Source organism: Cyprinus carpio, chromosome B4, assembly GCF_018340385.1.
Source record: "Cyprinus carpio isolate SPL01 chromosome B4, ASM1834038v1, whole genome shotgun sequence".
NCBI lineage: Eukaryota > Metazoa > Chordata > Actinopteri > Cypriniformes > Cyprinidae > Cyprinus > Cyprinus carpio.
Window position 1 is genome coordinate 21,335,796 of NC_056600.1, and position 72,089 is coordinate 21,407,884.

At 36.6% G+C, this 72,089-nt stretch overlaps 1 long non-coding RNA gene across 1 annotated transcript; it reads right to left on the reverse strand.

Annotated features, from left to right (window-relative positions):
• Positions 1–38,808: 38,808 nt before the first annotated feature.
• On the reverse strand, positions 38,809–58,970 carry LOC122137053. Its single transcript, XR_006154555.1, has 2 exons — positions 58,316–58,970; positions 38,809–40,361 (listed from the first exon to the last, which is right to left on the reverse strand). It is a non-coding gene; the product is annotated as an uncharacterized LOC122137053 (long non-coding RNA).
• Positions 58,971–72,089: the final 13,119 nt, after the last annotated feature.

Here is a 72,089-nt window from a genome sequence, read left to right on the forward strand (position 1 = left end):
GTTTCAATGGCATTAAAAAAAAAAAAAAAAAGTTACTGAATTGGAATTTAAGTAAATTTAACACAATCACACATGATTTTTATTATTAGTGTAAAATAATTAATCCAAAAGAAAAGATCTTTCAATCCTGCCTGTTGTTGTTTTGTTCTATTTTGGCTGCTTGGCACTAAGTAAAGCATTTTGTGTTTGATAGTAATATTAACTGTAAAATGATAGTATTTGAATATACTGTAATATAGAATAGTGTAGTATAGTATAGTGTAAAATAGAATGTTTGATACAGTATGAGTATTTCAACAAATTAAATGTATTATTAAAATTACTATACTATAATTACTATTTTTATTCTGCTTTAAATTGAAATTCAAATGACAAGTTTGCATTTGCTAGACCAAATAAAATTCAATAACTGAACTTAATTTAAAAGGTAATTAAGAGAAATTTAAGATGCATTTTTAATTAAATTCTGAATGATACACAACCCTCTTTTCAACACCAGATCAAAACAGATACCACACAATCCCATTTGTCAGTCGCTATATATGCACACACATTTCACATGATATTTCAACTGAATCTTATATAAGGGAAAACAAAGTGGTTTTGATAACTTCAGCTCACAGAAAGCAATAATTCACCACAAATATTCTCCTGACAGTGATCTTCTTATTGGTGATCGCTACTGTGAGCTTTGGTTTCACCAGTGTTCCTGATCCTCTTCATATCCCATGGGAAATATGGACAGGTCATTTCTACAAGAAAGGGTTACATAAACATGATTTTCTCATATTGGTAAGCATTGCACACTGGAGACATTCAAATAACAAAATGCCTTCAACAAAGATGTAGTACTGTATGTGTTTTTTCACACATTGGTCATGCTAAAATTTAAATTTTGATTTTGATTTTGACTGATCCCAGAATGAACTGTTCATTAAGCTCATTGCAAAAAAAATAAAAAAATAAAAAAAAAATAATATAATAATAATAATAATAATAATAATAATAATAATAATTTTAGCATAGCTGATGTGTCAAGAGAAATGGTAATTTATATACATACACTGCCTGTCCAAAAAAAAAAAAAAGTCACCACTTGGATTTAACTAAGCAAATAGTTAAGATCCTCCCATTGGATAATTACTGCATGGATGATTATGTTATGTGCCCAAAGAATGAGGTCAGCTGACTACCTGAATATACTGAATGACCAGGTTATTCAATCAATAATTTTTTTCATCCCTGATGTCACGGGCATATTCCAAGATGACAATGCCAGGATTCATCAGGCTCAAATTGTGAAAGAGTGGTTCAGTGAGAATGCATCATCATTTTCACACATGGATTGGCCAGCACAGAATCCAGAGTCAGACCTTTACCCCAATGAGAATCTTTGGGATGTGCTGGAGAAGACTTTGCGCAGCGGTCCAACTCTCCCATCATCAATACAAGATCCTGGTGAAAAATTAATGCAACTCTAGATGGGAATAAATGTTGTGACATTGCAGAAGCTTATTGAAATGATGCCACAACAAATGCATGCCATAATCAAAGCTAAAGGCAATCCAACGAAATATTAGAGTGTGTGACTTTTTTTTTTTTTTTTTTTTTTTTTTTGGATGGGCAGTGTGTAACAGTGTTTATGCAATAATTAAATATAATTTTAAAAGTACTATTGAACATTTGTTGTAATGCATTTTCAGCTGCTTTGTAACATGCAACTAAAATCAACTGTGAGTTTCTGCCTATGTTCTAACAGAGCATTTCTTTCACATTGGCCATGAAAATGTGAAGAGGTTGGGAAAACAACGAATATATGTACAGTTTATATAAAAAGTGCTCTTTGATCTCCAGGGTAAAAAAAAAAAAAAAGAAAAAAGAACGCAAGCTGCAGTGTGCATAAAAGCAGACTTTGTTCTTAAAATGATGCATTTTACTCTTTCATAAGAGCACAGATTCAACATGCCATGTACAAATAATATATTTCCATCTGCAGTTCAAATATGTGATATATATTGTATGTTTCACTATGAACACAGTATCATGTATATCAGAAAACCTCAATAACTGAAAAATGCTAACTAATCCAGCTATTACCAATCAATGAAATACTGAAAATAAATTATGCAATTTGTCATGGTATTTACTGTAAAGTGCGCCCCAAAAAGGATTTGTACACATTTGAAATCTTGTAAATGTCAACAAAATGCCAAGCCTAGTGATATTTGGAAGAAAAAAAAAAAACCTTGGACACTATCCGATTTTCTGATATAGGAGGAATATTTTTTGTAGTTAATGTGATGAGCTACACATGCGGTTACTCTAAACACCTGTGTGAATTTGAGAGGAACTGACTTCAAGTGTCTATTAATATTTTGGGGCCCACGGTATTGTTCTCTTTCTTATATTCTTTCATATAGAGAGTGAAAGTCTTTCATTCACATTCACAAGTCATCTTCATAAGTCTTATTATTATTCAGGGTTGGGTATAAAGTGAAGTGAAGGGACATTCAGAATAGCGTGTGACATTGCCGGACCCTCAATCTATGACAGACTGACAAAGCCCAATATCTAAAAATGAAAGCTGAGCTGTTTATGACAACTCGCCGAATGAGCACGGGCAAATGTATCAATTTCATGACAGCTCTAAATCAGGTTGTTACAGAGAAATTTATCGTCCCATTCTTTGCTGCTCAAAAGCGTTACAGAGGTTAGACAAAAGCGTGGCGAAATAATCTTCTCAATAAGTCACGGAACATGACCTGTAAAATGATTAGGAAGGGAATGACAGAAATATTCTAAGAGCCGCCGGAGCGTCGTGAATTTACAGCTTTATTAGATTGTCTGTCTGGCCATCTCTACAGGCGCTTACCGATGATTTGAGGTGAACGGAGGGTAATGGGAAAACTTCAAATCTATTGGTCATATTTACTAAGGCTTCCAAAAGAGCAGAAAATGGTACAAGTGGTGTGTGTCCTTTAAATGAGTTTGGATTAATTCTACCATCTTGACATGATCATTGAAGGACAATTTCGGAAAAGGCGAGAGGGAGTATAAAAGCAATGATTGAAATGTACGAAAAAAATTGCTGGATCTTTTCAGGAGAAAAAAAAATGCTACGTGTATAGACACACAAGGTTTAGCTTTCATCTTACCATGATTTCATCTACATTTATAACCAAATAGGTCATCAAACAGAGGCAGAAAACTGAATATTTACATGAAAGGCCGTTCTTGGTTGAGACAGACAGCATGATGGAACAGAGTTATTTTGGTAACACAAGGATCCTAAGGAGCCTAAGGAGAAATGAATCACATGGTGATTCAAGAGTCTGATCAGGGACAAGCATGCAACTTTAACCTTTTCCCATCTTTACCACAGACGACCAACAATGAGAGATCATTCTCACAATTAAACAATCATGCAACAGTTAAACAAGATAAAATAAAAGAACATAAAATAAGCAGCAATCAAAAAAAAAAAAAAAACTTGTTACATAGAACGCACATAAACATTAAAAAAAAGTAGCTTATATAACTTGTGCACTGTTTTTCAAGCCTTTTTAAGCCACAAGAATAGTGTGGTGTGAGAGAGAAAAGTTCTTTATTGTAAATCTCCCCTTCTTACCTCTCATTTCTCCAACTTGCCATCATATTTGGTCAGGTGACACATGAGAATCAATGCTGCTTACTGTCAGAGACAGCAAGAAAAAAAGAGTGGGGAAAAACCCTTAATTTAACTTACATTGGTTTTCCTCAAAATCTCATGATTTTGGGCCACACATGTTTCTAAACATGATGATTCATGGGATATGATTAGCCTCAAATATCAATCTGAAGCATGGTTTTTTTGTGCATTGAATCGTTAGTTCTCCCTTAGTTCCTGTCGACATGCTCTAAAATGAGCAAGACCATGAATATGGGCATTAACCTGGCATGACGCAGCTAAAAACATAATTTTAGAAATGTACACAAGTAGTTTTTAAGCAACTCAATCTCACAGGAAAATGTAACTATTTTATGTGGTGGCAATTTTGTGTTATTCATACAATTTATTTATTTAATTGTTTTTATATATTTTTTCAAGCATGTAGCCACCCCTAAACAATCACTGGTATGTAAGAAATGTTAGTCACTGGGATTGTATGAAAACATACGAATGAGAAATTAATACGAAGTAGCCACCAATTCGCAAAGACATAAAATAATTATGAATTGTCATGAGATTGTGTTGGATTTGAGTGTCGTCAGATAAATTTTCAGTGATTACTAAATTTCAGTCTATTCCTCACCCAAAACTATTGTATGGCTTCAGAACACTACAGAGCCTTATTATCATATGGCCATCATATTTCTTTTATATATTTGGCAGTATAAATATATAAAAGATATAAAAAGGGAAGTTGTGGCCTAATGGTTAGAGAGTCGGACTTGCAATCCAAGGGTTGTGAGTTCGAGTCTTGGGCCGGCAGGAATTGTAGGTTGGGGGAGTGAATGTACAGCGCTCTCTCCACCCTCAATACCACTACTGAGGTGCCCTTGAGCAAGGCACCGAACCCCCAACTGCTCCCTGGGTGCTGAGTATGGGTTACCATACTTGACTGTATGTCACGTCACTTTCACTTTCACTTTCATAAATCACCATCAGTTCTGTTATAAAAAAGACACTTGAACATTCTGCTTAACATCTCATTTTGTTTTCAATAGAAGTAAGAAAACTAATGAGAAAGAAAGCAAAGACCCAGATTGAGTTACACCAGCCTGTCTGAAAACCTGCGCTGACCAGCTGGCCCCCATCTTCACACAGATCTTCAACAGATCACTGGAGCTGTGCGAAGTCCCCTCATGCTTTAAATGCTCCACCATCATCCCCATCCCAAAGACACCCAAAATTACAGGATTAAATGACTATGGGCCTGTGGCTCTAACGTCTGTGGTCATGAAGTCATTTAAAAAACTGGTGCTGGCCCACCTAAAGGACATTACTGGACCCTTGCTGGATCCTCTTCAGTTTACCAGAAGTAAGAAAACTAATGAGAAAGAAAGCAAAGACCCAGATTGAGATTATGTTCTGCAACATCTAGACAGACCAGGGACTTATGTGAGGATCCTGTTTGTGGACTTCAGCTCGGCTTTTAACACTTTGATCCCAAACCTCCTCCTGCCCAAATGAAATCAGCTCTCTGTGCCAACCTCCATCTGTTAGTGAATCACCAGCTTCCTGACAGACAGGCAGCAGCTAGTAAAGCTGGCAAAATTCTCACCTGCACCATCAGCACTGGCGCTCCTCAGGGATGTGTCCTCTCCCCACTGCTCTTCTCCCTCTACACAAATAACTGCACTTCAAAAGACCCCTCTGTCAAGCTCCTAAAGTTTCCAGACAACACCACACTTATCAGACTTACTCAGTCTTACAGACAGGAGGTTAAGAGCTGGCAGTCTGGTGCAGTCTTAACAATCTGGAGCTTAACATGCTCAAAACTGTGGAGATGATCGTGGACTTCAGGAGAAACCCCCCTGCACTCCCCCTTCTCACCATCATGAACAGCACTGTGACTGCAGTGGAGACATTCAGGTTCCTGGGCACCACTATCTCTCAGGACTTGAAGTGGGACACTCACATTGACTCCTTTGTGAAAAAGGCCCAGCAGAGGTTGTACTTCCTTCGCCAACCGAGGAAATTCAACCTGCCACAGGAGCTGCTGAAACAGTTATTCTCCACAATCATTGAATCTATCCTCTGAACTTCTATTACTGTCTGGTTCAGCTCAGCTACCAAATCTGACCTCAGAAGACTACGTCGGATAGTCCGGACTGCTGAGCAAATCATTGGTACAACCCTCCCTACTCTCCAAGAACTGTACTTATCCAGAGTGAGCAAAAGAGCTAGCAAAGTCACTCTGGACCCCTCACATCCAGCACACTCCCTATTTGAACTGTTGCCGTCTGGTCGGCACTACAGTGCACTAAGCACCAGAATGGACAGGCACAGGAACAGTTTCTTCCCTCAGGCAATCCATCTTATGAACACTTGACAATAATTGTGGAACACACAACAATATTTATACACTTGTATACTTATTTATCTAACACACATACTTAGTTTACATTTCGAATTTGCACATAATATACCTGTACATACAAAACTGTATATTGTAATATACATGTACATACAATTGTCAATGTGTATATTGATATTCCCTATTTACTTGTTCTTTTTTTATTTTATTGTCTATGTTTTGTCCTGTCACTGTCATTCTGTTGCACTGTGAAAGATTCTGTCACGAAAACAAATTCCTTGTATGTGTACACATACCTAGCAATTAAGCTCAGTCTGATTCTGATAATAAAGGTTTGGAATGCATGGGTAAATCATGATGGAATTTTCAGTTTGGCTGAACTGTCCTTTTAAGAATAAAGGAACTTCACACTGACAGCAGTTTCCACCATTAAAGTGACCAAACGTCATTCAATGAGAGCTGGCAATTTCGGTTGACATAAGTGACTTTATTGGCAATTCACTAAAGGTGAGGAGACACAATGCAACATCAAACAATGAGCAGAAATCATTGCTGAGTCAAGTGAGACTCATTTTCACACAAGGCTACAAAGAAGAGAATGTCATAATTTGCTTAGTTGAAAGGAAATTAACAGGGATGTTAATGATTCATGTGAAGGGTTCAAATCCTGTGCAGCTGGACAGTTGCAATTGTCTCATTCTGACTACAGTAACACCAACATTAAAGGATGTCATGGGCTCAGGGGTGTAAATTTGGCACAAATGCTTTACAGCCCGCAAATGAATAATTAAGAAGCAATAAATCAAGACTCAATTGGCATAATGAGCACACGGCTCTGAAGAGGCACGACATCTGAGTCTCAAGAATGAAACAATTCTTACATGGCAAGTGAATTTTAGAATTCAAATAGTGTCGGGACAAGTTAATTGTTGTTTTGCCATTGCAAGAATAAATTACATTTTAAAATATATTTAAATAGAAAAGTTATTTTAAATTAGAATTAGAAAATAAATGTTTTTACTATATATTTGATCAAAAAAATGTAGCCTTGGTGAGCATAAGTTAGTTCTTTGAAAAATAAATTAAAATAGAATTTGAAAATATGATTATTTGGCATTACAAATCTAAAACAATTCTGACAAAAACCTGCCTTCGGGTGGTATTATTCATACCAAAAAGTGGGACTCCGAGGGTTATTCTGCCCAAATGAATAAAATTAATGCATTCATGAGAGGGTCTAAAGGTGAAACGGAGGTAGACTGCAAACCCAAATCTGAATTTTAAAAGATGCAGAGAACTATATTTTATTTATGAAACGAACTGACTTCACAACCTGATTTTATGATTATGGCTAACTGTTACCCCAGGTACTTAAATGCCATTCAACAGATACAATTACATTCCTCTAATGAGGAAAAAACTGGATGTTGTTAAAAAGCAGCCTCAGATGTGTTAGCAGAACAAGCTCCATATCTGAAAATGGATGTCCTCCACTCATAGACTTTATTAACCTTTCCATGCGTGTCAGAGTAATATGTGCGGCACGGGTGACACGTTGGCATTTGTATTGGCCATATAGCGACGCCTCCTCTAAATGCCACAGCTAATGAAGCCTCCAACTGATGGCAGTGAGGTTCACAGATAATAACCCACAAGCCCACTGAGGGTAAAAACCTGTGTGTGTGTGTGTGTGTGTGTGTGTGTGTGTGTGTGTGTGTGTGTGTGTGTTCACTCTTGTAGAGGTTACTAGGTTGCACTTCTGTTACAAGATGAATGCTAAGGAGGTAGCCTATTTTTGTATTTCTTGCTTATACATTTCCTGACCTAATGACAGAGGTCTCACTGGGAGCTTTCCAGGTTCATCTCACAATTTTTGAAACCTTACATAACTCTGTAAGTCATTAGCTACATCTTACCAGAACAAATTCAAAGTACCTTACAGATCAGTAGAAACAAGTAGTGATGATAAAACAAAAGAGAAAACAGTTAAAAAGTCAAAAATAAAACAAATGAAGAACAAAATTCAAGTTTTCCTTAATAATTATGTCAATATGTTAATAAATAGTTACCAAAGTTTGAAAGAGAAACTATTAGAACAAATAGCCCTCCAGTTGAAGTCCATGGTTTCGGAGATCATTTCAATATCACAGAGTTACAATCTGAAATGCTCAGCACGTGTTAGCGTTAGCATGAGATGATTATGGATACCGGCTCTCTTTTGGAAAGGATCGATCAAATTCACAGCCCCTCCAGTCTCTCAGAGTACCTATCACACTGTCATTTCATATCTCTATGACATATTGATTGTAGCCAGAAGGAGTGGAGGTGTATAGTCTGAAGATGCGATTTGGAATTAGGTGTTCAATAGTTGGAACCTTTATCCCCATGCAAAGAAGCACTGAAACATCTGGACCATGTTATTAAAGGGATAAATTATCCCCAAAACATGTAAATTGTGTCATTATTTGCTCACCCTCATTTTGTTTCAAACCTTTCTTCGATGGAACACAAAAGGAGATGTTTAGTAGCATGTCCAAGCTGCTCTTATCTATTCAGTTAAATTGAAGTGGATCTGGGATTGTCATACAAAAAAAAGAAAACAGAAAAAAAAAAATCCTAAGGCTAGGCATGGTCTAATATGTATGGAAAAGAGCAGTGCGAACATTCAGTGCGAGAAAAAAAAAGTTGCTGTAAAACTTTGGAATAGGGAACACAGGAATTTTCCCTCAATAAACTGATAATTTGCTACTTATTAATAGATATTAAGGTTGTCGTTAAGTTTAGTTATGGGGTGGATTAAGGGATTACAGAAAGAAAGCAGTTTGGAGACTTTCAAAGGTTAGCATTCTGCATATTCTATATAGTGGACTGAAAAGAGGCTTAGTATTTGAAAACTGAAAGAAAAAAAGTGATGTTTAGACTGCTGGATAAAGTTTTTTTGGTCAGTATTTCAATGGATCAAGTCTGGCAACCAGCTTACTTACTGTACTGACTTACCCTACAAATGTTATGCCCTACAGCACAGCTAGAAAAACCTTCTAAAAGACGTTTGCCCTGTAGTGGTTCTACTGTGAGTAACTTCAGAAAAAGTGCCTTGCTGAAAAATAAATAACAAGAAAAAATGCCCTAAATCTCTATTTGAATTAATGATGGAGAACCATGATTTTGTTCTATAACAAAATAAGGGACATAATGAGGCAATTTTTAGGAGGCAGTACAAATTTAGTCTTTAAGGCCCATTCACACCAAGAACAATAACTATGAAGAAAATTATAATTATTATATTTGTGTCCACACCAATGGACATTAATATTCTGTTTAATCTAAATTCATGCTGCATTTTATTGTACATCAGCTAAAAAAAAAAAAAAAAAAAAAAAAAAAAACATTCTGAAAGTGATTTAAACATGATTGTTATTGCAGTGATGTGGACTTTGCTACAAATTAGAATGATTACTAAACTTAATAGTTATTGTTATAGTTATCATCCTTGGTGTGAACAGGCCTTTAGTACATACAGTATATTTTAGTGGTTTTCTTACCAGAATAGAGCTGTCTGAGCATTGTATCAGTATGGAGCACATGGCCATGTTTTCATTAACTCCACAGGGGAATGACTGTCTCAAATATTTTCATTTATCCTCAGCTTCTAGCTTAGCTGGCCCGTTCACATCAGTGTCACTGGAATTTGAGACATTGTGCTGCACTTTAAGGGGCAATTTCATGAAAAAAATGAAGGTTATCTTTGGAGAAAGTTAATTTTGATCTTTTGAAATAAAATTTATGTTAGGCACTATAAAAATGTGAAGTTCAGAACAAAATTGTGTCTTCTACTTGAGCTGCTCCTGTCAGTTTTGTGCACTTTATCCTTATTTGTGATGGAAAAAGAAGTTGGTTAATTAAATTAAAAATTAGATGAGCCCCAACTGTAGGGTGACCATATTTTAGTTTTCGAACAAAATTGTGTCTTCTACTTGAGCTGCTCCTGTCAGTGTTCTGTATTTTGAGCACTCTATAGAAAATAGAAACATCTATTATTTATCATACTTGCAGGTTGTGATTCAGTGGCACAACTGGTCCAAATAAACAGGATACTGATCCATCTTTTAACAGCAAACATTTTGTAGTCAGTAGAATGATGTGTTTGTGGGCGGGTCAAATTGTTCGCGGCTGGCCAACGTAAAGCATTTAGTATTGGGTAGAATTATGTGAATTTGTTACCCTGTGGCTGTCACGGAAGTGGGATATAAATTACTTACAACTCGTCATGGCAGTACACAGTCCATTCTTTATTTTGGGAGAAAATAACTTTATTTATCGTGCACTTTATTTATCGTGCGCTCAGCTTTACAACTTTGCATATCGTTTACATTCACATACAGCTACATTACACACTGAATGAAAGGCAATATTGGAAATGGCATAATAGGGGCACTTTAAATTTGTTGAGTTAACATAATTAGTTAATAAACTTGTGTATTAAATAAATTCGTTGCACACAGACTGAAGTAGTTTAAGTCTTTGGTTCTTTTAATTGTGATGATTTTTGTCTCATATTTAACAAAAACCCACCAATTCACTCCACAAATTAGAATACTTCATAAGACCAATAAAAAAAAAAATAAATAAATATATATATATATATATATATATATATATATATATATATATATATATATATATATATATATATATATATATATAAACATTTTTAGTGAATTGTTGGCCTTCTGGAAAGTATGTTCATTTACTGTACATGCACTCAATACTTGGTAAGGGCTCCTTTTGCCTTAATTACTGCCTCAATTCGGCGTGGCATGGAGGTGATCAATTTGTGGCACTGCTGAGGTGGTGTGGAAGCCCAGTTTTCTTTGACAGTGGCCTTCAGCTCATCTGCATTTTTTGGTCTCTTGTTTCTCATTTTCCTCTTGACAACAACCCATATATTCTCTATAGGGTTAAGGTCTGGTGAGTTTGCTGGCCAGTCAAGCACACCAACACCATGGTAATTTAACCAACTTTTGGTGCTTTTGGCAGTGTGGGCAGGTGCCAAATCCTGCTGGAAAATGAAATCAGCATCTACAAAAAGCTGGTCAGCAGAAAGAAGCATGAAGTGCTCCAAAATTCCTTGGTAAACTGGTGCAGTGACTTTGGTTTTCAAAAAACACAATGGACCAACACCAGTAGATAACACTGCACCCCAATCATCACAGACTGTGGAAACTCAACACTGGACTTCAAGCAACTTGGGCTATGAGCTTCTCCACCCTTTCTCCATACTCTAAGACCTTGGTTTCCAAATGTAATACAAAACTTGCTCTCATCTGAAAAGAGGACTTTGGACCACTGGGCAACAGTCTAGTTCTTCTTCTCCTTAGCCCAGGTATGACGCCTCTGACATTGTCTGTGGTTCAGAAGTGGCTTAACAAGAGGAATATGACAACTGTAGCCAAATTCCTTGACACGTCTGTGTGTGGTGGCTCTAAATCAGGGCATGCGGTGTGTGTTATAATGCAGGATTACAGCCACTTCCATGCCCATAACTAAAAACAAAGGTAATAAGTTTAATTGCGCTTCTGAATTTATCAGGATTTAGTTAGAATTTTAGTCTAGCTCCATGTTTAATCTGACTCCAATTTCACGCTACGTTTAAATTTGGGCAATATTTCTATCAAAAGCTGATCACAGATATCGGATTGTTTATTAATTTAGATATTTGAGTATTCTGAAAATCCCATACTTTCAATTATTCATTCACTGCAGACCCGGTATCGCTTTAGAAGTAACATTTCGGCCGATTGAATGCTCTTCCCGGACACAAACTCGTCAGTTCTGATCTTAAACATTGGATGCAGGGTAAATATCTACCTTTAAGTCGGTCGCGCCCTGCTTACTCGTACAAAAAGCATAATTTTAAATATTTACGAAAACTGCAACTTATTTAAGACAGTGATAGTCAGAAATCGAAATGGACTCAATTGATGTGCCCCATGCTCCATCTATTAAACCTTTCTTATGAACAATCCTGAACACAGATTTGAGGTAATACCTTCGCTTTAATCTACTAGTAATAATGAATTAAGAATAATGCAGAATAAATCAAATATAACAATTTATTATCAGTCAGGTAAAATTGTATCATGCCAATTACATAATGAAAATAATTAGAAGCCAATTTAGAAAGGATAGTGTAACTGTAAATCACATTGTAGTTGTGTTGCAACTTTGCTTCTGCACAAAGACACTGTAGCCATATGGGGAACGGCCAAGTGATCCATGCAGGAGGCACACAAATTTAACATAGTCAAACATGTAACAGTTATCCTAATTTAAGGACACATGGTCAAAAATGCATAGCAAAGCACTCAGGTGTTTTAGAAAATAAACTTAACTAGCCAATGTGTACATGTAGTAGCACAAACAACTATACAGTATGCTCTGTAGGCACAATGTGTTTAACACAATTACATAATAGCATACCTGACTTCAGGAAGATACATAGTATGGAGCATATGAAATACACTCCACATTACGGGCTTTCTGGCTACAGAATCGCACAGTAGTGTTTTGTCACTTCCCTTAAATACTCAGACCTGACAACAAATAATCTTCAAATCAGTTGTAAAAACATAAAAGACCTTTTGGTTTTTTTAGGTTCCCGTGGTCACATCAGGGTCACACCTGGCTGGAGATAAACATTCTCACAGACCCCTAAAGGGACACACACCCCCTTCACAGCAAAACACAATTCTACAGAAGTTTTCAATCTCTCTTATAATACGAGTGACTACTGTGAAATTGAGACCATTTTACCAATCGCACAAAGACCTTTAAAATGATACCAAACATGAAAAGTTTACAATTATGAATCCTGAAGATATAGTAAATGTTTTATGTGAGCGTAACAACTTTTAGTTGCCTGGACCATGTGCTCTGGGGGGAAGGAGGGGTGAAGGTACCAAAGAACAAATGGTCTTTCTTCCAGATCTTCCTATCTGTTTGTTTTTGCTCCACGAGGAGATCAAAGCCCATTGTTTTGGTGCATCTGCATTTGCATTGCGAGAGTTCCTGAAAGTCTTCACAAAGAATTCATTTCATAAGGAAATAATTTCACTCCTTACAATGCACCAGCCTCAGTCCATTCATTGTGAAGTTCACTCAAATTCTTGAATCGATTTTGCTTGACAATCCTCATAAGGCTGCGGTTCTCTCGGTTGGTTGTGCATCTTTTTCTTCCACCCTTTTTTTTCTACTCAACTTTTTGTTAACATGCTTGGATACAGCACTCTGTGAACAGCCAGCTTCTTTGGCAATGAATGTTTGTGGCTTACCCTCCTATGGGTCACCATACTTGGCTGTATGTCATGTCACTTTCACTTTCAAATATGTTATAATGTGTGTCTATGGGAGTGTGTGTGCCCTGTGTGTGCATGTCTGTGAGTGTTTTCTGCACTGGGGTAATTCTGTAGTCTTTGCCCTTCATTTGGGTATAAATCTTTACTGGATTGTCTCAGATTTTGTATGTTTAAAAAAAAATCTAATGTAATAAAAAAAGCAGTTTTCTCGTAAATTCCTTTCATTCCTATATGGGTCAAAATGACCCGCAAGGGACACTTTTGTTAATTTTTTTTAATGCACCCATTTAAATTCCTCGAATCCACTCATTTTTGTTGTTGTTGTCAAGTGTGACAAAAGTAAAGAAATCTTGGACCTGTACAATCAACACAATTTTTTAGAATTTTTTGAAAATCATTTTTTGGGTCAAAATGACCCGAGGGACGGATGAGGGTTAAGGGTGATTTATACTTCTGCGTAGAAACTACACCGTAGCTTCACCATAGGTTGTGCGTAGTACGTGCAGGCTACGGCGTAGCTTGAAGTGCACCTCTCCAAAAATGTCACAGTGCGTCAAATCTACACAGACCGCAAGGGCTGTAATTGGTCTGCTAGTATCCCTCCCTCCATATGTATTTGAGTTTTGTGTGTGTTTTTTGCACTTTAATAAATTTTAATGTTACACCTTCTTATTTAAAATAAAACAAAGCAAAGAACAAGTTTCTTATCATTTATTATAAAACGTAGCATTACATCACTTTGTTGTTCGTGACAAACAGTTGTTCTGTCATGGTACGTTACAAGTCCTTGTGGAGATTGAAAGAATGCCATCTTCTTCTGTTCCGTTGTCTACTCTTTTTTGTAGTTTTAAATAAATGACCTGTTCTTTGATATTTATTTGCCGCAGTCACGGCTGATGCTTCTTCTTTGGCTTTTGCCATGGTCTGTGGGTTACACGAGCAACATGCCCATGGACACTGCAGACTAGCAGTTTGTATGTGTACTGCACATCGATATGGACAACGACACAGAAGTATTAATAAAAAACGACGCACAGCCTACGGCGTAGAGGCTACGGCAGACACAGAAGTATAAATCAGCCTTTAAGGTGACAATCCGTTACTTTAAATAAGAAGATTGTAGTGTATCTTCAAGATTGTATTTGTACAGTATCCTCTGCCATAAAGATGAAGATTTATATTTTATTAAAAAATAAGCACTTAAAAATATATATACATGTATGTATAATTATACATTGTATAAATATATGTCTAGGTAACGAAGATATATTAACAAAATAATCTTTTAGAAGGCCTTTGTCTATTAAATTTTCCCAACTGTTATGCATATTGATCATAAACACAGCTGAAAAGCGTCTTATCACTGGCACTCCTTCACAAGACTTACCATAGGTAGAATGCAAAATTCATTTATGCAACATTTCAAGCCTTTAACCCACGGGGGAAAATCAACCCATGGTAACAGTTTAAGAGTAACGTAAGCCCAATTCCATTAAAAAAAATAAAACACATAGACTTGACAACCCTGCTTCCAACACGAGCTGCAGGAGTCAGATTTGACAGATCATGCTGGAGGATTTGCTGCTCAACAGACCCTGAGCTCATTGACAAATATCTAAACTTCCTTCCTGTAATCAAAAGTGAAAAGCAAGAGCTCATTCAAAAGAGATTTAAATACTCCACATATTGATGGTGGGTCCCTGATACACGAAAATTAAATGCAATATTAGAATGTTTGCTGGAGCATTGGACAAAAAAATCACGGGAGCGGGGGATAATGGTCAGAAATTCCATGGGAGCGGGAAAACAAGAATACTGTTAAGAAAATTGTCCCTCGCAGGGCTCTAATACAAAAACGCACACAACGAATGGCAACTGTAGAAAGCAAAGCTGAAACCCGGACATTTTGGGTGATTTAGAAATCCCTGCCGGACGCATTTTTTTAGGACCGAAAAGAGGTCATGTCCGGGAAAAAGAGGAAGTATGGTCACCCTACCCAATTGGATGTTTAATGTTGTGACAGGAATAAAATGGTTGGTGTTATGTAAGTCACCATCTTTGATATTTACTTTAGTCACTGTTAAAGTGCCCCTATTATGGGTAATGAAAGATTCATATTTTGGTTTTGGGAGTCCCCAACAATAGGTTGACATGCATGCAAGGTCAAAAAACACTTTCATTGTCTTATAATATGCATTTATTTTTACCTTACTTGCTCAACGTCTCCCAAACGATTCGCTCTATGATTTATTTTTCTAAACCCCTCTTTTGTGTGACGCTAATCTGCGGTGATTGGTCTCATTTTCATTTCATCATGCCTGTGATGCCTGATAAAGCAGCATTTGTGAGCACATTGCTGCTTTGTGCACAGCGTTACTGGGGAAACCGCTATTTTATATGCTCCAAAAGAGGCACCTAGTGCCAAAGAATGAATTTGCAATTTATATTCCCCAAAAAGTAGATGGGGAATATGCTAATGTTTTATGTTGATGTCAACATGGAACAGTTTGGGATTTGTTTTAAAAAGACTTGTTTCAATGAAAGACAATAACTTTATACACGGTGCACTTTCAAATTTTAAATTTTGCAGGATGTTTTCATTCACTGTTACATGCTTCATGAAAGGTAATTTTCAAAAATCCATAATAGGGGCACTTAAATATATTTACAGACATTAATCAGGGGCTTGGCTTTGGTTTTGTTGGTCACACTTTATTACCGCTATTAACAAACAAACCATTAACTACGAATTTTGCCTCAATAAAATTTGCTGCTTATTAATAGTTATTAAGGTAGTTGTTAAGTGTATGTAGTAGGTAGGGATGTAGAATATGGTCATGCAGAATAAGTGCTTTATAATTACGAATAGCCAACATGTCAATAAAAGGCATGCTAAAAAACAACTAGTTAATGGTGAGAATTGGTCCCTATAAAAAAGTGTTACCATTTTCATTTCAAGCCACTCCTGAAGCTTTTTGCAAGTCATACCTTTTAGTAAATACCAAACACTGGCTGTATGAACGTATGGAAAGACACATGCATATACATCAAGATTAAATGTGCATGCATGCATGAAGAGACACACGTGGATATGCACAAAGAGTTTACAGAAAGTCTAACACACACAGTGTAACAGATGTTCACTCACACATCTCATGCAGCATCAAACATGATGCAAAGAGAAGGGAACAACATTCTGCAATTAGATGGGTTCTCACAGATTTACTACAGAGAGAGAGAGAGAGACAGAAAGATACTGACAGTACAGAGATAGAAGCGAGCACTGTGCATTTGACATTTGATTGTGTTTGTGTATGAAAGAGCTGCAGTTGGACCACAGCGTCTGCTCAAAGCAACTGAAGTGGATCTGATCTCCCACCGGAACCACAGACCAACATAAAAACACATGTCTCTGTGTCCTACAAAAAAGTTGTGATTTTTACTCCAAATGAAAGAAGAAAACTTTGTTATTATAATGCTTCTGCAATGAAAATTATATTCCACTAGCTTGGGGAACAAAAACTCAATATTTCCACTTGTTACTACAAACCGATAGGGAAAAAAAGTGCTAACTCTTAGACTGCATGCTATTCATATGTACTTTAAAATCACAATCACTGCATTCTGAATTGTACAGTATGTCAAGAAAGCCCTGGTGGAATACTATTTATGGTAGATCTTCAAAGTACGCATTTAGGCATGCTTTTGGGCTAATTTTAAACCAGCACCCTTTGCACTGCACAAGAAGATTGGTTTCCAATTGATTTGATGTTTCAGGGAGCCATTTTTTGATATTGTAGTGTGTTAAGTAGTGCTGTACCTTAGTTTTACCAATAGTTAGTTAGTAGTTTACCAATGATACCGATGCAAATACCAAGAGAACAGGGTTGCACATTGTTAATACAATAGCAATATATGTTTACAACATTCCTTTAAATTGCTGCACTATTTAGCTCAGTCTACTGTCCCATGTCTTTTTACAAAAATTATTGAATGAATGAATGAATGAATTAATTAGCCTAAATTGTGAACATTAATTTGTAATCTATTGAATAAGAAGAGAGAAAAAAAGCATTAGTTAAATGAATTTTTCTCACTAGCTACATGGAACAAAAAATATACAGGGTGAACAATGCTGAAGAAAAAAAAATAGAGAGAGAGACTGAGAAATAATATTTGCATAAATACATAGCCACTTTACATTGCACTGCAATTTTGCAATCATATTTAAATTTCAAACTTATGTCATGTTACAAATTATTTCTTTTGTAAATTAAACCTGTTCTTTTGAATTATGGAATTTGGTTTTTGTCCGGTGTTAATTGTCTATACCCCAGAGTTATATGTGTGTTCCTTCCTGGGTGTTCCCGTGGGCAAATAAAAACTGGTCCTTGTAAATGCACCCACGTCTCCGCATATCCTCGCTCAAATGCAGTAGCAGCAATGTGACACAACTGTTTTCAGCATTAATAATAATAAGCGCCAAATCCACATACAGTATGATTTCTGAATTATTATGTGACACTAAAGAGTGATGATGCTGCAAAATTCAGCTTTGCCATTACAGTACATTACAGTCCAATTACATTTGAAAATATATTCAAATTTTACTATTTTAAATTGTAATATTTCACCAAACCATTGTTTTACTGTATCTTTGATCAAATAGGCAAAGCCTTGGTGAGTATAGTCATAAGTGACTTCTTTCAAAGTAATAGAAACAAAAATAATACCAGCCCCACACTTTTGAATGCTAGTTTTTATGACTGCAACATGAAAGTGAACCAGTATACAAGATTTTGACTAATTCAGACTAACTAATTATATCAGTATATCAGTTTTAAATCAATTATTCATTGGTGTGATTCTGAGGCGCTTACCTGCATGGTGCCAATTAGAGGAAGTGTTCATGTTTCACACTCACCTGTCTTCTTTAAAGCGTTAGACTATATTGAGATGCCACAGATGCCTCATCAAGGTCTCTCAAAGGTCAACGCTCCATGATCTGAAAGAAACCAACTTTCTGTTGCTGTGGCAATAAGAGGTGAAGTGCGTGTGTGTGTGTAAGAGAGAGAGAGCGAGAGAACAGTAAGTGCTCAAGGAAACCTGGCGGAGTGGCCTGTTGCCAGGACCCCCATCCCCACCTACAACTTTTTAAACCAGCTCTGCTTTATTTCACAGCTTCATGCAAGACTGCGTTTAGACAGGATTCTGCTGTTGGCTTCTCATGCATCTTTGTACACAATCACTTGAGCTTTCATGGGTGCTTTTATCTGACAGTGAAAGACGCCCTGTAAAGTGTCATGTGTAGAGCTGACAGCTGAACCTGCCATTGTAACAGCACAAACATCAGTTCAACACAGTATATGCTTCTGCGTTTTTGTGTAGGATCCATATGGCTTCAAACAGATGTTTTCCCTCAGGACACAAAATGTCTATAATGTGTTGAAAAGTTCTTGCACCGTCAGTTTTAGTTTTTCAAGGACTGTGGCTTGTTTCTCAAGGAATATGGGCATAAATGTGTGCATGTGTGTGATCTTCAACTCTCATAAGCAACACATCTGTCGCATCAAATTAAAAGATTTCACTTTCATTTAGTTTAAATAGAAAATTGGAACATTTAAGCCTCTGGTGGGAATAGAATCTATGTGCAAAAGAAAAGTCAGCCACATTTTGGTCCATCGGAACCCCCCAGAATCCTCTTATTTAACCTTCAGTTTCTAATTAACATATTGTTATATAAATAACGTGTCTTATTAAAAGCAAAAGGCACCTCAGGTTTTTTTTTTTTTTTTTTTTTTTTTTTTGATGCTGTGAGTAGTAACCAAGGCATTGCTATGTGGTTGCTAGGGCAGTTATTTGCTGCCCAAGCCAGGTCAAACGAGGCCATCTCCAAGTCTCTATTATATTATGATCTCTAGAGTTTATATAACTCTGGTCCTTCTTTCAAAATACTGTGAGAAATTTTCCTCCTGTTTTATCATTTGCAAAGGAAAAATAAATGTAATTTCAGATGGCTTAAAAAAGTAATAACAAATCTCTCCGCAACAAGTTCAACTAAAAACATTTTTGCAGTCTAATCAAATGAGTCAAGAAAGGGATGTTAAAAACAACGGCACTTATTATTATATGGTTCATTCATCACACTAGAAAATGAATGTCAAACTGAGTGCATTGCATTGTGGGATACAGTGTGCTAGTAGGTTTTCATGGTATTTCAGTCACCAGGGGAAAAGAAACAATTTTACAAATTAAAATGTAATAAAGTTTAATTTGAAAGTTTTCTATCATTCTTCATTTGAAAGTATCCGTGGCAACTAGGCAGAGACACATAGTGTGCACAGTATACATACTGCAGAAATTAGAAACAGCATATGTCTGATTGGAGCCTTTCAAAACATAAAACCATTTGTCCTTTCTCCCAGTTCACAGGTGTAAGTATGCTTAAAAATCTTTTCTCAGAATTAGTTATTTACTAGGATCAAGAATAAAGAGATAAACATGAAAAAGGCTAACATGCTAATGCTGCACAACTGCCTATTGTACATGTAGATGCTTATATAATGAACTTTAAGGATGAATGTAGTTATAGTGTTTATAGTATAGCTAAGGGTTCTGACTGTTTGGCAATGCAGTACACACACATATATACAGTGACAGGGAATATATTCCTATCACTGTATTCCAGCCTACCCGCATAGGCTGCTAACTTCTAATGCAGCATCTTTGACCCACATAGGATTATAAGTAAAACTACCTCTCACTATATGTTTTTGCAAAACTCCAAAAACATGCTAGCGCATACAATACACTAAAAGTGTATACAAGTGTATACACTACATGCACTAGTAAAAAATCGAAACCCCAATAACTTGTATTGATTGTTTACAGACTGTTGATTAGTAAAGACTTATTTTTGCACAGTTCATTGCACATTACTATGATTACACGTTATGATCTGAAAACACTTTTACCATGATATGTAAGCTAATAGTTTTTTTATATATATATACAGGTCCTTCTCAAAAAATTAGCATATTGTGAAAAAGTTCATTATTTTCCATAATGTAATGATAAAAATTAAACTTTTATTTTTTCATTGCACACCAACTGAAATATTTATCTTTTATTGTTTTAATACTGTGATTTTGGCATACAGCTCATGAAAACCCCAAAATTCCTATCTCAAAAAATTAGCATATCATGAAAAGGTTCTCTAAACGAGCTATTAACCTTATCATCTGAATCAACTAATTTACTCTAAACACCTGCAAAAGATTCCTGAGGCTTTTAAAACTCCCAGCCTAGTTCATTACTCAAAACCGCAATCATGGGTAAGACTGCCGACCTGACTGCTGTCCAGAAGGCCATCATTGACACCCTCAAGCGAGAGGGTAAGACCACAGAAAGAAATTTCTGACGAATAGGCTGTTTCCAGAGTGCTGTATCAAGGCACCTCAGTGGGAAGTCTGTCCAGGAAAAAGTGTGGCAAAAAACGCTGCACAACGAGAAGAGGTGACCGGACCCTGGGGGGAAGATTGTGGAGAAGGACCGATTCCAGACCTTGGGGGACCTGCGGAAGCAGTGGACTGAGTCTGGAGTAGAAACATCCAGAGCCACCGTGCACAGGCGTGTGCTTTTGAACCGGAACAGCGGCAGAAGCGCCTGACCTGGGCTACAGAGAAGCAGCACTTGACTGTTGCTCAGTGGTCCAAAGTACTTTTTTCGAATGAAAGCAAATTTTGCATGTCATTCGGAAATCAAGGTGCCAGAGTCTGGAGGAAGACTGGGGAGAAGGAAATGCCAAAATGCCTGCAGTCCAGTGTCAAGTACCCACAATCAGTGATGGTCTGGGGTACCATGTCAGCTGCTGGTGTTGGTCCACTGTGTTTTATCAAGGGCAGGGTCAATGCAGCTAGCTATCAGGAGATTTTGGAGCACTTCATGCTTCCATCTGCTGAAAAGCTTTATGGAGATGAAGATTTCGTTTTTCAGCACGACCTGGCACCTGCTCACAGTGCCAAAACCACTGGTAAATGGTTTACTGACCATGGTATTACTGTGCTCAATTGGCCTGCCAACTCTCCTGACCTGAACCCCATAGAGAATCTGTGGGATATTGTGAAGAGAAAGTTGAGAGACGCAAGACCCAACACTCTGGATGAGCTTAAGGCCGCTATCGAAGCATCCTGGGCCTCCATAACACCTCAGCAGTGCCACAGGCTGATTGCCTCCATGCCACGCCGCATTGAAGCAGTCTCAGTGCAAAAGGATTATTGACTAAGTGTTGAGTGGATTACTGAACATAATTATTTGAAGGTTGACTTTTTTTGTATTTAAAACACTTTTCCTTTTATTGGTCGGATGAAATATGCTAATTTTATTTTGGGTTTTCATGAGCTGTATGCCAAAATCATCAGTATTAAAACAATAAAAGACCTGAAATATTTCAGTTGGTGTGCAATGAATCTAAAATATATGAAAGTTAAATTTTTATCATTACATTATGGAAAATAATGAACTTTTTCACAATATGCTAATTTTTTGAGAAGGACCTGTATATGTTTGTGGCTCATAACCAGCTCCATATGCAAGGCTTTTCTGGCATAGTAAACTTGCTTGTTAGCTCACCTAGTACAGCATTGCCCTTGTGATCGCTCAGGTACGATTTCCATTAAACACAAGTCACAACACTCAAAAGAGCTGAAAGATTTGTAGAGGGAAGCTAAAATGGCATGGTTGCTTCAGCAAATGTGTTTTTTATCTTACATTTGCTTTTGCTAACAATATCATTTATAGGTTATAGTATTATAAAGGTTATAGTATTAACATTTGTACAGTACATACAACAACCAACATGATATATTCTATAATAACAACATTGCCATATTCATGTTCATCTGTTACAAATAAAACTAAACACACTTTTAGCACCATACTTACTGGATATTTCACTTTAAAAGTGTCAAGAAATGTGTATCGTAATGTCACCACAGGCATGCTTTTCCAAAAAGCCTGAGTCATCTTTGACATATACTATATTGGCAACCCCACAAAAGTAGATTATATAAAATTCAAAAGCCAACATTTCATTTCATTTGCCTTTTTGGAAGATTAGATGGGTGAAATGAGTGAATTTGTTGTCTCCCATTTCAAACAGCCTTCACACCTTAAGAAAGTCAGTGCTTTGACAACATAACTTAACTTATATATTGTAAAATGATGGCCTTATCATCAGTTGAACGCACAAATACATGTTTCAACCTGTGGTGCACCCAAAAATGAAGCACATTTTTGGTTGTAGATGCACACACAAGCGTGGTCCCTAACACACCTGTGACGCAAGCTCCATTAGTTCTGTCGGTAATGAGCTGGATAGGCGTTCCAGCCCGTCAGGGTTGGTTTGTGATCACAGCCGCCGCGAGTTCTGGCAGAATGCAGTGCTGGAAGTGAGACGGAGAGACCTGTGTTGCTACACTGCTTCAAAGCCCAGGCCTGGAGTCGAGTGACGTCCTCCCGCTGCGCCCGCACACCAGGGCCACTATTAGCTTTTCAACTCACTGATCCCCCACAGCAGCAGGTATTACAGAGCAAATATCGTCAGTCCTTCCTCTCAGCTGTGTCTTTCTGCCTCTCTCTCATGTTATTTCAGCCGCAGCCTGTTGTTCAGGTTTTGTAGAGAGAAGCATTGTATAATTCCTGATATGCAGCACCTTTTCTGTATGGTATAATGTAAGGAAGTATAGCTGATAAATAGTATACCAGACTTTTGGAATTATTCTCTGGACAGACTTTGTAAATTATGTATTGGGAACATGGCAAAAATGGAAACATCTGTTCAAATCAAAGATACTTGTGTACACGTAAATATGATTTTGTAATAAAAGCAGAACTAATGTACTTTGCATCTGTAGAACTGTGAGTTTAATATGTTATCCATTATATTGCTACATATATTATGTACTGCACAGCAGGAACGACCCCGGAAAACTCTATGAAAACAAAGTTAATGAATATAATATAACTTGGAATAGGGTGAATTGAATTTTTTAGTAACACTCTACTCTTATTGTAGGCACAACCAAGTATATTACTCTATATGATATGCATGAAAAAAAAGTGTAAATAGCATGGAGAAATGGATCTTTTATATACTTAGGTACCTCTCCGGAGCTACAGTTTTTGAAATTAAACATATATGCATTTTTTGTATCTAGTTTAGTAAAAGCAGAGCTAGTTGAAAGTGAAACTATACACAGTTGTAATCACAAATATGCAGGAAAGCTACAGTTATGCAAATACTGAACATTTGACAGAGGAATGATTTTAAGTGCTCTTTATGGTAATTGGATGGATGGTTGGATGGATGGATGGATGGATGGATATATTAATAGACAGTGTGGGGTTTGAATGGATGGATTAGTGTCTGAGTAGATGGGGTGAGAGTTTGAATGAATGAATGAATGAATGAATGGGGTGGGGGTTTGAGTGGATGGGTCTATGGATGGAAAACTGCCCAAATAGATGTAGTAGGTGTTTAAATGGATGAATAGATGGATGTATGGTTGAATAGATGCTTGGATGAGTAAATGTATGGCTGAATTAGTAAATTAATAGGTGAGGTTTAATAAATGGATAGAGAAAATGGATGGAGAAATATATGTATTGGCAGGTAAATGAATGAATGAGTAAATGAATATAGAAGATGAATAAATTAATTACTTAAATTAAGTAAGTGGAAAAGTAGGGTGGGTGGGTGTATGAAGAAGTATATGAATGCATGAGTGGCAAGAAAAGATTGAATGATTTGGAGATGGATGGATGGATGGGTGGACAGATGAAAAAAAACATGACTGGATCAAAGCTGTAATGCATATAGATGTGCACAGGTATAGTGTGGTGTAATGCTGGTAGAGACTTATGGGATTGAAGTATCCTGCTCTATATTAAACCCTCAATCCGTCCAACTGAATTCTGCTCTGGTCTGGCCAGCTCTCAGCGTTTCCTTGGTGAAAGGCTTTGAAGTCGCGAGGCACTAATTTGTTTTGCCCTGAGCTCAGCCAGACGGAGCTTTCTTTAGGTGTCTGCTAGAGCTTTCAGAGGAAGAAGAGGTGTTTTACTGAGACAAGGACACACGCAAGGAAATGCTTTTGTCTCTAGGACCAGCACATGTGTGCATCCATACATGTGCATTGTGTCATACAATCACACATGAACCTATTTCCCAAGGTGGACATGTCTTAAACAAGGAGAGAGGCATTACGGGGTGTTTTGAGCAGATTGTGATGATGGCAGGATAATTGAATGTTATCCAGTGTCATTGGTTCTTGTATTAATTGGCGCCATGTGTTGAGGATGTTGGTTTGAATGTGCATGAGTATGAATCAGATTTGAGAGCTGTGGCAGAGGAGAAGATTTTCAGAACACATCAGAAGACTTGAAACATGTATAAAAGGGATATACAGGTACAATCCTTTTCCTGGAGGGTCACTGGCCCTGTCCTAACACCAACTCTTGTGGTCTTGGCCAACTGAGTGCATGTGCATGCAGCAGGAAATATGTGCGCAAGACTGACCCGTCATTCAGCATGTTCAGGAACTCATGTGCCCTGAAATCGTGGAATTTTCAAAAAAAAAAAAAAAAAAAAAAAAACCTTTCCAGTATATATTAAATTCATTAAATATTAAATAGACATTGCACTGAAGCAGAGATATGTATATCTGTATGTATTTTGTAAAACGTTTGCATTTACCACTTAATTTAAAAAATATATATATCTGTGGACTCCATATAGGACTAGGTACATTCAGTACCATTGGCACTGTTTCACTGAAATCAAATCTGGTTAACTGCAAACAAAAATCTTGTGAATTGTGAATTGAACAGAAAAAACAAACAAAACTTTTCTATTGACAGATTTTGCACCACTATGTTCTGCTCCATGTAAAATAAAAAAAAAAAAAAAAAAAAAATTTAAAAAAATAGAAAAGGAGCTACTGATATGATATGAGTCCTTATTTAATTGAACTTCACTCTAAATTTTTTTTTCATATGTACATTCTAACTTTTTAATGAGGGAAAAATCACTGAGTGCACCTTTAAAAATCACCTTTTTATAATGGAAAAAGCATCCAAATCTGTTCCACAGAAATGAATGTTCATGTTAATTAAAGACTTTGACATTCTTTTCTAAATAGTAATTCTTTTATATCACGTCTAGGAGTGCGTTCGTTCATGTTGAGCAGTGTGTTGTTGTGTCAGACATTGCTCTCTGGGAACAATTAGTAGATTTCAGAAAGTCCAGTTAATTAAGTCTGTTAGTGGGCAGAATGTTGTAGAACTGTGTGTGTTTTCACGTTCAGTGAGAACTCAGAGCTTCATCAGGCACACAACCTTTGACCTCCTGCAGTCAAATGCACTTGTTTGTTCCAGAGTTTGACTCCAACTGCAGTTTGGCTTGCATCAGAAATTGAAATGAGGCTTTAAAGCATATTCAGACAGACCCTGTTCCTAAAATAGCTTCCCTCTCTCAATAAACCACCCCTCCCTCTTTTTCTCTCCCTCCTCTCAATCTCACTGGATATTAATGTGTTTCAGGGACATGTCTGAACCACAAAAAATGCATCTGTTCTGTCTTTTAAGGTCTGTTTGGCAGTAATTCATGATCAACACATGCAGGCCAATAGACTTCACATTGAGAGTCAGCATCTGTTGCCATGGCGATTACATCACACAGCTGTAATGCCCTGCATGAGTTATACAGCGAATAAATCGGCACCCCAAGAGCTTCTCCTCGTAATATATAATATTATGAACATCAAGTGCACCATTGTACCTTTGAGGGATAACCTCATGAAACCTGTCAAGAATATCATTTTTCATCTCAGTATTGAAAGAAATAAGAAACTACATTAATTTATTGAAGAAAATAAAGTTAATTTTTTCGGAACAGTAGAATATCCATTATTATAATGCCAATAATAATAATTCAAATAATATAGAATAAAATAATTGTTAATATGGAGTGGAAAAAAAGTATGAATAGTCTGAATTATTTCAATTTCATTTTTTAGTTTATTTTTTTATACATTTATGATAATCTTTGTTGTACTGGCTTTAATTTATGCTGACTATATCAAAAGTCATTTTGGGGGAAAATGTTATATATTATTTAAATTCGATTTTTCAATTTTATATTTTATTTATACATTATGGTAATATATTTGTTGCATCTAAACTTGTGTATATTTTAACTTAATATTTTTATATGTAAAGTGCTTTGAGAAGCTACTTTTAAAGGCACTATATAAAAAAAAAAGTTTATTGTTATTATTATTATTATTATTGGTTTAATTTATGCTGACTCTCATATACATATACAGTATCTCACAGAAGTGAGTACAAACATCACATTTTTTTAAATATTTTATTATATCTTTTCAAGTGAGAAGAATGTCAAGAAATGACCCTTTGCTACAATGTAAAGTAGTGAGTGTACAGCTTGTATAACAGTGTAAATTTGCTGTTCCCTCAAAATAACTCAACACACAGCCATTAATGTCTTAACCGCTGGCCACAAAAGTGAGTACATCCCTAAGTGAAAATGTCCAAATTGGGCCCAAAGTGTCAATATTTTGTGTGGCCACCATTATTTTCCAGCACTGCCTTAACCCTCAGTCCTCTTCCACTCCTCCATAACGACATCATGGAGCTGGTGGATGTTAGAGATCTTGTGCTCCTCCACCTTCCACTTGAGGATGCCCCACAGATGCTCAGTATGGTTTAGGTCTGGAGACATGCTTGGCCAGTCCATCACCTTTACCCTCAGCTTCATTAGCAAGGCAGTGGTCATCTTGGAGGTGTGTTTGGGGTCGTTATCTTGTTTGAATACTGCCCTGCGGTCCAGTCTCCAAAGGGAGGAGATCATGCTCTGCTTCAGTATGTCACAGTACATGTTGGCATTCATGGTTCCCTCAATGAACTGTAGCTCCCCAGTGCCGGCAGCACTCATGCAGCCCCAGACCATGACTCTCCCACCACCATGCTTGACTGTAGGCAAGACACACTTGTCTTTGTACTCCTCACCTGGTTGCCGCCACACACGCTTAACACCATCTGAACCAAGTAAGTTTATCTTGGTCTCATCAGACCACAGGACATGGTTCCAGTAAGCCATGTCCTTAGTCTGGTTGTCTTCAGCAAACTGTTTGCGGGCTTTCTTGTGCATCATCTTTAGAAGAGGCTTCCTTCTGGGACGACAGCCATGCAGACCAATTTGAAGCAGTGTGCACTCAACTTCTATGGTCAAACCATGCCTGTTAAAAACAATCATAAAATATACAAACAAAATATAATTTATGATTTCTTTCTTTTGATTGTTGGGTAAAATGTGACACTGACTTGTTTTTGTGAAATGCACTTCTCCGAATAGCAGAAATGAACACTGTTCATTCAGAACTGCTTAGTTATGTATTTGGAGCGGAGACGGTTTGCTATGGGGGCTTGTAATCGCGTAAGCACACAAAAGCAAACAATTCATCTCTCATCTCTAATGACAGAGCTCTCTCAGAAACTGTCAGCCATTTCTGGAAAGTCTCTAGATAGTAAAACATCCTCTTGGATAAGAACGCTGACTGATTTTAGCCCTGAGCATCATACAGGCAGAAGGACAAGATCGTGCTGTACTGCATGTCACCCAGAGGTGCTCGGAGCGCCTGATATGTCTCTAATGATGCTGTCACACAAAGCATGGGCTGCACTTGTTATGTCACATATTAAACCCTAGCGTGAGACCTTCAACTCAAGACCGGGCTGTTCCATTTTAAGCCCAAGTGACCAAAAGCAACATTGACTCATTTCAATGATTCTGGAGGTCACATATAGGGTTGATGTGCGCTGTCGTTTCACAACAGATCAAGATTTCCATGTACTGCCGCCCACTCTGATGTTTGAAAAGATGGTTCATAAATAGCATGCGGGGAACGAGGCACAGTGGCAGTTTGAGCGGCCACTGTCTCTCCGCATTCAGCAGATGGTTAGATCCACTTTTGTCAGATTTGGATGAGGGACTGCAGGGCTGGTGCTGCTCTGGGACTGATCCATGAATATGAGCGTTTGGCACTGTTGACTGGGACATCTATAGCTGCCGTCACACATAGACACACACGGTCGACATACATTGGCAACCGTCTGCTTACAGTAACAATAAGCGAGTGCCACCTACAGAAATGTTGATAGAGCCAATATGTTATGCTCTTTTAAACGGTGTAATATTGCAGAATTTTTTAGCCTTAATACCTTCAAAACTGGTCATAATCTTAAAGCAGGTCATAATTCACACCAAAATCTATTTAAAAAAAACATAACTGCATCTGATTTGTTAACATAATGTTGCAACCATGCAAAAACTTGTATTTTAACGGTTACCACATATTTTAGTGTCATAGCAGTGTCCTATAATGGCATTTTTGACTATATTTAATATACAACATATCATGGCTTCTTGTTCTTTACTGTTTAAATATTAAATTTACTGATACTGTCATTGTTAACACTGTATTATTAATAATACACCTGTTTGTAATATTAGTTCCTGTAATCTGTGTGGATGACATTCATATTGCAGATTTCTAAAGCAGCTCTTTTTTAGTCTCTCTCTCACACACACACACACACACACACACACAAACACAGACACACACACACACACACACACACACACACACACACACACAAACACAGACAAACAAACATATTTTATATTCCTCCAACTGAAACAAAATGCATGGTAAATGCAAATCTACAATTACAATAAACAAAAGATCTTTACCCGGCAAACTTCACATAAACATATTTATGAATAATGTTTTTAATTATGAATTTATGAATAATGGCATAAATGTACCGTTGATCCCATATATATATATATATATATATATATGTGTGTGTGTGTGTGTGTATATATATATAATGTTTTGAAATCATGGTCTAAACCAATTTTGAGTTTGAATATAAGGAAACATGAAAAAAATGACTTGATTATTGGTTTGTGAATCATTGTATGGCTTTAGAGAACTTACAGAGAAATACAGGACATGAGTCATGCTTTATGTTCTTTTTGGAGCTTCTGAACCATTCACTGTTATTATATGAAAAAAAAAAACAGCGTGAGAAGTCATTGAATCATTAAACATGTCTGTTCTGGGTGACTATCAGTTAAATGTGAGTGTATAGAAGTCATGAGTCATTCTAAAAAGCAACACTGCCAAATTAGCATGAAATGTGCAACACAATAAAGTTCAAAGAAATGACTCAGCAGAGTCAAGTTAGAGCAGTGCGAGTTTCCCCAAAGATCTCGATTGAATCTGTGGGATCTAACAAGGTCTCGTTTATTGTACAGTGTATCCTTTTCAGGCTTGTAGAGAGGGAGGGTTAAAGAGTCAGATAAAACATCTTTTAGCAAAATCACAAAATCTATTAATTTAAACGCAGTTGAACAAATCATGAGATTTTGGAGACCCATACTGAACTGAACAGAGATAGAATGAAGAATGGTCTTCCATAAATATCACTAAAAGGGTCTTACATTATCTATAAGTACATTAACTCCCACTCCATCCATTGCCCCATTAGTGCTGCTGGGTCACGCATCGTCATATCACGAAGACGCCATATCACGCAGACCGCTGGGAAATGCAAATCTGTAATCTAATGAGCTCTATTAGTATTCGTAGCCTGTAGAGGAGCCTCAATCTAAAGCTCAAACATAAGGGATCTTATTAAACAGATGAGATGTTTAAAATGAAACCATGTGAGATGATATTCACTTTTCTGTCATAATTGGCATTATTGAATCTTAATGAACATCTTGTCACATTGAAATGCAAATGTATAATCAGATTTAAACCGAAACGAGGAAAAACGTCACATTTATTCAGACCTTTGTGACAACAAATGAACATGTCCATTCAGCACAGGAAAGTGATGGCAAAAGTAACTCTATAGCCTTGACACACGTCCCATTTTAAGTGGCGTCTCAGAGGGGCATTCATTACCCAAACAATCTGTCCCCACTGCTTAACTACTGCTGGCTATTTGTGCTATAACAATTTTCTGCCGTTTCCTGTAAAGGTCACAAACAACATCTGCCACCGAAAACAACGTCCGTCTAGACTGAAATGCCACAGGGGACTTAGAAAAGAAATAAATCGCTGTGATTAACTCCGAATGATTTTAAAAAGAGTGCTTAGTGAATAAAGTCAACATACTCTTTAGCTTTGAAGTAAACACCACGTAACAGTGCAGAAGAACAAGTGTCAATGGGTCAACAACAGTGACTCAACTTACACCACTCTACTACAACATATAAACTACCACAAGCCACATCTTTGCCCATTTGTTTGTTTGTCTTTTGTCCTTGTGTTTTTCTTCAACACTTTTGAGCAACTTTTAATAAACATTCTAAAGGGCTGAAGTCTAATTGTACGTGCTTGTGCAGATCCTAGCATATGAAGGTCAAACTATTGAAATAATGTACTAAAATAGTTTCATACTTAGACATATTCTGCAGTGACTTGGAAAACTTCATCTAAAACTTTAAAATACTTATTTTTAAAAAGTATAATAATTATTCTGAATGCAGCATTTATGGCATTACAGTCATTGAGGGACTAGATGGAATATTTGTACTTTTAAAATTTATTTGTGATGGTACACAACCTTCGAAAAATAACAAGTTAGTTTTGTAAGCAACTTAATAGTGCCTTATTTTCTAGACTGATATTTAGAATTTTTATGGGTAATACTTTACGATAAGGTTTCATTTTTAAGATCGTTTTTTTGACTCTTTTTTTTTTTTTAAATGAAGGTTAACAAATCCTGTAAAAATATATTGCTCATAGTTTGTTCATGTTAGTTAACTCATTATGTAAAAAATGAGACCTTATTGTTAAGTGTTAACACTTTATTTTTAAAGTTGGGTATATAGGCATAATCTTCTAGGCAAAGAAGGTTTCCTGTCTTTTCAGGATGTCTGGGTCACACATTAACACACGTCAGCGTCTGCTCTGTGTCCATTAATCACCGTAGTTTGACTTGTGTGAGCGCTGTTAGCTTAGCCACATTAAACACAGAGATTAAAAAAATGTCCCTTGGGATGACTTTAACAAAAACCTGCTGACAAAAGGACATTTTACAAGGTAACTAAATTAATCTAAAAATCCATACTTCATGGCCCCTGATCTTATCAATACTTTCTGACATTTATTATAGGCAGGACCAAGTGGAGAGAACATCCATATTCATCTTCAATTATACATTGACAGCCAGAGATGACGACATGTTTTACAATAACAAGAGGTCTGATTCTTCAAAGTGTGCATAGAGCTACAGGCAATGGAGTTTCCATTCCACTTGTTGAATTACAGTAAAAAAAGAGTAAAATATAGGCCCCATATATAAGCATTTTTTTTTTGCTCATCAAGGCTGCATTCATTTGATCAAAAATACAGTAAAAACAATTCAATTGTGAAATATTATTACAATTTAAAATACCAATTTTCATTTTAATACACTTTAGAGTGTAATTTACTCATGTGCTGGCAAAGTTGAATTTTCATTGGCCATACTGCAGACTTCAGGGTCACATGATCCTTCAGAAATCATGATAATATAGGCTACTGATTTAAAAAAAACAAAAAAACTTTTTAATCAAAGAATCATGATAAAGTATCACAGGTTACAACAACAACAACAACAACAACAAAAAAAAAAAAAAAAAAAGCAGCTCAACAGAATGATCATGTGACACTGAAAACTGTTGTAATGGCTGATGGAAGTTCAGCTTTTCCACCACATGAATAAATTACATTTTAAATTATACTAACATAAAAAAACATACTTACAGTATTTTAAATTTAAATAATATTTCACAATATTACAGTTTTACTGTATTTTTGATCGAATAACTGCAGCCTTGATGAGCATAAGATAAAAAAAGAAAAATAATAATAAATCGTACTGATTCTGACTTTTAAATGGTAGCTTATATCAGTCATAGAATTTTGTACAGTGTAATTCAGATGTTTCTCTTTGATGGAGATTCTTGTTAAAATTGTGTTATATAACTAAAATATCTACTTTAATCTGCCAAAACTTTTTTTTTTAAGAGAATATTTGATTTGGTATTTGGTAAATTCATATTTCATATGTAATATAAAAAAAAAAATCTGATGACCATTGAAATACGTAATAGGGAGATATGGCACCATTTCATGATTCGCAATTTTATCTAGTTAATATTGTATGCAAAGAAAACTTAATCTGAAATATATCCAAACTAAGCACTTGATTCAGGTCACCAGTTAACAAGCTTCTATTTTAGAGACATTTCTAGAATAGATGTTAAACCATTGGCTTGAACGGTGTATTAACCTCAGGACATTAACCTTCTGAACTGTTGCCCTTTTACTGAAATAACTGCCAACTTCTGCAGATCTACAGCATTGAGTGCAACTCTGTTAATGATGCATACTCGCAGTACATAATCCAAACCGTAATCCTCAGGTGACCACCAATGAAACCATAAAGATCCATCAACGGCAGGCACAGATCCAGCTGCACATCTTGTAGTGTGGGCGATGGATTATTTGTACGTTATATCTTTTGGTTCTCCCCAGACACCTATTTTCAACCCACACGCTTTCCTCTTAAAATGCAGCAACGCTCCTCACTAAAACAGGATTAATATTAATCATTTCTGCTAACGAGGCAGGGCGAATAATGAAGGCCAAAAGGTGCTGTGATTCACCGGAAGGTTTTTTGCAGGCAGCACCAAGCTCAGCCTGATGAGGAAAGGGAAGCCACAGCCATGTCACACAGATGTCATAGTGGGCAAAACAGGGCAATCTGATGAAACATGGAGGAAACAGCCAGGCAGAGCTAACAGACCTAACCAAATGTTCTTAGGCGAACAACAAATAGCAGATGCAGGGAAGCTTTGATAGTTATTGCACCATGTCGCTTCCTGTTTTCAAAAGTGGGAGCCTGGATGGAGTGCACTACCTGAGCAACTATTTAAACTAAACTTTTTACATTTCTCTGAAAGAGTGAGTGGTGTTTCCTAGAAACATTTGCTACAGTATATGCGTGATATGCTGTATGCGGTTGCTCAGATTTTCTTAATGGCTCACTGCTGTGCAATTTTCAGCCTTGAAATAAATGATGCAATGGTCAGTAGGCAGTGGTTCTTTAACTGGTATGTAAAGTCCACACTAACTAACTGCTTTGCAGCTATGCATGGTTAAACAACCTAGCCTAGCTAGTACATAGGCAAGCTCTTTGTAAGTGTAAATTGTAAGTAGCCCTCAAATAATTGAACTTTTGAGAAGCCATGCATTGTAGTTTTCATATTAATGTGCTTGTGGCAATATTTCTGCCATATGAAATTACATTGCTTCTTCGGCAACATTTTCAAAATGAAATGTCCAGTGAGTGGTGTTAAAAATGCATACAACAAATGCACTGATGAGCTACTAAACAAGTTTACTACTGTACATCAGAAAAGCCATACATGATTATGTGATGCAAGTGTCAAGATTGTATTAATGGGATAGTTAACCCAAAAATGAAAATTCTGTCATTAATTATTCACCCTCATGTGGTTTCAAACCCATAAAACCTTCATTCATCTTCAGAACACAAATTAAGATATTTTAGATGAAATCCGAGAGCTTTCCGACCCTCCATAGACAGCAATGTAACTGAAATGTTCCCAGGACCAGAAACATAGTAATTACATAAAATTGTCCTTGTGACATCAGTGGCTCAACCATAATTTTATAAAGCGATGACACATCAAACATATCTTAATTTGTGTTCTGATAATGAACGAAGGTCTTATGGGTTTGGAATGATATGAGGGTGAGTAATTAATGACAGAAGTCTTCATTAATAGATCACTTGCCCTTGTAATTATAACTTGATTTATAGCCTTTAGTGTTCATTTCAGCTGGAAACTAAAGTAAATTGTACCATGTATAGGAATGTTTTTGGACAAAAATGAAGGTAAAGGCATGTTTTTCCAAGGAATTTAGGCTGGCAAATAGCCTGTCTTGTTTGGAAAAGGCTATTTACGCTAACTCTGCCCACCATTGTCAGGTTCAGCAAGACAAAATTAATCAAACCAGTATCTGGGACAGTGGCATGGATAGTAAGGACAGCAGATTTAAAATTTGATGCGACTGACTCATCTGTCTTTTTTCAACATAATAAAGGTCGTCAGGATTACTAGAAACCTATAGGCAGGTGAGTTTGTTCAGGGCTGGAGCTAAACTCTACAGGAAAGTAGAGCTCAAGGGCCAAAGTTCCCTAGCTCTGATTTAGGGGTAGGTAAATTAAAATAATTGCATTGACTTATTATTTTTGTAAACAACATCATTTATGACCACAAGAAAAGCCTGTCAGGTTACCCATTAAAATTGAAATACTTAGTGTTATTGGTTTGTTTTACTCCCAGCGTGTATGAGCAAAAATAATAGTGATAACATTCAGGCCATAATGTTGCAAATATACAAATGGCAATTATGCTCTAACGTGAACCGCACTTGCGCTCATGTGTCTCAATCACAGAACACGTCCGCGTTCAGAGGATTCTGCCGCAGTCTGCTGAGTAACAGATATATGACCAGCGCTGATAGAGGACACATAGTCCAAGGACAGGCCTGTTGAAATTGATTCAGAGTGGAATGTCAGCATTTGTCTCTGTGAGTCTGTCCTGCTCAATCATTTCTATGAAAACAACCTTCAGAGACTATATATGTATTTGATCTCACAGACTCAAGTGCAATGGCTATTAAAAACAGTAATCTGATGCTCTTGGTCTGGGCATGACAGAAGGTCAGCATAGAAAGCTAAGTGTGTTTATGCGACTGATCTAAGAGACTGCTCACAAGTCACTACTAAGTCAGTTGCAGTCAAACCCACAGAGACTATAAAATAATCATTCACTTAGGAAATAATTTGGGTTTCCCCTCATGACAGTCTAAACCTGTATTTCTTGTTGATCTTGGTCAAAGTTGTTATTTTTTAATATAATGAAGTTCGGGAAATATGCTGACAAGCTCCAAAATGACAGAAAAAGCATATCAAAATATGCATTGCACCAGCTTTGATGTCACTGACATCAAATGCTTTTAGTTTATGTTCACTTGACCAAAGACAACAATGCAAATATCTGCAAATGAGAACTTATTTTGGTCTGCTCCTTAAACAAAGCTATTACATGGCTTCTGAAGAACTGGATTATAGCATGTGAGTCTGTATTACTACCTACAAATCTAAAAGCATTGATGCAAATACATCAGATCTGAAAAGCAGACATGATGTAAATTAGATGCAGAATCAAAGCATATGGGTATTTATCATCCTTTTAATTTGCAGAGCTGTAATATGTGTAGTATTGTAGATGGGTTTTACATGGCTGTCACTGGGTGGTAAGAAACATAAGCCTAACTTGGCTTTTAGAAACAAACTAGTATATGAAAAAAACAAACAGCAAAATGACCTTAACCAGTATAGCAGTGCATGAAAGGGAACTGTGTTTTTGGGAGAAGTACATGAATTATATCGTTGCACTTATTGAATAAGTAAAATCTGCAAAACCTTCACTGTGTAAAATGGAGATTTTACCTCAAACTAAAAAACAAACAAACAAACAAACAAACAAACAAACAAACAAACAAACAACAACAACAACAACAACAACAACAACAACAACAACAAACACAAAAATTTAATGCTGACATGAATATTTTTTTATTTTTCATTTTACAATTTAAATGTGCTCAACTGCAGCCCATGAGGTCAGATGAAAATCAGAAATGCAAAGAAAGAAAGAAAGAAAGAAAAAGAAAGAGAAAGAAAGAAAGAAAGAAAGAAAGAAAGAAAGAAAGAAAAAGAAAGAGAAAGAAAGTTAGAAATGAGTCAAGTTTCATATACTTAGTCACTTATGGAACAAAATAAATAAATAAATGCGGTCCTTTAACATTGCCCAAAACACAAGAAAAGTTACTTTTATAACTTAACTTGATTAACTTTCCTTAATAATGTGTTAAGAAACTGAAAAATTATAATTCCTGGGGTAGGTAAGTTAAATACCTTACTAGAGTAAGATTTTAAAAGAATAAATACAGAGACAAAAAGGAATATATTTGCATATGAGGCAAAAATTAAACCAATAATTACATTTGTAAAAAAAAAAAAAAAAAAAGTATAGTATTATTTTATGCTGGTCCCACAGACCTCCACTATTTGCACGTTATACTGTCATGTGATAAAGCTACAATAACTTACAATAACATCTAGTCACTTTTTTGGCCCAATAAGCATATAAAATGTACATTTAAAATCAAATATGTTCTGATTGTCAGTGATTGTGTTGCATCATACAGTTTATCAGTGTTCACTGTGGACAAATTGTTAGTTGCTAAACACTTCCCTTTCAGAAGATGCCACTGTACATATAATTTTTGCTTGTTTTTGCAAAATGAGCAACAAATAACAAACAGCATGTCACAGGTGCAGTCCATAAAGCTTATCAGACTCAGAACATTACCTTAATAACGATAATATAATGAACATTCACAAATGCACGCCGATTCATCTCTGCATTCGTTCTGCATTGATAAACTCCATATCCCATCTCTCTCTCTCTCACACAGGTTCTCATTTTATGGCACCTCTCTGATGCAGGCGTCGTGGTGATTTGAATGTGTTTTTAATTCATGTGAATGGCCTGGCAGAGCTGCTGCGGGCCGTTAATTACCTGCCACTGTGAACATCAGTCAGTCTAATGAGAGGAACTCCCGCCCTGCATGCAGCTCGCATATTAAGACTCTAATCAGCAAACCTGCAGCACGCGGCCACAGGGACTTGAATACTTCCAACCCCATAGATAAAAACACAGTAAAAATGATGGGAATTTTGAAAACATGGGGTTTAAATGGCTTTAATGAGGGTACATCTTGGATCTGAGATTTTTAAGGGTGAGACAAGGCAATGCCAGTCTGATAGGACAGTCTGATTAATTGGTTGTATCCTTTCATATTTTCTTTCTCCTAGCATAATTCCAATTAATATTCCATGTTTTTGTTTTTATTTTGAATTCACAAATAGTTTTTTTTTTACTCCATACATATTATTACAAATAAAACTGGTAAAAAGGCCAACACAAACACACTGATTTCACATAAAAAAACAAATAAAAAAATAAATAAAAAAACTTCTTGTGTGTGCAGCGTTTTTTTTTTTTTTTTTTTTTTTTTTTTTAAGGGAAAAAAATATATTAATTCAAACTTGAGACAATTCTCACTGTTTACTATTAAGGTCCAATTCACAAACCAATTAACAAGCAATTAACAAGCTATTAAAGGGATACTCTACCCCAAAATGAAATGAAAATTTTGTCATTAATCACTTGCCCCCATGTCATTCTGTACCAGCTGCGCCACAAGGATGCGCTGTTTCTATGTGTATTTAGATTTGATTTGAAAGAAAACAGCGCATCCTTGTAGCACGTCTGATACAGAAGAGCATATGCAGCATATGGTGATATGAAGAGACACAGAGGAGACTGTTGACAAAGGAATTGTTGAATAAAGTCGTTATTTTTGTTTTCTTCGCTTACCAAAAGTGTTCCCGTTGCTTCATATAACACAGATTGCACGTCTGGTGGCAGACGGAGTATTCTGATGACAACTTTCATAACTTTTATGGACCTTGACACTGTTATTTACTTGACAGTCTATGGGACAGTCACAGGCCTCCTGGTTTTCATCCAAAATATCTTAAATTGTGTTCCAAAGATGAACAAAGCTTTTACAGGTTTGGAACAACATGGGGGTAAGTGATTAATGACAAAATTTTCATTTTGGGGTGGAGCATCCCTTTAACAAACCATTAACTACGACTTTTGTCTCAAACTCCTAATTTGCTGCTTATTAATAGTAAGGTAGTTTTTAAGTTTAGGTATTGGATAGAATTAGGGAGGCAGAATCTGGTAATGCAGAATATGTGCTTTATAAATACTAGTTAACAATAGGCATGCTAATAAGCAACTAGTTGATCGTGAGAATTGGCCCCTATTCTAAAGTGTTGCTTTTAGATGTCTCAATCCAACCCCATACCTAAATTAACAACTACTTTACTAACTATTAATAAGCAGTTTATTGAGGCAACCATTGTAGTTAAAGTGTGACTGATCTAAAATATGGTCATGTAGAATAAGGCATTAATTTGTGCTAATTAACAGCCAATATGTTAGCAATACGTATGCTAATAAGCCACTAGTTGATAGTGAGAAATGGTCCCTAAACTAAAGTGTTACCCAAATTTCATTATTCCAATTTCATCAGTCAAACATTAAACAAGCCAGCAAATTATAACCATATATATAGTATTTATTTACACATTATTTTTTTCTATTTACATCTCTTCGAAAACATAATTCTGTACACAGCTATTTAATTCAAGAACATTTTAGAACATTTCACTCGCACCTCTTTTTAAAATCCATTCTGACATTTCTGTAGTTTGAAGTCAAGAAACTAAGTCAAGAAGCTTGGTGTCCAGAAAACCCCACATAGCTCGTACTGTAACTCCATGTTGTCCAGGCACTGAATGTCAGTTACAGTAAATTCCTTCAATTCTACGGCCCATCAAACAGCCGAAGGAGAGCAGTAGAGCTGCTGAATTCACTGCTTATGTAGGAGTATGTTGTCAAGGCAAATGTTCTGCTTTGCCACATCCTAAATGATCATGAATGCAAAATAAATATCTGTGATGTCATCAGTCTCTAGAGTTAGGCACAACTTAACAGGATCATGTAAACAGTATATAAAAAAAGAAGAAAGAATTTAAAAAAGCAGATTCATAGATTATATCTTTTACAAAAAGGAGGAAAATAGACTTATCAAATGCAGTTTCACTTATATTTAGTTGTAAGAACTGGCACACAAATTAAAAAGCCTGATGACATGACTGAAGCAGTGCACAGTTCAAATACTGACAAAATGTCAAAAGTTAGAAGCTGATATCCCCAAACACATCTATTAATGACAGCATTGTACAGTCAGTACGGATTATTATATCAATGTCAAAATGGGATGTCAAAATGACAGGGCCATGGAGTAACAGGGAAAGCAAAAATTGAATCAGTTCTTCAGCTTGCATCTCCAGCTGCCTTCGTTAACTGAACCTATGCCTTGCAAATCTCAAACAGTCAAAATAAGGCAAATTTTATTGACTCCACTGCAAAGCCTCATGGGCACTGTTCACATACAGAGACAAAATGAACACCCTACGAATCCTGGCCGCTTCCTGAGGTAGACCAAGGTTAGAATAAGTGTTCGTAGGCGCCGTTTAAGCCAAACGATCTTACTGCAAATCTTTATAAACCATGTTTTTTGAATGACGTCGTCTTATTGCCATGAATCAATTGGACCAGAATCCATCCTACTATTGCTGTTACTTCCTAGTATCTTGCCGTCTAAATGAACAGTGCGTGGAGAGAAAGAAAAAGAAAATCTTGGTAAAGGTTGTGATTAAATTAAAAATAGAAAAGCCTAAGAAACAAAGATTAAATTAGTGTATTTCAAGAGAGCGTGATTTTGACATCTGGGTGACTCATGGCATTCGGAGTGCTAATATTAGTAGAAAAGCGGAAAAATTCCAGGAACAGCTGCAGACCATATTCCCATCTCCATAAAAATGTCACGGTTTCAGTTCAGTATCATTACACAGACAGTTGCGCCTCCGAGGTCAGTAGGGCTCATCATATTCAGTGATTGTGCTGGGCGAAGCCTCATCTTTTGTAATGGTTAGGGGCATCGGCAAAGGCAAACTTCAGCCGGTAAGCTTCAGCTAGGAGAACGCTAACTTCCTCATTTCCCCAGTGCATCGTGGGTAGATTCTGGAGCAGAATCATCAGACCCTGTGGAGGATAAAGAGATTTTGTTAAAAAGGATTGTATGCACAAACACAGCGGTGATATACACTGAGTAGGCTTTCTGAGGTAAATGTAATGTTACCCAGAATATATTGTTTACAAGCTGTTATATTGATGTCTTTCACTAATTGAACTATTACACGAGACATGAACATTTCTGCAAGTTGTTTCTGCATTTCTGCAACAATGTCTTGCATACTTTTCTGGACCTTGACAGTGCAATTTACTTGGCAGTCAGTGGGACAGTCACAAGCCTCCCGGTTTTCATCCAAAATATCTTAAATTGTGTTTCGAAGACGAATAAAGCTTTTACGGGTTTGGAACGACATGGAGGTAACTAATTAATGACAAAATTTTCATTTTGGGGTGGAGTATCCCTTTAAGGTCATGTTGACCAATTAGACCAAGGGTCTCCAAACTTGATCCTGGAGGGCCAGTGTCCTGCAGAGTTTTGCTCTAGCTAGCCTTAACACACCTGCTTGGAAGTTTCTAGCATGCCTAGTAATACCTCGATTAGCGGGTTCAGGTGTTTAATTAGGATTGGAGCTAAACTCTGCAGGACATTAGCCCTCCAGGACTGACTTTGGAGACTCTGAATTAGACTTTTCGTAATGATATGACTATGCAATGTAGTTGTGTCAACGAAGTTGAGAAGACATTCAAAAGCAAAGCAAATTAGCATCTATGTGATGCGGGGAACACAACCCAGTACAGCAACTTGCCAATGTCCAGCAAGTAAATTTGCAAAAGGGGCATAATAAACTAATTGGCTGAATGAAGGCATTTGGGCATCCTAATGCACATACATCCTTGGAGGAAGTGTTGTCTAGGTAAACCACATGCTTTCACTTTTCTGGAAAGAGTTTTACTTGGTGTTCAGCTGTCAAGAGAAGGCATTGCTGCACAGAGTTGTTTATTTTTTTTCTTCTTCAGTGGGGTCAAGCCAGGCTATCTGAAAGCACCACCGTACCTCTCTAAATTATTATAACTTTCAATCACAGATTCTTCGACTGCTCAATCTTAAGTTTAGGGTGAAGAGAGCGAGCTGCCTGTCAAGCTGTGTTTCTCTTCTCGCTCGGTGCGGTCAGGACCTCGGCAGTGGAAGCCCATCTCTCTTAGGTATAGAAGGCCAAGTCTAATTCACTCAAGGTGGTGTCAGGCGGCTCCAGCAGGCCTCCGAGTCAATGACTGCATTAGAGCGCCTTAGAGCCTCAATCTCCCAGCCTAATTCACCTATCCTGCTGGCCCTGATGAAGGAGAATGAGAATGCTTAATACTCCATCACAGCGGGGTACAAGGGGGATGGATGGAGGTGAGAGAGGTAGAAGAGAAGGGTACAGGAAAAAAGCAATAATGTATCATAATAAAGAGAGCATCAAAGTTTTGCAAACATTTGACAGTTAATAAGCTAAATCCTCATTTGATGATTTAGCATTTTAACTGAATGCAACTAAAATGGTTATTCTCTTCACATTTGGGATGAGTGTAATGAAAACAAGCATGGATGAAAGCTGACATGTCTTTTACAGAGTGCATGCTGCACAAAAAAAGCTGCAGTGTCTTGTTCAGGCACAACGCTTCCAGAAATTCAAGCCGTAACACATTAAGGCCCAAATACATCTTTTCAAAAGCTAAGTGTGTGAAGAAGATTGCTTCTAGCTAGACAGGCTTGATTTCCCACGTCACTGCATACTGGAACACGATAGAACATAATTTGTAAGCAAATGCAAATGAGTGTTGCATTCTCAGGCTACGTCCACACGAAGCCAGAGCTTTCCCTATCCGATCTTTTTTTTCCCTCGTCTCAAGAAATATCTGCGTCCACACGAAACCACAAAACCAACACAAAACGATGTAGTATACATACCAGACCAGCATGTGGCGCTGTAATTCTACCACAGAGATACACTAAAAACGGAGAAGACGACTTGGACTATGCAAATAAACCTTGCGCTCGGTATACAAAGTAAACTGGAACAATACATTTATTAATCTGTGTTAACGTTAGTTAATAAAAATATAGTCATTCAGTGTTTGTTCATGTTTTTTTTTGAAGTTACGTGACATAGCGGTGTCTGACTAGGGGTGAGATGTGGGCTGATGACGTCATTGTTTCAGAAAATATAAGGATTCGCAGTCCAGACAAAAACGGAAGGGCGGCGTTTTCAATTTTATCCACTCTGGGACCCGGTTTCAAAAACATCGGTTTCACTCTCCCAAAACGTCGGATCTGTGTGGACGAAATGTCTAAATTATACAAAATTTATGCGTATACAGCGAAACGCGTCTCCATGTGGACGGGGCCTCAGTGTTTTCGCATGGGGCACTAGGTGAGAAATTAAACTAAACAGTCTTCTTTGGTTCTGTCTTGAGCACAGACAATTAGACTGAGATTAAAAAGCAGAGTAATAACAATATTGTTTAAATAACAAACATGTTGATTAGACTTTCATTTACTGTACTTGCATAATTGTTTCAGAATATCTGATTATTTTAAGTACTTGAGCACAGTATAATATTCTATACGGATACCGCTATTAGTAACTATAGTCGTCAACTATATTTAAAATGAATCCATCCATGTAATAGTCAAATCAAATACTAATCAACAGTCATCTCAGTCTAATTTTTTTCTCGACAAATAACTATATTAGAGGTAATTACTTAGTAATGAGCCTAGCCACATAATTGGAAATAAATGAGTGATATAAAGGATACACAGCCAAACAATGTGACTGATTGGGGACTGTTCATTTTCTTAGCATTTAGGGACTTTGTCTCTAGAGTATGTAAACAAACATCAATGTTTGAAGTTTAGGATATTGTAAGTATATTTCTAATCCCTTAAGCCTGAATTGCTCCAAAGGCAGGAAAATGTTTTATCATAGAGAAATGTCTTATGAATTTTTTTTTTTCATAAATTGTATATTAACATATTAAATTGACAGCTCAGATTTTTATCAAACTACATTCTATAACACACACGTGGCCTAGTCTGAGGATTCTGTTATCTCAGAGTAAGAAGTCATGAAGATGATGTGCCAAAAATGTGATTCCAGAAGCAATGCTACAGGGAATGACTTTGATAGCCAAGTAAAGTGCTTAATGTTATACAACCACACTCAAGAATATATTTAAATCAGCTGAAGAGTTTTGGAGTTGTTGTCACAGTCTGAACATTTCCTTAGACAACCTCCACAAAAGTATGTTGCACTCCAACAGGTAACGGCAGATTAAATCTTTAGTTAAATGTCAACAGACCCTTCATAAGCTTGAATTTGTGTCCACTAATTTTTGTGAAGTACCCATGTTCTCCTTGAATTCGAGTGTTTGATGAACAAGAGTGAGAACATGTAAAATTTTGATGGTGAATAATATCCCTGAAGATCATTATAAGATTGTGTAGGTGTTCGTCCAAGAGCTTTGGTCTTTGAAGAGTAATCTACCCTTTTCCCAGCAAATGAGTCTGAACATTCAAACAAATGTGTTTTTTAAGGAAGATTTGAAGAATATAGTGCATACCTTACTACATCACTGATGTGTATGCAAAACAGTTGTCAGCTATACTTAAAACAAAACCATCCATGTAATAGCCAAATCTCCTAATCAACACGGTCATCGCAGCCTAGTTTTCGACAAATAACTAGATTAGGACACTAATTACTTGTAATGAGCCAAGCCGAATAATTGGATATAAATGAAGTATCTAATGATCTACACAGCCAACTAACATAATTGATGCAGGACTGTTAATTTTTGTTGCATTTAGGGACTTTTTCTCTGGTGCACGAAGACGGATGGCACACTGTTAGTTATGAGATGCAATAATAACATTGCCAATAGCCATCATTACAGTCAAAATGAAATGAATTTGAAATGAATATTTTTTTTCCATGATGTGATTTATTTGTAAATGTAACATGGTATTCAACTTTAGAAATTAAAGGTAGAAATGAACTAAATATAAACTTTATATATATTATTTATAACAAAGGTTCACATTTGTTAATTATTGTGGAATAAGAAAGACTGTCCTCTACAGTTGAGCCTGATTTAAAATTAAAATGATTTTTCATGTCATTTGAAACACACAGAGATGTGGACTTTTAAGGTGAGTTGTACAGTAGATTGATAACATAATATTGGTCAATATATCTGTTATTGCATACAAAATATTAACAATCGTAAGTTATTGCGATTGGAGAATTTCCAAATTTGTGCATTCCTTGTTAAGTGAAAATGATTTCAGTGGTGTTATGTTACACATTAAAGAAATCAGTTTGAATATCATATTGATATTAAGAATTAAGGTTTTACCTTAATTTTTTTTTAAAGATTTATTCATAGTTTTTGTAAAATCGAAACTGTCAATATGGTTGCCAGACGCATTACGAATCAGGATAGCATTTTGAGAATCAGGCATGGTTCTGCTTTCAAAATGGAACGGATTATTTATGTTGCAATAAACTGACGGTTACTTAGTTAGACATGCAGTGGATTCAGTCTCATCTAAAGTGACTTATATTGCATTTCCAACAGGAACAGTCCCTCTGGAGTACCCTGGGGTTAAGTGCCTTGCTCCAGGGCTCTGAGATAATGGTGAATATCCTAGTAATTCTCCAGGTTCACGAATAGTCCCTTTCCATTACTAGCCCAGATCTTCCATTGCAAAGCCAATGCAAACACCGCATATGACACCATTCCCAAGTTGTCTCATATACATATATTACATTGCAGTTTGACAGCAATAAACTGGGACAGACTTTAATCAAGTCACACTGTGGAACTGGACATCAATTATAAATACCATACTGCACCAAAAGTGAGGAACGTCGGGTGTAGAGTAAAGCTAGTTTAAAAGACTGGCCTAATTACAAACAAATAAACATGGCTAAAAGCCTAGTTAAATCGGCAAGGTGAATAAATGCTGAAAAGATAATGACTTTGACTTAAGGAGGATTTTCTTCAGAGGCACCATTTATCTGGATGCTCACCGATGCATTTTACTTGTTCTCTTCTGTTTCGTCTTATCTTCGGGGATGATTGAATTGTGTTTGCTAACTGACATGAAGGATCCCACATAATTGTTCTCTAACTTAACAGCATTCAAGTCGAACAGATAATCAGAGACAAAGAGTTGCAATCATGTGCATCTGATGCAGACATTCTGGACTGGCACCATAATGACACCTCATACTGCCTGCAGTTGGCAAACAACCTTGGCATAGCGGAGACTGATTACTAGATACACGACACTGGGTGAAGGAATGTTTGCCACCAAGGATTATGCCGAACGAAGACTTTTAGCCCCTCATCTTCTCACTGAGCCCTCCTGAATTTGTAAGAATCGATCAGGGGCTCAAGAACAGCGATGCAGTCACTTCATCAAACGGCAAACTCGCAGCTCTGCAGATTCTGAGTGTTTGATCCCCGTGTTTTAAACACTCGTGAGACTAACTGGTAGAAAGGTGGTGATTGATTGCGAGGAACTTTATAAACAGCTTTGTTTATCAAGGCTTCTGCAAGACGGAGAAGCGATAGCTTGAGTCTCGGGTGCACGGGGAAAGAGCAGAGCTGTAATTACTTCCAGGATATTAAGTCCTCCATGCTTTTCCTTGTCTCTTTTTGGATAGATTGTCCCTGCCTCTCGTTGAGCGAGCTTCCTGCAACAACAGTGACACTCTATCATTAAACTGTATTAAAGCACATTTACAGGCAGGAGGGTTGCTCTTCATTCGGGACCTGCACGTATGACGATTAATCATTACCGGTGGGTCTCCTCCAGAAGCTCTAGTGTGGACAAAATTACAAGTTCTCTGATGAATGTGCTAGGTTTTCAATTAATCAGGAGGAGTTCATTTCACCTAATCCTTCAATGCAACCGTCCTAATAGAGTCAACACTATAACTCAGTAACTAGATGGCAAGGAAAATATCTGCACTACTATAAATCTCGAGATAGGTTTCTTAAAATTGCATGCAAATTCCCCACTGACTAAGTGTAATCTTACACTCTACAAAACACAAAACAACTAATAATGAACTTGCTGAGGCCACCAAGAGGGATCAAGATATGACACTGTCACTTTGAATTCATTTTAAGTCAAAGCAGGCCCTTTACAAGATGAAACTTTCGATCCACAAACAATTAGATAGTGAATCGCACTTAATTACAGCTCGCTGTGAACTGTTTAAATCCAATATGCATGTAAAATGGGAAGTTAATTGAAAAAGTGCTTGACATTTGCACTGCCGAGCAGCAGCAGCAGCCAGAAAACAAGGCAAGCTGATTTTTTTTCTTGCTCTTGAAACTAAGCTGCAAAAAACAGAACTGTTTAAGACTGATATCACAACCATTTGTTCATTAGCATGTGACTAGATTAATTGCGATTAATCGCATCCCAAATAAAAGTTTTTCTTTACGTAATGTGTTATTTTTATGTATATATAAATACTTACACATGCATGTAAATATATAAGAAAATTTTTATAATTATATATGAATATTTATATTCATATATATAATATAAATTATATATGAATATAAATGTATGCAACCATTTTAAAAACATACATACATGTGTGTGTATTTATATAAACATACATTTATACAGTACACACACATGTATTTTGTAAACAAATACTCTGATTTTGGATGCGATTTATCACGATGAATCTTTTGGCAGCATTATATGTGACTGCCCAAATTAACGTACAAGCAGATATTTAGTATTCATCCTGATAATAATATAATAATTTAATAAACACATGCATGAAATAGATTTTGAGAGGTAAGCCAATCGTTAGATGTTATTTATACACAGAATTCTTTCAGGTAAAAACAATATTTCTTTCTATCCCAAACTGTCGACAGATAAGTAATTTTCCTGTCACTCTAACACTAAAGAATCTCAGAAATGGAGAATCACAGTGATGTACACACTCAAGAAAACAGGTCTAAAAGCTGTATTAGCTTAGAAGTTTGAGCGGTAAGCCAATCAGCCACATGCCCCTAAGAGCCCGCACAACAAATTAAGAGTTTGTCTGCTCGCAGTTATTCACACAGACAGCGAATCCATTTAGTTTCGGCTGTTTGAACCACCTGAGGTGGAACGAGACAAAACATTAGGAGCTGATAGTTGCTGCTTTTTAATTTAGCAGCATAATGAACGTAACAAGCGTGAACCACCCAGCTTCCCCTCTGAGTTCTCTGCCATTTTCTTTTACTTTTATTTATTCAGTCATTTTCGAAAGACGAGGAGAGGGGAGGATGAAATATTCTTTGCATTTGTTCTATTCACAGCGGAGTTAGTGAATATATCCAGGGCAAATGAAAATTTAAGATGTGTTGCATACAGAATTACATTTTTTCATTTTCTGAGGAACGCATGCTTGTCCAAGTCATACTTGCGACAATATATTAAGCAGTTTTTCCATATTAGAAACAGTTGCCAGGGTGTTGCGATGGTGGTAGTTAGAGAACAGCATTTATTCATAATAGAAATCTTTTGTAACAATATACACTATCGTTCAAAAGTTTGGGGTCTGTTCACTATTTATTTATTTTTTTGAAAGAAATTAATAATTTTACATTCAGCAAGGATAAGTTACACTGATAAAAAGTGATAATAAAGACTTATACAGTTGCAAAATATTTCGGTTTTAAATAAAAGCTATTATTTTGAACTATTTATTAAATTCCAATGCTGGTAAAGTTCAATTATTTATATAGCAAGTATAAAAACAGCCACTCGACTGACCAAAGTGCTGTACAGAGGTTCAAAGAGTAAAATAAAGATTTAGTCTGGGACTAAAAGAAGATTCATGTTTCTTGATCTTAAGCTTCTGGAAGGAGTAAATGGGTGCAGCAATTCAGAAAATTTTATGGGGGCTTGATCACGTAAAGATTTATATACAATTCTGAATTTAATAGGCAGCCAATGAAGGGTCCCCAGAATTGGAGTAATGCGAGCGCTTATTCTTATTCATCAAAAAAAAAAAAAAAAAAAAGAGAAAAACCCCTACACAAATATTAAGCAGCACAACTGTTTCCAGCATTGCTCATAAATCATATTAAAGGAAGAGGAAAGACAACTAAAAACTACAGGGTGGCAAGTACATAGAACAGACTGACCAAAGAGCTTGTTGCAATTTTAAATTAAGCGTGAATAAAGCCCAGAAATAACCAACGGATCATATAGATATTGTCTGTGTTCATGTCCAGCTAGTGCGCATCACAAGCTATTTATATGCACAACTAATGAAGCCAGTATGAAGGTGTTCATCATATAGAAGGTACAAGCTCATTTCATGGACAGCGTAATATATAGCCCCCTTTTAATGAAGCCTCACATTTGCATATGCTGGACATAATAATTGCACATAACTCCATGTTTTCCGCTTCATGTGTTGTAGAGATAGCAGCGGCCTGCCCTGGGGTCTTGCACTAAAGCTTCAGCGGGTACTTGTGCAGTCAACACTCTTCCAAAGTTAGCTGGCTGGAATGCGCACACACATATTAAAGCGCTGCTTTGTGATTCAACTAGCTCCCGTTCTGCCATAAACTCCATTTAAATCAACCCATTAAAACTCCAAAGTGGAAGATTGATTTCTCCGATTCCTCCTTCCATCCAGGCATAAACGCGTTATCAGAGCTCACACCCGACTGCGTCTCAGCGGTTAGAGAGGACTATGAACTGCCATGTTAAAGCTTTGAGACACAAGTGAGACTGCAACACTTAATAACAACAGTGTGAGTTCAAGATGTCTGTGTTTATTAAGAGATGACTGCAATGAAGGTTATGACTGTCTATGTCCTGAATCAGGAAGCATGGGAGAATAAGTTAAGATAACTAATGTCGACAAACAAAGTGATGCTCCCACCAGAAGAAGAGTCAAGAGAGCTTGAAACATTGTAGACAGCATTTTAAGGCATCATCCTCAATACAAAGTCTGTTCAAAATGTCAGACAGCAACATTACTAAGACATCTTCGGCTAAAATCTAAGGTTTAACTGCACATATTGATGAATGCGGCGGCAATCCAAGAATGCATCCAGTAAGCAAGCTGAGAAAATAAATGTCACTAGGGTTTGGAAAAGTTGTATTGAGATATACACACACACAAATTTCTCTTGTTTTGGATTTGTATTCTAGGGGGCAGTATAATTATGCTTTTGGAACATTGGGCTAGGAGAAAAACAAAGATGCATGTGTGATACAGTCATTGTCCTTTAACAAGGGACTGCTAAAATAGTTATTTAGGTTATTTATGAATAAAACGAGTATATGTTTTTGTATTCTACCAAGCATTTGAGACAATGGGGCTCCAAAAAATGAAACCAAATCCCATCGATAAAGAGAGTAAATTGGTAATCACAGACAAAAGAGGGAAGAGGTTCTCGGGCCGTTAGCTGCACCAAAGGCTTTCTCATTACGTGATAAACAAACCCCTAATGAGAGCTCATTTGCTGCATATTGCCCTCACTAAATGGCATCAGGGGTTGACATTTGGCTGTCTGTAACCTGCCGCGCTACTCCACAGGGAAGACGCAGTCAGCTCATAGCCAATGTTCAACTGCACATGGCCTTGTGCCTGTTTCATTCAGATCTTTACCTGCCTCGATGTGATTTTAAGTATGAAAAAAAAACAGACGTCATTAGTATCGGCAGTACAATGCAGCAAATACGAAGAGCTTAGAGTACAGATAGCGCCAGCCATTATGCCTCCACGCTCACTTACCCAAGCATTAGAGCTTCTCATCAAAACATACCAGCGTCCAATTTATTTTCTTTCATTGTTTTTTTTTTACCTCTTTTTTGCTTCAAAAGAACTGTCTAGTTGAGCGCAGAGTCTTATAACTAAAGCATTTAATTCTCAAGAGTAGAACTTCTGCATTAGACATTGATACTTATGAAGGACATAATAAACTACTGAGCGCAAACCAAGGCATGAAGGTTTAGCTTGTTAGCATGGTCTGTTTACAGCAAGCATATACAAATGGTGGACGGTGGTCCGGGTGAGGACCTCAGCTTGGTTCCAACCGGATCAAGGCATAACGACAATGGAAGCACTATTTTACCATTTCTAAATAAAGTCACCAATGCTTCAATACAAAGGAGCGGGTTGCACCACAAGCACTCAGGGCCGTTTATTGTAATGATCTTTCGCCATTATCCTCTAATTTTTTTTTTTTTCATTCAAGCCATTCCTGTGTGCGTTGCTTCTCTATAAAGACGCTAAAGTGCCATTAAGAGCTGCAGACGATGCAGTTATTTTAAAAACAGAAGCAGAAACATTATGAGCAGCAAAATAGGTCAATACTTTAGCTAAAACACTGCAGAAAACAATGCTGCATATATAGTTATTTTTACTGATTATATAGGTTTGTGACAAGACATTTTTTTTCATCTACATTTAGCATTTTTAATCGGTATGTTAAGAGCATTTTAAAATAAACATATACTTATTAAAATTGGGGAAATTATTTGGAGATGGCAAGGAAAGACAACATAAACATTACAATTAATAGTTAACTTTATTTTCTGCTCATGATGACATCATTTTGATTAAAAAGTACTCCAGACATGAAGAACAAAACTCTGAACCCCCATTCAGTATTTTTCTGATACTGCTGAATTTTTTATTTTTTTTGTAGGATTCTTCTAGAAGCTACTGGCCTCTTGGAACTTGAATTGAATACATCTGCTTTAGAGAATGCTGGTAAATACTGTAACAACACCATCATGGGGCAAAAATTGTGTGTATTGTGTATTTTGAGTAATTGCATTTTTGTAAGCAACAAATTAAAATACATCACTGTATTAAATTTGATTGTCAGGGCATCATTCTCAGCTTTTTACATGTTTTATTTCGTTCCGTCAGGCATTTCATGTTTGTGATTTCTGTGAAGTAGAAATTATATTCCACAAAATAAGCCATTTGCACCAATTTGAACACGCATATAGCCTAGGTTATGACAACCTGACAAAAGCCCAGATTCTTGTTCATGCCCACAAAAAAACAAAAAAAAAAACAGATGTTGCGTGAACCAAATACAACAATAATCATTCAGCTCCAATATCTTTTCAAAAACTGTACCATTTCTCATTAAGAACGGTTTCCGTTCCCCAACCCTACCTACAGGTAAGATGACAATATATCATTATGCACATTATGAAGAGTGCAGGAAGGGTAAAAGCGGGTCAGACTGGTTCATACAGCAGGTTTCCATGTGGGCGCTGTGGTATAGTTCTTTTAACCTTTACTCTGTCCCAGTAAAGATTTCCCCCTGCTTCAATACTCATTAATTGCCCTCCTGCCAAGAATAGAAGCCATTACGAATGCCCTGAAATATCAGGGGGTCAGACAAAAGTCACAGTGAAACACAAGACACACCTACTCCTCTGGCACGTTAATAAACCCACATGGATATCTACATCATTTAGATTGTTATGTTTAAAAGGGACAGTTAATGCAAAAATGTCAAATTCTGGTCATTATTTTCTCACTCGCATCAAATTTCTAACTTGTAAGACTAACGGACTAACTTCCGTGGAATACAAAAGAAGAATATCCAGGCCGTTCCTCTTCATACAATGAAAACGAGCTCCTAAAAAGATCTGATCGTACTTGCATTTGAGTACACTGGCCCATCAAGATGCACCTCACCAGGTCAATAACAGTCAATAACAACTGGTCTTGAGACAGAACCAGTGAAGTTTGATTTTATTGACGTTTAACCTGATGCAAAGTGTGCTGATATTTGATTGCATGAGAGTGCAAATAACATTTCACTAAACTGAAGAGGAAGATTTTTTTTTTTTTATTTTTTTCAAATAATGCTAAACAATTGTATGATTTCAGGAGACACTGAATATTTATTTGGGACTAGTGTTTACTGTGGGTTTTGAAGCTCAGACATCCTTGACAGACTATAAATCACAGTAAGCATCTCCTTTTGTGACTGAATTTTCATTTATGGGTGAACAGTTCTTTTTAATAAACATCATTTACCGACAGCAACAATTTATTATGGATTGTGTTTAATTAAGGATTTATACAATTTCTGATTTCATTTTCAAGAGCCATTAACTGTTATGCTCATTAAGAAAGCCTTTGTTAGCAACCAACACTCAATCTCTCGAAATCCATTCCATACAGTCTTGCTGTGTGCAAGATATACTTGAAAAATCACAAAAAAATTCCGCCCATCAATCCATCTCTCTTCAGTTTGCATTCCCCTGAAAACTGCATGTGTACTACTTCTGAGAAAATATGGGGCTTTAAGTATTTCTAGGAAACCTGCCCTAATAAGAACAAATTCCAGAATAAAAATGCCTTTTTATATTTCGAAAGACAGAGGAATAGCCAGAGGCCATCTTTAAGACACATAGAGTGAACTCCTGAAATCCAACTGCTATGAAAGACCAGTGTCCCAAAAGACAAGACTAATTTTCACAGTTTGATATGCTGGGATAGAACCATAATGGAGACTTATTTAATACTTCACATCAGGTCTTTCCCTCAATCTCTCCCACTGAATCAAAATGATCTTCATATTGAAGAATCCAATTTATAGGCATTTTCAAACTTATGCTATATGGAAGCGCACTTTGCTTTTAGAGAGTTTTCTATTGTCTTGATTCTGCGACGATATGTACGTTAATACTTATTTTAGGTGTGTTAAAGATATTTTATATTAACTCTGGTACTATTCAAATATTTTTGTGTTTATTTTAACATCTGCACGAGCCTACCTGAAACACTTGCTTAACCAACATTAACCAACATCTGTTTATCCAACTAATGGAAGACAGGGAGAATGTTCAGTAAACATGTTTGAAAACCCTGATTATTTTTCTTATACTGTTTGGTGACACTATGATAAATTAAAATTGCACATCCCAACTTTAAATATAGCGATGTGCCATTTTATCTTCACTTTTAAAACAAAATCCGTCACCTTGCACACTATCAATTATACTATGTGAATTCCAAAATTGTGTATTGCATGACTATCAGTAGGGCTGTACGATTAATCTAATGCGATCATCAAGCACATCATGTCAGTAAAGCCGGTTCTGTGATTAGTAGTAAATCTCCATCACCTGCTTTCAGGTGGAGCGACTTTACTACACAGAGCCGTAAGTTCACTGACAAGCTACACACACAAAAAAAAAAAAAAAAATTTGCAGACGATATAATCATATGATTATAAAATCAAAGAAATCATTTGCGATAATGGCACCTGTTTGCGTAGCTTCTTGGTGAACTATGGCACTGTGTAACATTAGTAAATGCTGCTCTATCTGAGAACACGTGAAAATACCACATTTAATAATATGATTTTTCTCCAAACTCACTTCATAACGTCAGCTGAGTGTTTTAAATAAATCCGTCGTGATGTGGCATCTTACACAGAATAAGGCACGCAACATATTTCATAGTATTCTAAGCAGTGACATAGGCATTGCATTATAAATATACTTTATTATAATGAATATTATAATAATAAGAACTCAGATAAACTGTATATTGCCATATTCATGTGTTTATTAGTCACGCTGAATCAACAAAAGCAGTTGAATCTTCTGTTTATTAAGCTGAAGCGATTTCCTGGGTTTCTTCTTTCGAGGGGTATTTGGTCTTGCCACGTGAGAGCGCCCTCTGGCCTTCGGATGGAGATTTACTGCTGATCACAGAACCGTGCTTCATTGAAAGATACGCATGACAATCGCAGCTTCTGTCTAATCACGATTTCGATTTCATTTCGATTAATCGTGCTGCCCTAACTATCAGTAAATTAAAGAGCTGTCTACCTAAACAACATTTTGAGACACTGTGCTGCAACATCAATTGCAGAGAAGGCAATCCCAGAATGCACAGCAAAAACAAGGCTTAACTCTATTAATTTTTTTCTACTCTGTCAGCAGTTGAGATTTCTTACATGCCTTGCCAAAATTGTCACTGATTCCAATTTTCTCTGATTAATCTACCCTTTTTTTCTTTTGTCATTTGATAAACCTTCACAACAACAGCAGGTATATTATACATGGATCCTGACAAACATCTGATTTTCTCCCAAATGTTCTTGTTCACATAAGACATAACCAAAGTAAACTGTTTTAGCTAGGATATTCCCCAAGATGGCCATTTTGACAAAAATCTTTGGGTATAATTGACTGTTGTGTTAATAACTTAGCAACATGCTAACATCATGAAAACAGAGTTGAATCATTTGTATGCCTAACATGAGCACACATGGAGTTGCTTCCTATCTAGAGCCTTCCAAATCAGATTCTTAATTTTCTTAGAAGGCATCTGCCTATGTAGACAGAAAGGCAACTCACTATGTTCCGGAAAACAGCTAGTCAATTATTTTAAGAGTGGCCTTCCCTGCTTCTTCCCAAGGAATTGTATGGGAACTGTTTCTCTAGGGCAGCTTGACCTGAACAGATTGCACTGGAGGAGGTGAAATCATAGGTTGGGTGCAGCCAAGTCAACTTCTTCACCAAAGATCTTCCATACCACCACTATACCTCTAACTGGTCTATGTCAGGACAGTCTTGGAGGGCACAATAGGGTATCACTTATCTACCATCATGTGTGTGAAAACAAACCAACAGAAAAGGAAGGAATATACAGTGAAACAAAAGGATAAGGAGACAGAATAGGAGAAATAATCTCTCTGCTGACACATGGCACAGGCGGGTAAAGTCGGAGGCCTGGGGCTGTTGTCTGAATGCCAAACAGCAGCCGTGTGCTGCAGAGCTGGTGCAGGGGATAATTCTGAATCACTGGGCACTGTAAACACAATAAATCAACCGCCCCACAACAACACACTGCTGATACACACCACTGACTCACTGCATATTCAACAACACACACACACACACACACACACACACACACGAGCAGTCTATTCACTCCACAGAGATGCAAGTTTAAAGAGAAGGCAACGATTTAGAAAAAAAAAAAAAAGATTCACTCAGATGTCTGCATTTTGAATGCTTTTAAAAAACCTGTAAAATTAGGTGATTTCGACTCAAACTGAATATTTGACAGGACAAGTCAAAAGTAGGACGCGACTTGATTATTAAGGAACTAATAAGAAGCCCAATGAATGGTGGAAAGTGGGTGTTCCATTCCTGAACGAAAGTTTGCATATTTAAATCAACCAGTTCATTTAAAAGAAATGGCTCAAAAGAATGATTAATTCACTGTTCCGTGAGTGGTCAATGACTCGATGATTCAATCATAGTGTTTTTAATTCTTGAAAAATGCCCCATTTGTGTCCCACAGAAGAAGAAAAAAGAGAACTCAAAGGATATATGCATTTACAATGGCATAAGGGTGAGTAAATGATAACAGAATTTACATTTTTGAGTGAGTAATGTTAACCTGAAAAAGATTTTAAGAAACAGTTATTACATGTTTATTACAAACTTTTTTTTGTAATTTATGATATTCCTGATTAAACTATAACATAAGACAAATACATTAAAGGGACAGTTCACCCAAAAACCATAATTACGTCATTGATTACTCAGCCACATGTCGTTCCAAACCAGTAAGACCATCATTCATCTTCCAAAACACAAATTAAAATATTTTCGATGAATTCTGAGGATGTATGTATGTATGTATATATATGTAAATCTTGGCTGCATAATTGTTTATATCGTTGCAAAAAATGTACACTATTATCATACAGCTCTCTATATAAAGTTGAATATATATTATATCCAACTTTATCTACATACAGTCGTGGCCAAAAGTTTTGAGAATTACATAAATATTGGAAATTGGAAAAGTTGCTGCTTAAGTTTTTATAATAGCAATTTGCATATACTCCAGAATGTTATGAAGAGTGATCAGATGAATTGCATAGTCCTTTTTTTGCCATGAAAATTAACTTAATCTCAAAAAAACCTTTCCACTGCATTTCATTGTTGTCATTAAAGGACCTGCTGAGATCATTTCAGTAATCATCTTGTTAACTCAGGTGAGAATGTTGACGAGCACAAGGCTGGAGATCATTATGTCAGGCTGATTGGGTTAGAATGGCAGACTTGACATGTTTCAAAAAGGAGGGTGATGCTTGAAATCATTGTTCTTCCATTGTTAACCATGGTGACCTGCAAAGAAACGCGTGCGGCCATCATTGCGTTGCATAAAAATGGCTTCACAGGCAAGGATATTGTGGCCTACTAAGATTGCACCTAAATCAACAATTTATAGGTTCATCAAGAACTTCAAGGAAAGAGGTTCAATTCTTGTAAAGGAGGCTTCAGGGCGTCCAAGAAAGTCCAGCAAGCACCAGGATCGTCTCCTAAAGAGGATTCAGCTGCGGGATCGGAGTGCCACCAGTGCAGAGCTTGCTCAGGAATGGCAGCAGGCAGGTGTGAGCGCATCTGCAAGCACAGGGAGGCGAAGACTTTTGGAAGATGGCCTGGTGTCAAGAAGGGAAGCAAATAAGCCACTTCTCTCCAAAAAAAAAAAAAAAACATCAGGGACAGATTGATCTTCTTCTGCAGAAACTATAGTGAATGGACTGCTGAGGACTGGGGCAAAGTCATATTCTCCGATGAAGCCCCTTTCCGATTGTTTGGGGGCATCTGGAAAAAGGCTTGTCTGGAGAAGAAAAGGTGAGCGCTACCATCAGTCCTGTGTCATGCCAACAGTAAAGCATCCTGACACCATTCATGTGTGGGGTTGCTTCTCATCCAAGGGAGTGGGCTCACTCACAATTCTGCCCAAAAACACACCCATGAATAAAGAATGGTACCAAAACACCCTCCAACAGCAGCAACTTCTTCCAACAATCCAACAACAGTTTGGTGAAGAACAATGCATTTTCCAGCACGATGGAGCACCGTGCCATAAGGCAAAAGTGATAACTAAGTGGCTCGGGGACCAGAATGTTGAAATTTTGGGTCCATGGCCTGGAAACTCCCCATATCTTAATACCATTGAGAACTTGTGGTCAATCCTCAAGAGGCGGGTGGACAAACAAAAACCCACTAATTCTGACAAACTCCAAGAAGTTATTATGAAAGAATGGGTTGCTATCAGTCAGGATTTGGCCCAGAAGTTGATTGAGAGCATGCCCAGTCGAATTGCAGAGGTCCTGAAAAAGAAGGGCCAACACTGCAAATACTGACTCTTTGCATAAATGTCATGTAATTGTCGATAAAAGCCTTTGAAACGTATGGAGTGCTTGTAATTATATTTCAGTACATCACAGAAACAACTGAAACAAAGATCTAAAAGCAGTTTAGCAGCAAACTTTTTGAAAACTAATATTTATGTAATTCTCAAAACTTTTGGCCACGACTGTACATACAGTATATTCATGTAGGGTGATATATACACTACATAGCAAATCTCAGTTGCTCGACTGCCTGTATCATCGTGGAAATAAAACAACTATATTATTGCCCAGCTCTGATCTGCTAAATTCAAGTAGAAGGCATGAAGATATTATGATATTATAAACATTATCATAACTTTCTAATAAATAAATAAATAATAAAAATCTAAAATTTGCAGGCATTGAGCTGGGATGGTTGAGTGATTGACAGGATGAGGAAAAGTAAGATACACAAATCCAGTAATAGACATGGGACTTTTAGTTATATAAGCAAACTCGTATTGTACTTCTGGTATCACATCTGCCCTCTCCAAGCCTCCATGCCTAAACCCTTTACACCTCTCAATCGCATTGAACAAGTGAGTGTGAGAGGGGACAGGAAATAGAAGAGTCTCAAAGGGATGGCACAATGTCACCTTACAGCAGCTGCTGTTGTCATCACACTAATGCAGGCGCACTGACCCCTCAACCCTGCAAGTTAATGAGGGAGGAGGGGTCTCACGCAAGGACGACACACACTGCGGCTCAGGGACCGCACAACATGACACAAAAAAAAAACATCTTACCTGGAAATCCTTTTCCTCTAGTATCTCTTTCCTCCATCGCACCAGGAAGGCAGCGCACACGTATAAATGGAAATGAGAGAATCCTTCAGGCTCTGCCTGTGAACATAAAGATGAGAGTAACACTGAAATCACGATTAAAGAAGTCATAACAATTTGTATTATGATCTCACAATTATGAGCTCATTAACATCTGACTACCCACATTTGCCTACCAGCTTGGTTCAATAATAAAAAAATAATAATAATAAATTCAAAATGTAAATAAATCAATAACACAAGTTTTATTTATTTCAAATTTTTGTGATTTACATTGTAATTTTTGGTATGTCAAGTTTAGTTTCATCAAATATACCCGATCAGTATATTCACGGTTTAATTAATTGTTACATGCTTTTACAGTGCCTTTTTCCTTTTTTGTTGAACTGTACAGCAATTGAAAATAATGGACAGTACACAATTTATATACCTATAAATTGTATGCATTTACATAAATAGGTAACACTTCATAATAGGGACATTTATATGGAAATTTCACTCTATTAACTAGTTGCTTATTAGAATGCATATAACTAGCACATTGGCTGTTTATTAGTACTTATAAAGCACATATTCTACATGACCTTATTCTACAGCCCTTATCCAACCCAATACCTAAACCTAACAACTACAGTACCTTACTAACTATTAATAAGCCGCAAAAAAAAAAAAAAAAAAAAAAAAAAAAAAAAAAAAGTTTATTGAGGCAAAAGTTATAGTTAATGGTTTGTTAACAAGAATTGGACCTTAAAACAGAGTGTGCACCATAAATATGTAAATATTATATTTTAAAAAGCATTTGATAAACTGTGTTAGCTTTGGTAGAACTGAGGCCATTTACATATAGAAGTCTTAAAGCCAGAAAAAAACAGCAAATGCTCTTCAACTAAATTAATTAACCTTTTTTGATGCAAGAAACTTTCACTAATATTAAAAGCAGAAGTCAGATGAAACAGATCAAGTGTTAAATAACATGTGCAATAAGATCTCTTTAGGAAAACAGAAGGAAACCAGTGAGTTTAAATGAGAATTTGTATTATTAAGAGATTGACAAAAAATCCTCTTTTAGTTTGACCTTTCACGTTTCTCCTTTTTATTTTTCTCACCACTTATCCCATCTCCTCATTTAGGCTTCTTGACACATTTTCTGATGGTGTCGAAACAAAACAATGCAATTAAAGGGCAGGCTGAAACAAGATGAGCCTTTACGTGAAGGCCTAGCAGGTATAATAATAGCAACTCTCTAACAAGGCCTTGTGTCTGCTGAATGGGACACAAAGTGCTGTACGTAATCCTTCTCAAACACCTTGTACTTGATAACCCTGTTGAACCAATCCATTCTTCATCTGAATAAGAACTTATTGTCATAGAAAAGAGCCACAGTCAAAGCAGGAGCATTAATTAAGTCAGCAAAAGTGATGCAACACAATTACAGCCAATATAAATATATGCATGTTGGACCAATGAGATTTCACTGTGGTGCCACATAAGCCAAAACCAGGTACTGTTTTACAGTGTAGGTTGGACACGGTCAACTACCTGGAACAAAAGTAATTTGTGTCTTATTTCAGACCTATCGGTCACTTGATCTATTAGCAAGACACCGTCTTGACAGAAAAATCTGGCTACGTGAGATGCCACCTGAGGAGCCCACGTGGCGTAACCACTCCAGCTGGAGGTGCAATGAGTTCCACACGCAGAGGGGGGAAGATTATCTGCAATGCCAGACACGGACAGGAGGGTCCTAATGAAAATCAATGAACGTGTTTCTTCCAGCAATAAACAGGAAGGACAAGTCTCCTCTTCAAGGGTAAATGCGGGCAATGGAAATCTTCCCAACTGTACAGTGTGTTAGAGCACTCACACACAAACAGCACGGTATACGGCAAAGGTGGCAGGAAGTGGTTTCGAGACTCCGCACGTTACATCCAGTCCAATTACCCTGCAGTCATTCTCAGTCACCTCCTCGTCAAAGTGACCACACAAGCGTGAAATGCACTTAATTAGACACTCAATAGACAAGGCCGGGCTGCAAGGGCATCTGCATATGTTCAGTTGTGCGGGAATGAACTCTATAATGCAGAGCTCTGGCTTTCTTCCACGTATTTATAACATGAAGTGTTGTCAGAATCGCTGTTAAATGACATGCACCACTAATTTTATTTTGTTAAAAGACTTAATCCCTGGAAACTGTTGTTTACATAAATAAAGAGACAGGTGGACTAGTGATAAGATGCCATTTGTGCATTTTCTGATTTTCTTTTAAGCATTTTGATGCATTTTTAATTCACCCAAAATTTAAATTCTGTCATTATTTGCCAACTCTCATGTTCCTGAAAACCTAAATGACTTTCATTCTTTTCCATGAATCATGAAAAATTGATGTTTAACAATGTCCAGAAACAGAAAGTACTTTAGCCAAGGCAGCATTTCTAATTTTCAAGTTTTTAACTAATATTTTTATTTGATTTCAGCTTATTTTCAGTTAGTTTCAATTAGTTTTAGTTAACAATAACAACACTGCTCAAATATAATTAGCCCTTTTACACATTCAAATTTGCATGTATTCGGTTACAAAACATCACAACAGTTTAGTGTCACTGGTGTCACATCTGGAACTGTGTGTTTTGATGTGCCAAATATGAATTATTATGTGCATGTTCAAATGAGATTTGAGAGTTGCATTCGAGTGGAAGATTATAAACAAATTTTCTGTCTGTTCCTTACGCAAAGCTATTTTACAGTCCTTTTTGGAGTTTGACAGTCCCTGGTAACCATCCATGTTCACTGTATGGAAAAGAGCAGCTTGGATACATTTCTCCTTTGTGTTTCAGAGAGGAAAGTATATGACAGCAATTATATAATATTTTTAGGGTGAACTATTCCTCTATGATACAAAATGCATTTTTTGCTTAAGTAGAAGGTACTATCTATGTCTAAATATAATACTTATCATATAAACAATGGCTGCTCTGGATTCTGAGAAGGCATATTTGTTATTAGTGTGTTTTTTCGAAGCCTGTGGTCTAGTTTTATGTGGGAGAGAAGGCTGGGTTCACATTTAGGAGTGCTGCAGTTTTTCTTCATTGATCATTTTAATTATTTTATCAGTCTCTCCCTCGGGGGGTGAACGGTTGATGATGGGTCTTAATTAATGGGGCCAGTGGGGGAATAGACACAGTGGTCCATTCTGGAACGTTCTGACGCAAGACCTGGTGACACATTTTAGGTGGGTTACGTTTGAAACGAGGACAAACTCAATGCACGTATTCCACGACTACATGTTTTAAGAATGTTTACACTTTTGTTCACTATATGTAAGGTTACAGCTAAGAAGTTATAATGAAATAAATGCATGCACACACACAAATCAAAGAATGTGCAATGTGAGTGGTGCTTGCCTGTGCAAAAGTCGGTCCAATAATATGAAAACTTTCTTTAAATTTAGTATAATCATGTCATAATCTTTATCATATAAGAATTAGACAACATTTGTGATTAGTCAGTTCTACTCTAACTAAAATCCAACTGAAATTACATTAGAATGACTATAATACTGTAATATAATGTTGTGAATTCTTATTGTCTGATATTTGTTGTCCACAATACATGCATATTCAAAATACATATTTACATGTACATATGCTTTCACATCTCTTGATAATTTGCGGTGCTATTTTTAAACTAAAACGGTTTAAATATCAGGATGCACACTTTTCAGTTTTCAATACAGTTAAAAAATATAACACTTTAGTTTAGGGACCAATTCTCACAAATAACAAGTTGCTTATTAGCATGGTTATTATTAACACACTGGCTGTTTATTAACATTTACAGAGCACATATTTTGCATGGACATATTCTACATCCCTCATCCTACCCAATACCTCAATTTAATAACTACATTAAACACTATTAATAAACAGCAAATTAGGAGCTTGAGGCAATATACAAAATACATATATATATATACAAAATATATATATATATATATATATATATATATATATATATATATATATATATATATATATAGATATATATATATATATATATATATATATATATATATATATATATATATATATATATATATATATATATATATATACATATATATATATATATAATATATATCATAAAATACTTCTTATTATATAATATATTAATTATATACGTTTTCTGCAGTAACTAAATTTGTAAAATTTGCTGACACAATTGTCTGTTTACCATGTCTCAGGAAGTCTAATCACATACAAAATTTCCGTTAAGTTCCATAATTCGAAGCATCAATGTTTGTGGCACATGAGGGACGAGTTATTAGGGTTTGTTCATATCCTTAGTGAGCACTTCTAATTACATTACGGGACCAAACACAAATCTTTACAAACCACTCTTGACAAACATGCTCAAAGCGGTAGCCGTTCAAAGCAGAACCTCGTAACGTCTTGATGGATTTTCATGTAAATACAAGTGTAAGCTTACAGCCATAACATAAAATTTTCTGGGGCACAGATCGGAGGTATCATCATGAAAACAGCAATGTAGCAGTCAGAGCGCTTTGGCAGAATTTTGATGACAAGCGCTGGAGATCATTGGTTAGCAAAAAGCCTGCAGTCAGTTTATACTTCCATCACCAAGATCCTTAGAGAGTCAGTTCTAATATTAAGCGTGCTCCTTGTTCATGCAAACACACTCTAGATTTACCAACAAGTCTGCTGAGACGGAGTAGATCTGACATCAAACAGCTCACAACATTCATATCTACCCATCCTTCAGCCCCAAGCAAGAAGAGAGATAGAGCGTGCAGATGAAATGGAGTGGGTCGCTCTGAGTTATGTTCAGGGTGATGATTGCCTATTGGTGTAACCTACCGGCCTTAATCAGAGCAGCAGGGAAGATGACCGTCTGAGGGTATCAAGCTGTGACACGCTCCCTGCTACTGTGCTTTATTACTTTATTAAACCTCTCTCTACCTGTGAGATGTGAGACTCCTGCTGTCAGAAGGGGAAAAAAAATATCGCCCACTGTCTGGGAGCATGTGTGCAGTCAAATGTCAAATGGAGACCTCTATAACTTGGGAGGATGCGTATATGTTTCAGCGGAACATCAAAAAGCAACAAACATGACACTTATGATGAGTCATGACCTGGTGTTGATCTAAGAGTGCACGTGTTTAAGAATGGATGAGTGAAAGATTTCAGATAGTGACAGCAGTTTAAATGTGAACGATTGTGTAAATGTTCACCCGTTTGCCAGTGTCATGTCAGATCTAAGCCACTGTCAAAATATAACCACACTTGTTGTAATGTAATGGAGCTGGTTGTAATGTAGTGTTATTCCGTTGTAGATGATCATGTAAATATTAGGTACATTATTAATTCATGATATTTAATATATACTACTGTATTTGAATAATTTCTGAAGGATCATGTGACACTGAAGACTGGAGAAATGGCTGCTGAAAATCAGCAAGAATACATAACATTTTAAAATGAATTAAAACAGAAATTTTACATTGCAATATTTTACAATATAATGGTTTTGCTTTATTTTTAATTAAATAATTGCAGCCTTGGTGGATTTCTTATATTTTACATTAAAACCCTGACCCAAAACATTTGAATATAGGTAGTTGTTAGAATATTTAAATGTATATAATATAACATTTGTATTTGGTGTAATGAAATGTATTTATACGGTTTAGGGTAAAAAAAAAAAAAAAAAAAAAACACATTATTTTCCATATACTCTATATTTTTGGTTCTCCTCTATGCCCTGCCTTCTGAAACGCATCAATTTTTACAAGGCTCATCGGTCTGAAAAGAGAGGTGTGCTGTGATTGGCCGAATGCCTCAAGCGTGTGACGGAAATGTTACGCCTCTTAACATATTTTGATGCCTTGTCCGGCCGGAGCGACGTGACATAAACATAAAACCCATTATAAACGTGATATAAACATGATTTCAAGTCGTGTCTTCTTTTGGAAGGCAAAAACAAAGTAGTTTCGTATTCTCAACGAAACAGCGTCACACACTGCTCCGGCCTAGTGTGAGCCGCGGCCGGCTTGAGGATGGTGCGGCAGGCGGATTCTACAAAAGAGCGTACCTTGGGCTTGCAGCAACCACATGTGACGACCCCGGGCTGGACTCCAGCACGGATCAGCCCCAGGCATGATGATATCGTCCTCTTTTGGAAGGCCAAACAAAGTAATTTTGCTTTCACAGTGTTAGATCGAGCTGTTTCAGAGGGGCGTGGATGAGTATTAACTTTTATAAAGAATATCTCTTTGGATTTGTGATTTTAGTCTTTGCAACTTCACAGATCTTTTTTATTCACCAAGAGCTTGCAACACTCCAAAGAGCAAGGGAAATTTGAATCTCACATCATATGACCCCTTTAACAACATATTGGCTGTTTATTAGTACTTATAAAGCACATATTCTGCATGAGCTTTTTCTACATACATAATCCTACCCAATACCTAAACATAACTTCTACCTTAATAAATATTAATATTTTTTTTAAGCAAAAGACATAGTTTATGGTTTGTTAGTAGTAAGAACTGGACCTTAAAGTGCCCCTATTATGGGTTTTTGAAAATAACCTTTCATGCAGTGTGTAACACAGCTCTAAGTGAATGGAAACATCCTGCAAAGTTTTAAATCCCACTTGCTGGTCTTTTCGTGTTGATCTGAATGAAAGTGCAAATTCATTCTTTGCAACTAGGTGCTGCTTTTGGAGCGGTAAAAATAGCGGTTTCCCCAGTAACGCTTTACACAAACCAGCACTGTGCTCACAAACGCGGCTTTATCAGGCATTACAGGCATGATGAAATGAAAATGAGACCAAATGGACCAATCACCGCAGATTAGCATCATGCAGAGGAGAGGTTTGGAAAAATTAATCATTGAGCAAATCATTTGGGAATCGTTGAGCAAGTAAGGAAAAAAATAAATTAATATTATAAGACAATGAAAGTGTTTTTCGGCTTTGCATGCTTATCAACCTGTTATTGGGGACTCCCAAAACCAAAATATGAACCTTTCATTACCAATAAAAGGGGCACTTTAAAATAAAGTGTGACCTTGTTTTGCATTCTTCTGAGGGTTAATACTGTGTACAATAATATATTTAATAGTAACACTTAAAAAAAGTAAAAAAAAAAAAAAAAAAAATTTTGTGATACACAATATGAAAACAATTATACTACTAATGCTAATTTGTTGCTCCAATTAATTTTAAATCTGATATTTAATGTAATATATTTACTCTATATACAACTCGATATATGACTGTGAGACTGATCTCTCATCAAGTTGGTAAGCCTTTGTTTGATCCAGCAAGTCAGTACAGTTCTGGCCTCTTTGCTCTTCATCAACCAAAAGTGTCCTTCCAATTTAAGTTACACAGAGTTCTGGCCTTTGCTGTGGGGCAAACTTATACACAGTCCACGAGGACCTTAAAAGTTTGGACTATTTATAACTTGACTTCTGACAACACAAATACGAAACCTAAGATGACAGGGCTTTCTATAGTCAGGAAGAGTGGGCAATGTACTTAGAGAGGGCAAGAGAAAGAGAGAGTGAACACAGACAAAGAACGACATCATCTGACCAAAGGTTTTATACTTTTCCATGCACCTAGTTCCCATAGGAACTGAAGCTTTCAAGCTTCAAAAAGGATGCTAAAGTACCATAAATGTAACTTCAAAGTGTCATATGACTTCTGAAGCCATATGTGTTCCATAGAACATATGTGTTGTGTGCTAAGTTATTATTAATGAATAACCTTCCCAATTTAGCAAGCTGTTAACTGTTGAGACCAGATCAAGCCAGTAAGTTTAACTAGGCTGAGAACTGGATCAACCAAACTAACTTGAAAGAATAATTCACATGAATGGGTCAAACAGAACTGGGATGGATGTTATAAGGTCTTCAGTGAATAATGACTTAACTGAATGGATTTAAAATACTTATATATTAAGTAATACTTACAAAGAATATGGTGCACAAGTCATATGTACCACTTTTAGACAGTCCTTTTTTGCTATAATGGAAAAGAACAACCAGTACAACTCTTTAAAGTTCTCATTTGGTGTTCCAACTTCATAATTAAAACAGAGGTTTGAGACAACATAAGGGTTAGTAAATGATGGCAAACATTTCATTTTTGTGCAAATTAATCCTAAAGGAATAAGGAATGTAGTAGGGTTGTGAAATTAATCGCATTCGATTGTTATGCGCATCTCATCAGTAAAGCCGGTCCCGTGATTAGTAGTAAATCAGCATCACCTGCTAATCACGGGACCGGCTTTACCAATGAGATGCGCATGACAATCGCATGCGATTAATTGCACAGCCCTAGAATATAGGCATAGCAAGTTCTCTGAAAGCAATATTTTGTCTGAGAGCTACTAAGTCTCATTCGATTATGTAGTGAATTTGTCCAGAGCCATTCAATGAAGTCAGCTTCAGCTCAAGTGGGGCGCAGCAGGGTTGACTTCTGCTAACATTTTTATCGTAAATGATTGAGTGCAGGGCACCCGGTGAGCTGTTGCTCTGTAAGTGATTGAGCAGGAACTATGAAGGAGCTAGCAGAGGGGATTTAAAGTAAGAAGTGATGAAATATTGATGTGCAAGGGGCTGTGCTGGTGACCTGGACCTTGCCTTCTGGGTACTGCCTTTTCTGTGTCAGAAAACATAGGGCAATCATTAGGGGAACCCCACGGGACAGGTAAAGGGATTCAGGTCGCAGGTCCAAATCCCTGTTGGGAAGATTCCGTCCAGTGTGCCTTACGGTGAGGTTTTAGATCAGGAGTCGACACAGATGAGGAGTAAGAAGAATGGAACTACAGCTTGGTGCACAGGTGTATACAATACATACATGCAAGGCCAAATCTGTGAAAAGCTTGGATGTGAATTACAGATCTGGGAAGATTTCATTGGTATTCAAGCCTTTAGGAATATGCAGAAGAGCGTAGTTGGAATTGGCTAAAGCTAGTGCTTCTTTCCTTGGGGAGATACTGCAGATAAGCCTGTCCTAGCAGAAGCAATCTTCTAGCTCATTACGGAGGCAAAAGGCTTGAGCTGGGGGAGTTTTGCTAAACTGTACAGGGCTAACAAGCACCCGTGAACAGCAGGAAAGCATCGACCATTGCGATCTGAATCTGCTAATTCGCAGCACGCCAACAAACCGTTGTGAAGTCCCCCTGGCTCTATTGCACAGAGAAGACAGTGCAAGACCGCCAGTCTCTCGGCTCAAATACCAACCGGGAGAGCCAGGGACACCCCTTTCTTTAGCGCAGACACTATCACGGCTTCACACTTAGCCGCACATGGTAACTTTTTTTTTTATAAACAGTCCTCTAACAGAAACGGTTTCAGCCGGGGCTTGAACATAACTGAGAATGTGGACCAACAAGACAGAAAAATCCTAGAGCTCCCCCTAAAGGCAGACCACATAACAAGTTATGAAATGATGAGGTTTGTCGGCAATATCAAACACTCATCCTGGGGGGGTGTCTCGCCAAAGTCAGCGTCCAGATGTGTGACGCACAGTTAGAGGTGTGAGCACACAACATTAAAAGAGATTCCTTGCTTGCCTTGGGCTTCTAATAAGTCTCCCCGCTGAGAAACCCAACAAACGCACCGGAGAACTGAGTATGTGATGTGGTTGTACAGTAAAGAGCATAAGACCTTGCTGTGGGCAATGTAGACATACACGCACACATTTATTCTTTAGTCCACTGACTTCTATTGACTGTGATGGGTCACGAAACATCCCTGTTCACTTTCTGCTGTGCGCGGTAGCTCAATAATTGAAGGCCATGCTATTGATGCGTTTGGTGGGAAGGAAACTACAAAACCACCTGCTGGGTTACAAGCTGCATCATGACAGAGCAAGGTTTTATACATTAAATCAGCTCATACTTTATATGTACTGCTGGAAATGTGAGGATGCTCACTCGGGGAAGGTTAATGGAGAAATGAACACTCAAAAAGCTCATATGGTTATGTTTTAGTGTTAAGACCCACACAAAGGAATACTATTTCCAAAGACAAGGGTAACTGTAGCAAGGACAGCACAATAGCTTTTGTAAGCCTCTGCTATACACATACGCACATATGGCAGATGGCTGTGATACACATTCAGTGTGTCGAAGGAGCACAGAGGGACTATTACTGTTTTTAGGTTCAAGTAGAATAAGACATACAGAAAGTGTAATTGGACTGATGGGAGGACACCTCAGGCACTGCTCATGATACTGCCATTGCAAATAATGTAACTCTGCTTCAGTGATAAGACCGTGTCAGTACATAACGAATACCTACTTTGGTTTGATATGTTTGGCCAAGTCTACAGAGACTTGCTATCTCAAAACCAAGTAAGATAACAAACAGTCTAATTTCGACATGGCTGGCTCGGTGCATAAACGGTAAATAATCAAATACAGAAACAAAATGACCAGACATGTAAGCGTTACAAATGGTGATTAAAAGTTAAGACTTAAAGCCCATTTTCATTGTTAACACGTGGCTAAGGTAACGGGGCATATTCAATATGTACTGCATGCATTTGTAATCTAATTTTACTTTTTGTCATAATATTTTAGTGTTTTTAGTTGGCCCACATTGCATTTTGCTATATACAGTATACGGCATACTTCCACAGAATTGTAACATATCAATAAGAAAAATCTAGATTTGCTCTGCCCCTTGCATGATTGCTTGTAGTTTTAAGAACTACATCATCTGACCGCAGGTTTCATACTTTTCCATGCACAGTTTTGTGCAAGGAATCAAAGTTTATGTGGCTATTAATGGATAATCTTCAGGAAACGGATCAACCGATCCGACTCAAAAAAATTATTAGTTTGAGAATCTTTACATTCAGTTAGCAATAAGCGTCAACTCTAAATACTAAAAATTGTATTATATTATATTATATTATATTATATTATATTATATTATATTATATTATATTATATTATATTATATTATATATTCAGCACTGGCATTTCCCTTAGGCACTGTCTGCCATCTTGGATGCACAATTTTCTGAACTTGCAACAATGCATCTTGAGAGCAGCACAACCTATAAAAGGTTGTATGCAATGTTGCCTAGAATTTGACAGAATGCCTCCAATTCCCAAAACTGCTGTCTAATGAGGCTGCTCACTAGGTTTTGAGGTACAGCCAGGGAATCTCATAAAATGTGAATTCTGCCAAGAAACCAGAAGCCTCCCCCGAACTTTATACAAAGATAAGCGTTCTAAATTAGTTAAATTAAAGATGCTGTCAGCAGTTTTGGAATAGCACACATACATTTTTTTTCTTTCTACAACCTGACAGATATCACTAAAATAGGTGTCCTGAGAAATCACATCTGTCTCTGTGACAGCCCTAGGCTCTGTAAACAACAGGAAGAGTCAGGAGAGCGGCCCACACTTTCATTTTTTTGTCAATCAGAAATGTTCTCTGTCTATGAATCCTGTTGTGTATTCAGAAAAATCTTACTGTGCACCTTTAAGTTGTGCATTGCATACTCAGACAGAGGCAACGTCTTGGAAATGTACCATACAATGTGGCTTACACTGTAAAACTGATTTTTCAAAGATAATTGGAGCATGTTTTACTATTTCAGTCTTTCTGGAGTTGCATTTGTAATTCAATGTGTTACTTCTTGTTTCTTTGTAATTACGTGTGAGGTTTCGGTGTAATTTAAAAGCAATTTGTGAAATTGTTTCCTAGCTTTTTTCAAGAAATTCCAAGTTGTAAATAAAACAAAGATTACGGAAGTATGTTTTACTATTTTAGTCTTTCTACTTCAAAGTTTCATTTGTAATTTCTTACTTGCCATTTCTTCATAATTATTTGTAAAGTTTCAGTTCTTCAACAAAGAATGAGGAAACAATCCGGGGCATTATCCAAAGTTTTATCCATACATGTGTAGTTAGGGGCCACAGAAACTCCTTTATTAGAACAGAATTATTAGGCAAGGGAATAAAAATTCACATTGAAGCCGGGCAGTTCCAGACACCTCAAGCTTTGATGTACTGTTCACTGCAGTACAGAGGATTTTTGTTTACTGTGTAGAGGTTTTCGTGAGGAAGGTATAAAAAAAAAAAAAAAAAAAAAAAAAAAAGTACTCTGAAGAACATGAGTCAGCGTGTAAAGCAGAAGTCTGACAACAACAAGCAGCACAGATCAAGAAAAAACTCACAATGCACTGTGAATGGCACAGAAACTATCTCTCTGAGAGATACAAGGGAAGCTACTCTTTCTGTTTTCAAAAGCCCATGAAATATTCATCGTTCAGACTTGGCTAATTCGGGCCATCAAGATCTTTAAGGTGAGTTAGTATGACACAGATTGTCAGAGTCGGCGAGGGAGGGAGAGCGTGCGAGCAGTCATTTTCAGACTATTTGGTTATGCATTAAAAATGCATGGGATGAATTACATTCTATTCCTGGCCTCTGTTGAGGAATTCACACTAGGGTCCAAAATCGAGCACTTGGCAAAACAGAGAATAAGAATAACTTTAAATTTCCAATCGCTGAAACTTCACTTGAGCAAAAAAAGACTAGCAAAGTGTTCAATAAAATATGATTTTACTGAATATTTAAAACATAGTGTGAAGAAACTGTATAAGTTACACTGCTTTAAGATTTGAAGACATTATTCCATAAAGGTAACTTTGTGCTACTAGCAGCATTAAATGGAATCAAAACGCCAAAAAAAATAAAAAAAATAAATAATTTGTAAGCACCACAGTGTGTAAATACCGATCATAAGATAATTTGTTAACACTTTACAATCTGGTTCATTAGTTAACATGAACTAAAAATGAACAATACTTAAACAGCATTTATAAATTTTAATGTTAATTTCAGCATTTACTAATGTATTATTAAAATCAAAAGTTGTGCTTGTTAACAATAATGCACTGTAAACTAACATGAACTAACAATTAATGACTGTATGTTCATTAGCATTAACAAAGTTTAATAAATACTATAACAAACATATTGTTCATTGATTGTTCATGCTAATTAATACATTAACTAACATTAACTAATGGAACATCATTGTAAAGTATTACTGAAAATTTGCTTATTTTCATATCATGTCTGAAAACTGATGTTGTCAGTATTACCAATACTGATATTCCATTTTTTGCCTAAATGTAAAAATTAAAATATAAATCACTAAATAATAAAATCAACAATTTTAAAATATACAAGGCAATTTAGGCATCACAACATTATAATGCTAAGTATATGAAAAAAAAGGACTTTACTTTTGAGATCTGATAATAATAATAAAAATAATAATAATAATAATAATAATAATAATAATAATAATAAATTATTAGTCTTAATTAAAAGTAACTTCAACGCAAGATGATTACAAAAATAAATAAATAAGTGTACACAATTAAATATCTAATATCAGATGACACCAATAAATTGAAAATGAATAAATATATTATCTACTATATTACCAAAATGCTATATATTTATTGTGCATTCCTAGTGTTTGTACTTCTCCAGGAAGGAATAAACTGGAATATGAATTTTTTATTTCAACTACACATCACCTATAAAATTGACTTTGACAAGCTCAAGTCAGAAAAGTTTCCATGAGTACATTCTGTCTGAAGTCAATCCACTGCACAAAACAAGATTTCCTGAAGTCCTCCATCCACAGCCCTTTCTGTGAGTTCAAAGAATACT